The 54,711-nt window shown below is 42.8% G+C and overlaps 2 protein-coding genes across 2 annotated transcripts; one reads left to right on the forward strand and one right to left on the reverse strand.

Annotated features, from left to right (window-relative positions):
- Positions 1 to 3,520: 3,520 nt before the first annotated feature.
- Positions 3,521 to 22,666, reverse strand: SCTR (secretin receptor). The gene is given in 14 exon segments (XM_062578476.1): positions 3,521 to 3,697; positions 4,724 to 4,765; positions 4,986 to 5,124; positions 5,221 to 5,312; positions 7,688 to 7,757; positions 8,335 to 8,395; positions 8,485 to 8,638; positions 10,549 to 10,681; positions 11,659 to 11,756; positions 12,067 to 12,170; positions 16,140 to 16,250; positions 19,318 to 19,444; positions 22,437 to 22,532; positions 22,535 to 22,666. Coding segments are annotated over 14 exon segments (1,536 nt in total).
- Positions 22,667 to 27,603: 4,937 nt separating this feature from the next.
- Positions 27,604 to 54,047, forward strand: CFAP221 (cilia and flagella associated protein 221). The gene is made up of 25 exons (XM_062578841.1): positions 27,604 to 27,687; positions 30,853 to 31,037; positions 31,717 to 31,817; positions 32,856 to 32,942; positions 33,042 to 33,137; positions 33,690 to 33,790; positions 35,939 to 36,042; positions 39,453 to 39,612; positions 40,148 to 40,271; positions 40,361 to 40,472; positions 40,693 to 40,801; positions 41,394 to 41,481; positions 43,139 to 43,228; positions 44,294 to 44,389; positions 45,891 to 45,981; positions 47,150 to 47,277; positions 47,558 to 47,638; positions 48,636 to 48,743; positions 48,891 to 49,064; positions 49,385 to 49,543; positions 49,944 to 50,038; positions 50,588 to 50,677; positions 50,880 to 50,999; positions 52,546 to 52,575; positions 53,707 to 54,047. Exons 2-25 carry the CDS (start codon positions 30,899 to 30,901, stop codon positions 53,828 to 53,830), a joined length of 2,607 nt encoding a protein of 868 aa, XP_062434825.1. The 5' UTR covers positions 27,604 to 27,687; positions 30,853 to 30,898; the 3' UTR covers positions 53,831 to 54,047.
- Positions 54,048 to 54,711: the final 664 nt, after the last annotated feature.

Raw genomic sequence — 54,711 nt, forward strand, 5'->3', positions numbered from 1 at the left:
TAGGCGCTCAATGATTTCCTGCTGTTACACGGTCTGTTTACCAGCTAAATAGCTTCCCCCCCCCCCCCGCCCCAAGTCTTCTGCTTCCGTTTTCCCACACTGTGCCCTGCATCTGAAGCATCCTTGCTCTTTCCCCCAGCTTTCTTGTGGTCATTTGGTCTGCAGAAAGTAGTATTTGAGTGCAAGTACTTTAAAAAAAAAAAAAAAAAAAAAAAAAGCTCACTATACTAATAGTTTTGCTTAAATGTCAGGCATATAGATTTCCAGCTCCAACACTGAATGAGTTTATGTAACTTTGAGCAAGTTAATTAGCACCTGGTGTTCTAGGTGGGAGAGACCATTGGCCTGTCCCAGGTGGTTTAAAGCTGGGAAATGCACACCGCCCCCTGTCAGAGAGTTGTTCAGACTTGTTCAGATGCTAACTTTAATTGGGAGCCTGTGCACAAACCATTGCTTGTGGATAAGAATAAGGAAATAAGGGGCTAGGGCTGATTAACTAGGGAGATAGCCTGGAGGATGGCTACTGGTACTTTGATTTTTTTTTTTTTTTTTTAAAGTCTTACAGTACCTTGGTAGGCTGTTCTTTGAGGAACCCCCCCACCGCCCCCAGCCGGGTGCTGAGCTGTTTCTTGCTTTTGTAATTCTGGGGAAGGTGACTATGGCCTTGCCTGTCACCTTTCCTGGAAACTGTGGTAAGAAGCAGCTTCTAACCCACTGGCTTGACCTTGCAAGTGCAAGGAGGGCCTCTGTGCTGGGTGAAAGACCGGTCTGTCCTGGGCAGCAGGATGGTTGGGCTCCTTCTTGTGGCTTCCCCTGATTGCCAGCCATGGATCCACCTCCTGTGAATGGGCACAGGCCCCTTTTGAACCCATTTATTTCAATGGTGGTAAAGAGCTTCACAATATAACTTTTGACAGTGTAACATTGCTTTTGGCTTCTGGCAGTTCAACTGGGAGTTTTCTTGTTGCTGTGTTGGGAGAAAAATTCATTGATCACTTCCTCTTGAATTCAGCCTTGCGTCTTAGACTGCTGACGTTAGGGCTGCGGATGTGGCTGGCCTGGAGAGCTGCAACTGGCCCCTTCAGTGACCTGGAGCGAATATCCAGGGACTGTCACGAGTGTAGCACCAGTGTTGCTGAACTGTGACAAGCAACCTGTCTGAAACAGGGTGCAGAAGTCCTGTCTACTAGGAACAAATGCCTCCTGTTCCTGAAATAAGGAGCAAGTATGAAGAAGGGGAAAGTCAGTGAACTCCACATGTGGAGTTCATGTTGAGCTTTTTTTGTCCCATAGCACCTATAGGTATTTCCAGGCTGTGTTTTGCACTTGTTGTTGTCTTACTCTTTGCATTGCTCTAAGATTTACTTCTCTGTCGTTCTCCATCTGCTTAAAAGCATGTCAGAGAGACTGTAGAGGTCCTGGAGTTAAGCAGCTTTTAATCACAGAACTATCCTCAGCAGGGAAGACTGCTTCTGCATAATCTATATGGGGCCAGCTGACAGCCAGGGCGACCAGCGGAGACTCGGCTCGTCGGACAACCCAGGGCAGCACTCGCTGCCTGGGCAGTAAATGCCTGAACAGGTAAGGTGGGATCTGGGGACGCTTCCCTTGCTTTCAGGCGGGTCAAGCACAATCAAAATGACCCTCTAAGCCAATAGTTTATGCTTGAACATTGATTAAAAAAAAAAAAAAAGAAAGAAAATCAAGAGCTTTTTATTTCAGAGCGTATGGTCCCCCCACTTGCCCAGGATTTCTGTACAAACAGGCACCGCGCTCTGCCCGGGCTGCACCCAGCCGTGGGCTGCCAGGCGCAGCCCTTGCGCCACGCTCCCAGACTAAGCTCTTCCCCGGGCTTGTGCAACAGCAGATAATTGCATCAGGCCTACTTAATTACACCTTATTGGATCTCTTCATCTACGTTTCTTCATTAATGCAGTAAGAAGGCACCTGTGTTTAAAACAAGCAGCTGCTTTGGCTTACTGGTAAATGTTTAATTCTCAGACAGGGAGCAGATGTACTGTTTCCCTGCTCTTGTTGGTCATCTTCTAGCTTTCATAGGCCAGAGGGAAAATCAGGCTGATGACTGTATCTTTTTGGAAGTATCTGACTTGCTAAATACCTTGGGCCCGAGTGACCTCCTCAGAAGCTGGGAGGATCTGCAAGCAGCAAGAGTTTTTATCCAGACTTGAGGGAAAGCAGGTCAGGGGAAGAAAAAATTATTTTTCTTGCCCTTAAACTTGCAGTTTAAAACCCGGTTGATCACAGCAGTCAACATCTGCTCCTTGGCAGGTGATTTAACTTTGAAGGCATCCTTTAAATTTCTCTACATGCTTTACTTCTGGTAAAACAGCAGGACTACGCCGAGGAGCTCTATGAGCGTGTTGAGTGGTTTGGGCAGCGGCTGGGGAACGCCGTCTGGCCAGCGCTTCGTGGGGGAACGGGAGGGAGAAGCGTGATAAAACCCGCTTTCTTTCTGTTCGCTCCTCAAGAAAGCCAGGCAGGCATTGCCTCAACTGGGGAAATAAAGATACAGAATTAAGTACTAGATTTGATTGCTTTTGCTGGCTGAACTTGTTTATCCTGTTGCAGCTCAAACCAGGAGAATTTGCTTAACAATCCTATCCTTAAAAACCTAAAGCTGTAGTAGAAGCTGTAGCAGAAGCTCAAATACCTTGTGACAGGGTACTACCACGTACTTGAGAGAGATTTTTGCCTGCCAATATAGCAGTGTTTTTCACAAGACACTTTCAACCATCCAGTTCAATTCAGGTTTAAATGTCCCAAGGGCTTTCAGTGTTTTCCCTTCAAAGACTAGCTGGACAAATCTCAGAAATACAGACAAAATAGTGAAGCGTCATCTTACCAGGGTTTTCTTGGCCACCTTTGGAATTTGCTATAATGGCTCTTTTACTATTTCAAAAACTGATACAAATCCACATTAGACCACTGTTATTTCTGCGGTTTCTGCCGTTAGAGCAGGCGAGGGGGGAAGAAAACTTTCTGAGCTGGCCGTTGCCCCCGGAGCCCAGACTCGCAGCCGGGGAGGAGGGAGCTCGGCCGGGCCTCCGCCGCCACAGCAGCCAGGTTTTGAATCTCGGTAAATTTTAGGGCCGCGTTAAAGTTTGGCACGTAACCTTCATCTTGCAAAGCTGAATATCCTCCCAGCTTCAACAGAAGAAGAAATACAAAACATCTTAAAAAATCACACGCACGGCTTAGCCTGAAACAAGCTGGAAGGGAGCCACGCGAAAAATGAAAGGTAGAAACAGCAGCTTGAAAATATTGGTGTGGAAAAAAACACAAATGACTGCAGCCAGAAACCCAAAGACGAGCAAAATATTTTGGCCCATTTTGCTCTGCAAAATAACTCCGGAGCTGCACAGGATACGGATGAACAGATGTGCTTCAAGAGCAGCTGATCTCCGGCCAAGTTCTGCTCTCGGATACATGCCCGAGCGTCCCAGCGCAGTTCGCGGGACGCGTCGGAGGACGGCGGCGTCCTCGGAGCACGCGGCGGCCGCTACAGCGCGCTCGCCCTCCGGACGGCCGCTCTCCCGCGCTCCGGCGGGCTGGACCTCGCCGCGTGCATCACTTGAGTCAAGCTGCTTCCCCCGCTGGTGGCCGAGGTGCTCAGCGGCTGCCGCAAGTGCTTGCTCAGGTGCCACTGCCTCCATTTGCGCTGCACTTCCAGCTGAACCTGGGTAGAAAGGTCGCAAAATACTTAGCGAGCTGATCTTGGAGCCCCGCAACGCAGCGCGCAGTCCAAGGGGAAGAGGAGAGGCGGCTACCTTTGCCAAAGTTTGGGTTTATATACTTAATCCCTAGTTTGAGGGCTGAGGGTAGGGCCCGGCTCTTGTCACTTCTGGTCATACTGTTGTTACACACTTCTCAGTTGACTTGGTTTTCCAATTAGAAGTGTTAATTGATGTTGAAACTGCTCACAGAGACTAGCTGGCCTTTGGAAGTGTCTGGTTAAGATTTTTCCAGGATTTTTATTTTATTTATAAATATAGCACTTCCTGACACTACAGATTTTCTGTTCAAAGCAACTTTTTTTTTTGAAACTCTCTTTTCGTATGTTCAAGCACCATTCAGAGTATCTCAAACCCACCCCCACTTCAAAGTAACTTTTTCTTCTAGTCTTTAGGGACTAACATTTTTCTTTTCCTTCCAATTCAAAAATCTCAGGGTATCGCAGGGCTGGAAAATGTTTCCCCCCTCCTATAGCAGCAGCATTTCAGAACACCAGTTCTAGCCCAGGCCTCTGGGTGAGCGGGTTATCATGGGACAAGCATGGAAACGGTCCCTGTCCCAAGGATTTACATGATAAATCCCAATGAACTGGACTCCATGCAGCTTTTGATAAATTCCCATTCACAGGGTCAGAGAAAACAGATATGGGATGAGAGCTAATAGCATCATATGCAGAACACGTCTCTGACTTTCAGTGTGACTGTGTGTGGGAGGCTAATCCCGCTCCCCGTTCCCAGAAAGAAACAACACCATCTGATTGAGCAGAGGGCTGAAATCATGGAGAGACAAAGTTTGCATTTGGCATACAGTGATTTAGGCTTGCCAGGTCTGGGAGGAATTTCAGGAGTGACGATGAGCTGGGGAGCAAACTGGCAGATAGAGCACAGGGTAATTCACTGGAGAACATATCCTACGGACTACTGACGCATGCTTGAGCAATAAAAGAGCATGTTCTGTGCACAAAACTCACCTCACCATTAAGAAAACAATAAAGTACAGCCACGATAAAACCCTGCAAGACATAAATATATAAGTACATATATATACATATATACATATATATATATATATATATATAAAATGGTCATAGATTTAGAATTGCAGTTCTGATTTTTAAATTAAGATAAGACATTGCAAAGGAGATTGAACAGCTTGTTTTTGCTGTTGTAACTCTGTTGTGTGAGGTATGAATGAGGCTCTTATTTTCAGAAAAGAGTACTGTCAGATATTACCTGAAATGATCCAAGAGCTAATTCAAAAAACAGCTGAATTTCCATCATGCCACTACTTGCATCTTCAGGAAAAAAAGCAAAGACGATGTAGTGAACCCCAAAGAGCGGGATGAGGAGGAGCGTTGACTTTGCAAGTCTCCTGCGAATGGAAACACAGGGAAAAGCCGTTGCACAACGGGGCGAGAGGAACTGAGATGAGCCCCTGCTGTGCAAAGGCACGGTGCAAAGGACGTACTTGTACTGGTTGATATCACCGCTCCTTCCTTCAGGTGAGCTGAGCTTCCTCAGCAAAATTCTTAAAATGTTGATGAAAAGAATGAAGTTAATCTGCAAAGGAAAAGAAAGGAAGGAAGGGGGGGGGGGGAACAGCAGGAACCAAAAGGAAGAGTAAGAGCGCGTGGAGCAGCGAGGCAGCTGGTGCCAGCAACGCAGCCAGCCGCTGCGGTTCAGGCAGGGGCCGCGCTCCCGCGCCGGTGTGCCGCGGCCCTCGTCGCAGGACCCGCCGATCTGGGGGCTGCCGCTGGCTGCAGGGAACCGGCGCCACGGGCTGCCGGCAAAGGAGAAGGCACCAGCGCTGCCTCTTGCTAACAGAGATGGTTGCAAGTTTTGTGTGTTCCCTGTTGAAAGAAACACTGTGTTGCTGGATGAAGGCTAGGTAGTTAAAAATGACAAGGGACAAGGGTTTAAATAGTTCTTCCTTTTCTGTTTTCCCCCTCTCTAGGGGTGGAAAACAGATAAAAATATCGATCTGCTTCTGGGCTGGGGAGCAGGTGAGGCTAGAGCTGCTTCTGCCCATTTGACCTCCCAGGCAAAGTGCAGGAGTATCCGGAGCCAGGCTGCGGGCACCTTTCTCGCTAAAGCAGCTCAAGCACGGAGGAAGAGAGGCTGAACTGCACACCTGAGCAGCCTTTCGCAAGGGCTTGCACCACGCCGGCTTTTAACTCTTCCCTGGGCGTGCTCGGCGGTGCCACCGTGACGGCGCGGTGCTGAGCTGCAGGCCTGCGCGTATCGGAGAAGGACACCAAGGCCGTGGGTTTCCCTGAGCTAAGTGAGTCTAGGGAGGAACACGAAGGAAGGACAGTAAATATTTTGGGTTTGGGGGAAGGTTTGAGGATTCTGGGTTTTTAACCCAGCAGTCAGGCATGACCAGTGGAGGCAGCACTGGGCGTCTTGCTGCTGAAGGAAACTCTTGGGAAGGAGGGAGGGTGGGATTCCTGCTGGGACGAATTGCCCGTGGGCACAACAGCGGGGAAGGTTAGCCAGGGAAGGTTAGTCCAAGAGCACAAAAGAATTTATCAGTTTGCATTTTCTGCCCTTTGAACTGCTAAGGATTACGTGCTGTAAGGAATAAAGAGATAAGATCTCAACTCTGCAAGTTTTAACTGTTTGTTTGTCTTTGTGGCTATGGGCTTGAGAAGAGCCTTTTTCAGCAGAAGAGGCAGATTTATGCAGCCTGCTCCTGCCTTGAGTAGTTAAGCTAGATGCAATCAGTATTTTGTGGGAATTTAGAAAGGGATAGAGGGTGGCCCTTGAAAGATGCTTTAAGATTGTGGTTTTCATCTTGCAGAACTTCCAGGTCTGACTGGAATTTAAATATTGCTGACTGGCTCCTAGAGCATAAGGGTTGTTTCGTTAAGAGAAATAAACACTGTGATCCCATGACCTTGATTCTGAATCACTTGTGTGATTGTCTTCTGCTTATCTCAGGGGAGACGAAGGTCTGCATGGTGGTAAATGGGAGCAGAACTTCAGTGCAACATCTCTGCTGTTTGGGTTACCAAGAGATCCTGCAACGGTTATGGTTGTAATTTATGTTTTTCAAATACAGCAGCTCCTCCTGGCTACAAGAAAACCTCCATGAATTCTTGCATGTTCTCACTGGGGGTGTCAGCAGGTTAGTAGAGCATAACTAGCAGGTGGCATGTTTCTGCACCGGGGCTTTGGATGGATCATTGCAGGGAGGTCTACCCCAGAGCATCACACCTGGGCAAAACAACTGTCATCAGGGACAGGCTTCAGCCCCTTCCTACCTAAGGCTATAAAAATGAGCAACAACAAAAGCTCAAATCACTGGGGTTGAGTGTTATTTCTTTATAATTCTTTACTGTTCTTTACATCGCTACTGCCTCGTGTTGAGGAGCTTCACCTTGAATTTCTCTGCCTATGGCTCATTTCAGCGAGAAATGCTTTATAGCATAATTGCAATCCACTAACACACGGGGCTTGAAGCCCCTGTGCTGCTTTCAGTTCTGCAATCAAAAACTAATGGTTGTATAAGTCTGGTAGGTTTTGGCTTTGCTGAGAGAGGCAGTGACTGGGAGACACAAAGGCTTTTGTGCTGAAAAACTGAAACCTGCAGCCATTTGTTTCTCTTCCGGAGACTTCCCTGAAACAGTCCAAAACAAGCTTCTACAGGCCAGCTCCGATCCTATGAAATCAACAGGATGTAGAAACCTGATCTTCTCCAGACTCTAGCTTCTTGGGAGGATGCTCTAGCTTTCCTTGTGAACTTAGCCCCGGGGCATTACTTACTGACTAAATCCTGCTGAGCAAAAGTTGCTTAAGCAGTAATTTGTGTGTCGTACCAGCTCGGCCTAAGATCACTTCATTAACACACTTCTAAAGCATGTTGAGTAGATGATCTCTGCCTTTGCCGTATTTGAAAATACAGTTTGAATGTGCTTATCCCAGAAAAGACTTACAAAAATAGACAAAACTACAGGGCCTCTAATGATCCACCAGGTATTGGCATTAGTGTTAATGTCCCAGCACCTGTAAAAACAGAAGGGAAGGTGCATTCAGTTATCAAAACACTGGCATCTTTTCAAAGGGTTTAATCTGTTTGGCACTTCAGGCAGGACTTGATTCCTTCTTTTACAAAACTAATTGCCTGTTCCCACTCAGCTAGTACAACATTTCAATAAAACTATGAAAGAAAACTGTCAACCTGCACTGAACAAAACTGTATCCTGCCTTCAAAGTACCACCGGTTCTCAAAAGTTTGGAAGGGAGGGGTGAAGGGAGCAAAGTTGCACTGATCACAGAGTCAAATGCGGATGTTGAAACAGTCATGGGCTAAATTCATACTTGGAGACCATCTCCCATCCACGAAAATGCTACAGGGATTTGAGATTCTTCTTCAGATTGGCCAGCTGGACCTATGTTCCCCACCAGCATGGGGATCTGCCCACGCTGGGACCCAGGTTTGCAGCCCAGTTAAATGGCATTTGGTTTGCTTGGCAACCAGCAATTACAAATGAGCAGGAAACCCACAGAGCAGACTGCAAGTGCGTGGTGGGGCTACGCACTCCTGCACGGAGCACAACCCTCCCTCCTCTGACCAGCTTACCCTGTATTTTCGTGGAGCTGCCTAGCCATGGCCCATGCCGCAACAAACACGGTTGGAGTACCTGCAGTTGGAAAAGCTAGTTACTGTTCCATAAATCCATCCCAAAAGTACAATCCAATAATTATTCTTACTGAAAGGAGACCATCGTACCCCATCCAAGGGCGATGAACCACCAGAGGAACTTCCTTTCTGAGAAGAAAGAAATGACCAGGAGAGCGTGGAGGTACAGCCCCTCCACGAGAAGCCAGCTGTAGTTAGCCATGATGCAATACTGAAAGAAGACCATCGTGAGTTTACATCCGGCCTGGGGAAACAGAGTAGAATTAACTTGTGCTTCTGTTTCCATCTATTTTCTTACAGAGAGATGATGGTCAATAAGTCTTGGCAAATAGCAATTTTATGACAATTGGGGGACTAAGTTGGTGACAGGAGAGCAGAGTGATCTCATAGCTGCAGTACCACCCTGGATTTGGTCACAGATCAAGCATCTTGATCGTATTAGTTGGAACTGGGCCCTCAAGGACATAGAGGCAAAAATACAGACTGTGTAAATACCAAAGGTGGGTACCAGAGCTGGCAGGGGTGAGTACATTAATCAGCTGTTTCACTAACAAAGGCTGAATGTGTCAAGAATACATGGGTCTGGGTTACTCTCTCATTTACAAGAGTTTTACTATCACTACCTTATTAGTATCAGTAGCATTAATATAAGCTTAGTGGAGCATGTGAAATGTATTTTGCAGATTTTTTTCCTAAGAAGAATGATTGACAAAAACAAAATTATAATTCCCTCCAAACTTCTTATTTGGTAACAAAACATCAGCAAAACTGGGGTAAAAGAGCCCTTTTCTATTTTGTGCCTTCCTCCCTGCCTAATTCTTATCTTTGGTTTTAGAACACTGAACATGGCTTCCAGTCCCCTCCCTAACATTTTCAAGGTATTTTGTCACCAATAGAAAGAAAAAGGAAAAATTCCTTCAAAATCTAGGAGGTTTCTTTTCCACGCTCTGTATCTTACTATTAGCTCTCAAATTGTAGTATGTCAGCAATGTTTTACCTGTTTTACCTGACTTTCCCTGCAAGCCCTATCTACCAGGACCTATCAGCCATATAAGAATCCCCACCCCACTGGCGTATCCTGTGTACACAGAAATATCTGAGCTGCTCGGGCTGCTGGACGCGAGGAAAGCCTGGGCAAAGGTAGTAAAATCCTTCCAGATGCAACACTAGCTGGAAGAGGCAAAGGTGGGAAAAGGCCAGTGGCTGCCTGGGTTACACCATGTCCCCCCGCAGTGGTGCCTAAGCCTGGTGAGTGCACGACTGACTTCACAGCGCAATGACTATCACAACTTGCCCAGCTTGGCCACAGCACATGGGGAGGATCCGGCAGCCCTGTGGGGCTCGCAGGGGCTTTAGCTCCCCCCGCTTGTGGCAGATTTGTGGAGGGAGGCTGGATGAGCATGGGACATGCTCTTTGGGAGACATCGTTCCCTCCAGAAGTGGCTGGCAGTAATGTGGGGTTGGGATGGGAGCTGCAGCAGTGAAGACCCACGATATGGGAGATTCAACATCCAGATTGAACCACTCGCATTTAGGTGGCTCTTCATTAAGGTGCTGGCCTCCCGCTGCCTTCTGCAGAGTTCTGGTCAATGCGCTCAAGCCAGTGAACACAGATGTCCACTTCAAACTGAACTGGATGCACTCTCTGCTCCAATGACTGTAATGGGAAGGTAGATACCTGCACACAGGCATCCACACCAGGGAAGGTCTGTGCCTGGATTTTTGTGTGCCTAGGATGCTCCAGGCATGTCTTCTTTCACTTCCTCACACCTCCCCTCATCCATGCAGACCCCCAGCTCCCACACCAACAGGGAAATCTTCAACACTTCAATCTGCATGTCAGAGAGTGACATCATGGTGGAGCTCAAGCAACTCGTGACCACAGGGAGCCAGCATGTGTCACCAAGCACTTCTGGCTGCCTGGGAGAGAAGCTTCAAGGCCCAGCTCTGATCCAAGCACGTGAAAGATCCACGTGGACAAACCAACGCACAGGGCAAAGTGGCAGGGAAGGGACAGGGCATACCTTTCCTCTCCCATAACCTGTTATGTCAAACAGAGAGCTAGCATGGAAGTTTCCTTCCCCGCACTCTAACCACAGCTTGAATCCTGCCAGAAAAGTGAGGTGCAGAGGAAGTTGGAAGTGAGAGGATTACCGTGTACACCCCACAGTAATTCGTGTCTTCAGAGGAAAACAGAACGGCGTCCTTGATGAAGTTTGATGAGGCTCGCAGGATGAACGACATGAACAGATGCATGTGGATGTAGTTCCTTGTACAGCGAAGTCTTCTGTGCCAAGAAAGAGAGAGAGCCTATGAAGTTATATTCCTAGAAAAAAGCAGACAGCCTGTTGCTGTAAACATCAGGTTTCAGTGCTTACTAATGTTGAACTGACACAGTAAGACCATTCAGTTTTCCTGCCTAAAAGAGGAAGAGTAATTAATTTCTAAAGAGGAGTGCCCTAGAGAAGACCTTAAAAAGCTAAAGTTACATCTGCTCCACTTAGCTACTAAAAAAACCCCGTGATGTTGCCAGAAAATTTGAGAATTCACACTGATATGCTTGGTCTAGCTTTCCCCCTTCAATTCTGAAGCATCATGAAGCCAAACAGCTGCTAGTTATCCAGACCTGCGTGAATTTCTTTGGTTCATTTGCATGGTACACTTAGGCCTGCAACATTTTTTGTATTATTTCCCCAAAATTATCTGTGTCTGAAGGACTTCCAGGCTCAAGACTAATTTGCAAAGTAGTTAAAGTTCCTCTGACTGGAGGATCTCCCCTGGTATTTAGTGTAAGGGAAAATCATTTCACTGAATAAGCAGACAAGTGCAAATTCCAGGTAGTAAGGGCGCATGGAGCTAATCTGCTTTCAGTCACACTGCTGTAAACCTGCAACATCTTCACAAAAGTCAATGCAGTGCCACTAAGAGCAGTTTTAGCCACAGTTTACAGTGGAGAAAAGAACAGTAGGCAGACTGGGGGGAGATATTCTGCCCACAGGGACGATGAAATCAGGGAAAAATCTCAGCAGGGAGGTAGTGCAAACTCCACCCTGTGAAATAGGCTCAGCTAGATCTTGTAAAACATGGGAGATCACAATATGAGGAATAGCCTTGCCACTTGCTGGGAGACAGGCTCAGAGATGATTCCCAGCACTGATTTCTTTGAAATCTATCAGTAATACTTTCATTTTAACTTGTCCTGAGAGCCAACTGTGTCAGCCAGGAGTGATCAGAGGCCCTGACCAAGTGCTTGTTTCTCCTCACCTGAAAGAGGCCAGGATCACTAAAGCTATCGACAGTGTCACAAGGGAGGTGCAATATCCAACCGTGTACATGGTCTTCAGAGTTATGAAATAGGAATGCTGCAGAGGAACATACATTCACATTTTTATCTTCGACTATCTAGCAAAAATAATCCCATACCAAGAGAAGGGTGCTCCTTACTATTTTACAAATGAATTATCTCGTAAAAACAGCTGCTTTGCTTTTGCCCTGGAGTAACCCATTCTGACCTTTTGGAAGCATTTACGCTGAAGAACACCTATACTCACAGCCCCACCTGGTTGTCCTCCTTCAGTCACGACATTATTCAATCTCTCTTTAACAGTTTGATAACATCCCTCCCTCCAGGCCCTGGAGCAAGGATCTACAGTCGCACGCACTCAGACTCACTCTTGCCTCGTTCGCAGTGTCATCTACGTTGTAACCACAGGCGATATCAGGTCTTGGATATGGGGCTGACCAACCCTCACTAGTACAGTTCCGATAGACAAAACCTGCATGGTAACAACAAAAAAAAAGGACAGAACCAGGTGTAATCCTTTCCAATTGCATGGTTTTTCTCCTCAGTGGAGGGGTGTTGCAGGAGCAGAAGGAGTGTTTCCCCCCGAGGCAACGCACACCCCATAACTGGAAGTGAAATGCAGCTGAGTAAGTTATGTTGGTATTTGTCCAGTGTACTTGTGTGGGTCGTACTATTGTTTGCCATCTCAGGAATGACTGTGATGGATGTGTTTTTATTAATTGCAACATAAATAACACTGTTCAGTACATCTGGTGTTTTTTGGCCAGTGCTCCAAGATCAGCAAACACGTGACTTGGTGAATCACAGACTGTGACTCTAGGCAAACCTGACACTCTCTTGAACGTCCTCCTCACTCAGGTATCAGTACTGTGGTTTGTCGTAGTCTGAAGATAACACAAATCGTTAGCTGGTCAGCAGCCAGTGTGCTGGACACCAGGGTGCTGCAGGCACTCTACTATCACCGAGTGATTTCTCATTGCTTCATTGATTTTGTACTTAAAAGGTACAGCTTTTTGGTGCGATTTAAATGAAAAACTAAAATTCTGGCCTCCACAGCCAGGTCTGGACAACACTTTGATTTCCTTGCTTACTGGCAAATTAAAGGTTAGCATGGGATTCACCTCACTAAGGTGAGACTTTCGAAAAGTAAATTCTTGGGTAAAGTGGGTCAGTTTGTCCAACTCACTTCTCTCTATATGATACCAGGGAACCTTAGCTCACTCTTAGATGTCTGACTTTTAGACCCCTGAAGCTGAGTGAGATGGCTGCCCAGGCTTAAATATGACAGGTTTGAACATGTCCACATTCATGTTAGGTGTTAATAGTGGAAGAAAACTTACAGCCTGACTGGGAGAAAATGACCTTAACAGGCTTATAGGTTATGGGTGAAGGGAAGAGAAACTTTTGCCAAGAAATAAACCCACTGCCTACTGTCCTAATCACACCTGCCTGTGTAGGAGTCACCCTTTGAAAATACGGAGTGAAATCCTGGCTCTGCTGCAGTGATGGCAATAGCAGTGAGGCCTTGGAGAAGGCCAGGAATCAGCAGCCCTAAGCTGAAGTCTTCCCAGAAAGCACCACAAGGAGAGATCTGTCTTTGCATGCACGTTCAGCTGCAAACGCAGGGACTCTGTGGCATCCTGTTCCTGCAAATAATCCCCGCAGTGCTGAGGGACCAGAGAGGCGTACGCAGTGCCGCGTTCGGCGCTGGTTTATACTCTTTGGAGCCCTGCTGGTACTGTCAGGATGGAGTCAGGACTCCTGCTACCTTTGGGCTAGTTCTGGTGACCTGACAGCATGTCTGCACTTGATTTGGACTCACCTCTGAAAAAAAGGCAAGGCACAACAAACATGCTGTGATCTCCAAGGAGGATGAGCTCTGGGTGTGCCAGTGTCAGGCTATTTTTCTGATGCTTTTATGAACATCTTGTTCCAGCTTAGCATCCCTGAAAGGGCCAGGATTGTTTTTTGAACCATGTTTTCCATACCCTGCTGCAGCACGGCAATAACACAAGGAAGAGACAAAGCTGACCCATTGTCACCCCTTCTCCAGCCTGCCTGGCATCCAGCAGGGAACGGCGTGGTGGCAAATCCTCCGCTTCAGCTTCAGCCAAAGACACACTTAGAGCAGAATGCAGGACTTGTAAACATGCCTGTAACTTGAACTTGTCTAAGAGTGTCAAAGAGGACCAGAGAAGATAAGGAAGATGAGGTGAAGCTGTGCGTTGGTGCGTGCCTGCACCTGCACTACAGGCAAAGCACAGGAGACCGCACGGTGTGCGGCACTCAAGGGCACGAGCACAATTTCAACAGTGCTAGTTGCTACAGACAACGTACAGGCTGGGGCAACCCGCGACACGCTCTGCTTGGAGCAGCTGCACAGCCTACAGCCCATCTGGTGGTTGGTACCCCAGGTTTGTGGGTGCCCCAGAGGCTTTCAGAGCTGCCCAGGCAAGGGGGATGCGCAACAGCAGTGGACTGAGGCCATCTGAGGTGGCCTTCTCATCCCCACGGCTACCACACCTTTCCTCATCTCATGTCCAAGACAGGTCTGGGTCTGAACTTCAGTACCGTTCAGATCGATCCGGCTCCATTTTTTTTTTTTTTCCTTTGGGCCATTATGTGGGAAGGGGCCAGGCAGTCTGGGCAGCACATGCTAGTATAGATTTCAGCCCAAAGCACAACAGCCTTGACACCAGAGGTTGGGCTCAGCCCTATCTGCATCCCTTAACATATGGATCTTTGCCATTTGTGGCTGCACATCTTTGTAAGTGGCAAGGAAAGAAAACTTTTGCTTTTCTTTCAAGCAAACAAATCATTTTTTTCCGTCAAATTGCTTAAAAGAGGGCAGGGACTGTAACAGAAATTAAATGCATGACTCACAAGCTAGCCACAGTATAAAATCAGCAGAGAATGTGACCGTGAGAATGAGAAGAAACTATTGTTGACTTTGACCCAAAATGCCAGATGCAGAGACTGAAATACAATGTAAATGCCAGCGGACCATGTCTTGGGTTTCTGGTTTGATCGCTTGTCACGTCTTATTGGAAGCAGCTCAGCTCTCGACTGCTCGATAAGGGAGGGCAGCTGAAGTTTAAAGCTGTTAGGCTGTCTCTCTCGACGATAATGCAGAGCACGCTGGATGTCTAGTGATGACCTTTGGATGAGCAAATTGCTGTTTTCCTCCGCGGACGGTGCTTTTGCAAGGGCGCGCTGGCCGCTTTGCCGGCCGGAGGCAGCGAGCTGGTCCCTCTAGCGGCTGCACCAGCCCGGATGCGTTTAACCAACAGCGTTATTATGCGTTTAAGGCCCAACGCTCAGGACTTGCAAGGACACGCCAAAGAGATGGCTTTGAGCGTGGCTTTGTATATTTTACCCTCTATCTTTGCACCAGATTATATTTTTCAACAGGCAGCTAGTGTTTGTGTGTATCTACAGTCGCATAGTATGTCTTTTAAACTAAATGCTCCGTGTCTGATTTTGAAGAGCCCTAAATACTTCTCTTACTTATCTAATCTTTATTAGACAAGCTAATACTTTGTCTTCTGATCCTCCCTCCCTAAGAAGAAGCTGGCTGCTTTTCTGGATGCACTGGCCTCATTAATCCATGCTCTATATCCAAAGAACACAGAACCCTCTTCTGACTTGAATCATTAACTCACTAAAGAGAAAAGTAAGCACATTGCTCAGGTGTTGTTAAAAAATAGAAATTAACAGAAAGCAGGCAGAAATTCTTACTTAGTAGTTCATGATTACTGTACTACATTAGGAATAAATTTCACTTAATTTCCGGCTTAGGAAACTCACTGAACGGACAGCAAACTTTGCCCAAGCCCATCTCTTTCCAAATAAGCAGTTCAGTGAGCCACAGGGCTAATGCAAGCGGATTTCCTGCAGATTTGTGCCTCTCCTTCGTGCTGGATCTGCCACGGCTAAAGGATGAAAACCCTCCCGCAGATTTTCTCCTGATGGAGGCACAAAAGGGATCTTTGCCCCCTACCTGACCACCTGTTTTGCCAAAAACTTGTAAGACTTAACTCTGTGTAAACTTTTACCCCTTGTCAAGCTCTTCTGAAAGCAACCTCTGGCTCATTAGAAGGAGAAAGACAGACAGAAATGCAGAAACACAGAGCCTGAGTGAAAAAACTCTTTCCCCTAAGAAACCATGCTAAAAAAGCTGCTTTTTAGGATAGCAGTTACTTCCCACACCTGTCTCAGCCTGGCTAAGAAAAATGAACTTTAAAACACCTAGCTAGCTTAATTCCAGGCTCTCCTTCTTTTAGCTTAGTGTTGTGAAAGGAGCTGCAAAGGGGCCATCAGGTTTTTTAAAAGAAGCAGGGACAGAATTTCACTTGGAGTTTGGATCTGACAGCAGCATTTTTGTGACTATCACATTTAATAATAATAATAAAAAGGTAAGAAAAGCAAATTTTAATGTTACCTTTTTTCCCTGTCAGCATTTGGAAGAATTTGGGGCAGTGAGCGTTGATAGTCTGTCCCACCGTGGATGAAGGCCAGCAGCTCATGTTATCCCACATGCCAGCACATCTGCCTAGGAGGCAACAGCAAAACACCACGGAACATCAACCAAGGTCCAAGGAGCTATTGGAACAATGACACTCGCTACTCTGAGAAGCAAGCTGGATGGGAGAGAAGAGGTCCTTTTGAGACCTCCTGGGGCCTGGATGGGAGAGAATAGATCTGTTGAGACCTGGATGGGAGAGAAGTCCTGCTTGCTTCAAACCAAACCCAACAGTTTCAAGGACTGTCCCAGTCTGGTTCTTAACTTCACTGGTCTCCATTAGCTGGATAAAGAGGACCTTGGGCTGTGGTGGGCCTTTCATTAGGGCCCTGGTTACCAGTCTCTCCTCTGATAACTAATCAATGACCATGTAAAGTTGAAAGAAACTGGATGTGCCTGTTTTAGCTCAGATTTCAACCTTTCTAAAACTTCCATTTGGAGTCAGCCTGGTGTTTTCCCTACATAATCCTTGTATAAATACAAAAAGACACAACATGACCAAGGGTTTAAGTGGCTTCAGAATGATACTAGAGAAAGAGCAGAGATGTACTGTATTGATGTCACCCTTATACCATCACAAATAATCTTACACTTCATCATCTCTTTCATTATGCTAAGACTGTGCTAGAGCGAATAAGACCAATGGATCACTGTGGGCTTGGCCATAGCAGTCAATGGCTTTTCTGCCTCAGGAGAGCAAAATTTTGCTCAGCTCTTGCAGCCTTTGTGACTAGAAAGGGAACACCAGCACAGTTACAGGCCAGGAGAAAACGTGGATTCACTCCCACGTTCTGCAAAATCTGCCTGTGATGTTACTCTTTCCAAGGCTAGCCCTCCAACAGTGAGATGTTCGTGCTGGAGACCATGTCTCGGAGCTGCCATTGAATCTGGAGTACTGCCTTGATCTCTTCGGGTGCAAATATATGGTTTAGCTGTCCTCACTGCACCATCTCTTGTCCCAAGGCCTCTGGCAGCTGTGAGGCCTGCCAGACACTGCCCAGAATCAACCAGTTTCCCTCATATAAGTGCAGGGGTTGCTTTTATCAAGAATACGTTTATTCTGATGCCTTCCTGTAGTCAGGGGGAGGGCGGGTGAGTAAGGCTTTTGTGATTGAGCTCTTGGCTTGACTTTCCTGTCTTCTGCTGCTACCTGCAGCACATCAGGGTGCTGATGACCAACAGAGCACAGTACAACTGCAAGCTCAGCTTCAGCATCTTGCTCAGCTACATGAAGCTGGCATGGATGAATCTAGGCTTTGGGGGTGTTAATAGGGAAGCTGATACCCCTTCTATCAACCCAGGACCACCCTTAAGCCAGGTCTCAGCATGTGCTGAATGCCTTGGACCCTCGTTGAGAGCCAACAGAGGAAGTGCTGAGCACCCTCCTCATATGCTTTGTGCTTCGCAAGACCAGGTTCCATCAGTCTGACAAATATATTTTCATTTCCAGAAACATATCAATTTCTTCCTGCACAACAGTAATAGGACCTGGAAATATGGAGGTTTTTCACAGCCAATGTATCTCAGCTCTGGTGCCCTCCCTATGCTAGTGTTTATCTGACTTGGTAACCATTTATTTCAAAGCAATATAGTTTAACTGCAAACAAAACATCGCCTTGGGTGATATTTATGCCTAGCTCTGGTGTAGTGTTTGGCTTCTCAGACCTTCATGCCAACAGCACTGGCAGAAAGCCCCCGAATTAGACTCGACACACAGAAAACCCTGGCAAAATTATGATGTTGGGGTGGGAAGAACCCTGACTCTGCTTATTTTCCTGGGATTTCGCTGCTGCAGGAAGGTTTGTTTGCATAGCTACAGAGGTGGCTAGGGGCTCAGCCAGCTTCTTCCCCTCGCTCTGGCCACTTTCAGCTCAAAGCTGGTTGCTGCGAGTGTAGTCCTGATCTCACAGCGCTGTGTCGTGTTTGGTCCAATTTATGGAACTAATAGAGCAATGTTGATGTCGGTTGGAAATGCTTTCTCAAGGAAAGCCCGATATATTTAAAGCCTTTTCCATAGATTTGAGGAAAGAGGCACAGAGGGTAGGGTCCTCCTATGTTAAATTTTCTAGTAACAAAGTTACTTCAGCAGAATTTTTGAGATTTGCATCCAAGTTAAAACTAGATTAAGTCTCCACTGAGGGCTGCTATTTGACTGACATGAAATGAGACCATCTATAAAATGGCACTGCCTGCAAATGCTAGTGCTTGTTCCCCCCGGTGAGGTTTAGTTTACACATATCTTCAGTGCCCTGGCACAGAGGAAAGGCAGAGTTCAACATCACGCCTGTGTCAGGGCATCAGAGTGGGAAAAACTGCTGGGTTGTCAAACTGCATCACTGCCTGAAACCACCCTCCTCCTCGGTGAAGGGCAATAGAGAAAGAAACAAGCAATATTGATTTATTCCTGTAATCAAACTGCTCATATGCGAAGAGACAGATCTGAATTCTGCAATGTCTGTCAACCTGCAGTGGCAAACCATCCAGCCTGCAAGGCTTGGGGAGAAAACACAGATAGGAAACTGCTCGGCATGCTAAGAAAGCAGGCAATATATCTTCACTCTGAGTCCTGCCCTCGGGCCAGGTCCTGGTGAAATGTCTCTATCTTCCACTCTCTCTGCCGGAGAGGAAGGCTTCGCAAGCAGGCGGAAGCTGCACATCTCGCTCCCTGCGGCAACTGGTCTCTGCAGGGATGCCCTGCACTCAGCATCTCTTACGGGAGCTCCTTGCCCTTCCACGCTGGCCAGGACATGGAAGGGTCCATAAAGACCCTGCCTGCGGGGGCTAACACTCAGTTCACAGAGAAGCTACAGTCACTCGTCTGTGCTCTCCAGTGGTGACAACTGCAGTCAAGCAGCTGCATTAGAAGGTGCATGCAAGAGTTAAAAGATACATATGGCTCTATTATTTGCTGTCACAGGAAGGTCAAAATACTGCTTTTAGAGCTTTATAACAGATCTTACCTGTTTTACTGCTCCTAAGGGAGAGATTCATGCATGCTGCATGCCTCCGATGGGAAGGCATGTGGGGATATCAGATCTTGAAGCCACCCAGTTCACTTAAGACCAGTTTTTACCTTGCACATTCATTCGCCCTTTACCTGAACCCGTGAGCAGATCATTTTCAGATGTCCTATTCTTTGCTTCCAGGGAGAGAATCTCAGCACAGTTTTCTTCCTCCTTTTTCAGGACGCTCAGAAGGTCACAGACAGGCGGGACAGCTCTGATCTGCAAATTTTAAAAGTAGTGGAGTCACTCTTTCTCTTAAAACTTATGCTCCCCCCCCCACAGGATTTGCCTTTCTTACACTCACATTCTCCATGTAATCTTGTCAGCTGAGTATGGGCAAAATTTCCTTGGAATACACTTACTTTTCCAAATTGAACCCCTCTTTTTTTTTGCTGTAGTAGTAGGCAAGCACAGACTGAGTTACTGCCTTCTCCCATTTGCTGATATTCTATTGAGAGAAACAAGTCTGTTAGCTTGCTCAGTGCAGCACATGACCCAGATGCTGCTCCCAAAGACTGCAAAAGCATCCAGGGCTCTGCTGGGCTCTCCTAGGAAAATAGCAAACAAATCGTTCACCTCCAGCACTCTTAAACCATAAAACCAGCAAGTTATGCAAACCTGGCCAAAAATCTCCACTGGTTGCAGACCACCAAAATCTAGTTTGCTGCAACGGATCAGGAAGCCACAGGAGCCAGCGTGAAAGCAGAAGCTCGCTGAGATTTTTGCAAGAAAACTAATGGTAAGATTGGTCCTAAGTACATTTACTCACCTTTGTGTCTTTCTCCATCCTCCTTCCTCACAAGGCACAGGAAAAATGTTAGTCTTAACTCAGCCCTGATGTAGCAATTAAATATGCAGTTTATATTATGTGTAACTAGACCAAAATTAATGTACAAAACAGTTAACGACCATTAAAATGGCATACATTAAAAATCACTGCAAAATGATTTGTAGGACAAGGTCCTAGTGGTTAAGTCTTGCAGTGTTTATACTGATGACACGTTCCTCCAGCACCTGGGGTATTTCAACTTGCAAGCAATATACAGGGAAAAATACCTTCATTATTTTTCCAGTTTCCATAACTTGTGACAACACAAGTACTAGATGCCACCAGGTTTCCATTATAATAAATTAGTTAATTTCTCCCTCATTAGCAACAAAAAAAATCTTTATAAACTCCCACTAAGGAGTATATATGTACATATATATACACATACACACACATGTAAAAGATTAAAGGCAAGTAGAGTGAATTATTTGAAAAGTATCAGATGGAAATTTTTCATATATATATGTTATAAGAAGTTACCATGACAGAGTCATATTAATACTCAACCTAATAAATCTTGTGAAAATTGTGACCACTTTCAGATTGGATTTGGGAGAGAATAGTCACTGAGAACTTTGCAGTGAGGACTAGTAACTTCTCTACGATTGAGCCCGTAAAGATGTATTAACTTTTAGTCTAGCAGACGTGAATGATTAAAATCCCACTCATTTCAGCTGGAAGTATGCTGCAGTTTATATTTCTGAGCAAAGTCTGATCTTTCCCTGAGTATTGTTTATCACTCTCAGTTGTTATATATTTCATTACCAACAGTAAATGGGATTTAATACATTTTTCAGAACTCATAAACAAATGCAACAGTTAGATCTCAAATTTCTAAAAGTTACACTGAAAATATTTTTTAAAAAATAGTCTTGAGCATTCAAAGTGGCTGACAAAACTGCTTTGGCGTGCGTGTGGGTTGTTCAGGATGGTGCTGAACATCTGTAAATACAAATGTTAGCAATCACATCACTAATGATCTCAGAAGCAGGAGAATTTGTCACCTTAAAGAAGCATATATATCTTGTGGACACCATTTCCTTTGAAGAACTGAAGGTCCCGAGAAAGATTCGGTTTTGAAAAGATTTAGGAAGTCTACTTTGTTCCTTCACTTGGCGAACGGCGAGATCGCCGCCGCTCTCTGGCAACAGACACGCGAGCGAGAGGATTTTGTGCTCGGGGCAAGCAGGAGCCACCGGCTGCCGGTGGGAAATGGGCACTCATGTCAAAACCATTCCAAGCAGGAATAGTTGCATGGATATGTCCCGAGTGCGTAGAAATCTGCCATTCAAGGTATTGGTAACAAGAGCCACCTACATGTTTTAACCCGTGCAATGAACGGGTCTCTATAATATTTGATATAACTGGAACTGGCAGCCACGGAATTCATGGCCATTTTAACTTGGAGGTTGGTGTTTTGATTTTAAGGTGGGGGTTTAACGGAGAACAAAGGCTACCAGAGCACGTGCCATAATCCGAATATGTATTTGAAGGTCTAGGAAAAAACAAGGAGAAGGAGGCATTCTCAGAGCAGCCCCGAGCAAAGAGATCTGCTCGGACGGTCCGTTGGGCAGCGCCGCGGAACGAGGAAGCAAAATGACAGGAAAAATAGCGCACTGCTTTATTGTGAAAGATGATGAAAAGGAAAAAAAAAAGTTTTCAAAATGCATTCACTGGGCAATCAAAGCACCCAAGCAAAGTTCTTTTTTTTCCCAGAGATTGAATCAAATCCCTACCAGGACAAATAAATTGATTTTCCTATTAGTTGCAATGGAACAGTGACTCCTTTCACCGGCGGAGAGTTTGACCCTCTCCCACGTTCTCACACCCAAGGTGGACGTATTTCTTGATAATTTTACTTAATGTACATTTTTCAAAATCTAAATAAGCTGACTAGTGCTTAGTGATCACAGCCCAGGTTGCACTATCCTTCCCAACCAGTCTGAGTGCCTGCAACACAGGAGTAGCAGAGTGAGAACCATCTGCTGCATAAATTCCCAGGGGAGTGATGAAGGTAAAGGAAAGGAACCCAAAATCTGTGGCTCAAGCGCCTTTCCACTGCTTCGGTCTGAGTCAAGTGAGGCATTAGTGGTGGCGGGTATCTCCAAACTGCATCAGGTCCTACAACCTGCTGTGTAAGAAAAGCAGGTTCATGACACTGCTCTCTTTGAATAGATGCGGAAACTGAGGCACCAAGCACCTACCACTTGCCAATCAGTGCAGGAAGCAGCAGAAGCACAAATAAAAATAAAAATAAAAGATTCTCACCTCATATATAGACCTTTGGAAACAAAGATGCCACCACTTCAGGTAAAGGAGGTGCATTTACTCATGCAGCATGTGATTGCATGCAGTTGGGAATAAACAGCTCTCGGCACCTACCAGGAGGGTTGAAATCCAGAAGATGATCACCCAGATGGTCCACATCGTCAGCCACAGTCTGTCTCCTTCAGCCCTCGTGCCCCAGAGGCCACCGGGCAGTGTGGCATACGCTCCCCAGAGGACCTCTCCGATTGCTCACTCCATCCCTTTCCCTCCTAGCGTTCTTTCCTTGAAAGCTTTGACCATCCTGAGTCAATGTTTCTCTGCAGCTGCAGAGCCCTAAGGAGCATCAGAGGCGGCAGGACCCCCGCGCTTGGCGTCCGCCCCCCCCCCCGCGCTCTCCTCCCCCTCCACGGGAGCCTCCTGTCCCAGACTAATGGCCCCTCTGCCGAGTATGTTCCTGCTGTGGGCTGCGAGCAGCTGTTAATCACTGTTATCACCACGTGTCGCTGGGGAACGACCATTCCTCCCGCTCCCACGATAAGGGGCCGCGCCGGGCTCCTGCGTGAGATGTCAGCCCCACCGCGGCCGGGGTGATTTATCACGGGGCGACGGGCACGACCGCGGCACGCAGACCGGGGTCCCAGCCGGGGAGAAGCGCCCTGCGGGGCAGCGGGGTTTGAGGAGCGCGATGCAGGCTCTGCACACGCCTCCCGCAGCGAGCACGCGTCCCCGCGCGCCGGCAATCGGGAGGCTGGAGGAGGCGGCGGAGCAGAGCCTGTCACCAGCACTGCCACCCAGCCGGGGCCGAGCAAAGCAGCCGGCACCCACGTCACACCAGAATCGGGGGAAGACCTCAGAGAAAAGGCAAAAGAGGATCTGCTCTTCTCACCCCTGCCAGAAAAGACTCCAAGTGCTCCCTGGACTCCATTTTCTCACCCACCATCCAGGGACATGGCCAAGCTGCGTGTGGTTCGGATGCTACAGGTTGCAAGCTGCCATCGCGTTCAGGTCCCTGCGGTAGCTCGTGGTGGGGTGTAGATTGGAGCCCTCTAGGGTTGCCCATATTTTTCAGCAGATCCCTTCCCTGGCAGCACAACGCTCTGCATTTCAGTGAGTTTTATATCTATGGAAAGCTCTTGTACAGCGGCCGTGTGCTTACACTGGCTGTGGGCCCTCAGCTGCCATCGTGGGCGCTCCAAAACCTGTGTTTGCCAAGTTCGCTTGTAGCACAGGGATCACACACCAGTAATGAACATGGTTTCCAAAAAGAGCCGAGGTTTGCCTGTGTGCTAGTGCCCATCCTCAGAGTACTCCCATCTCCAGGTAAAGTAAAATGTCTTCAAACATCTTTTACCGTCTTTTCCAATTTACCATCACCCTGGACTTGGGTCAACTGTGGTGAGATGAGCTCCCTCAAGACTCAGGTCTGCACTCCCTGTCTGTTCAGGGCTCACTCTTCAGATCTATCTGTAAAGCCAATGGCCACAGGGGTAAAACATCTGGCTTGTTATTTGTGCATGGAAAATCACTCGCTGGATTGAGCAAATCATCCAGTGTGCAGAAATATGAAGCAATCCTGGTTTTCTAGGGAGTGTTGTCCTCTCTTCCATGCCTGCTCCCACCCCAGAACTCCAGCTCTGTGTGTCCCCTTAGGATCTCTGAATTGCAATACCATTTCCCATACACGGCAACTTCATTTCTCCCTGCATCCCCCGAGGAAAAGTTGGGCAAGAGGCAGCACGTGCGCTGTTCCCCAGCTGCGGGTGCCCTGCCCGGCTGCCGGGCTGGCAGTCACTCCCTGCCCGCTTGGCAGGACAAGCCGTGCACAAAACTATCAACCTCACGCAGCAAATTTCCCTCAGAAAGGCAAAGGTTTCCGTCCTCCTCGCCCCTGTCCATGCTAAACTTGTAGGATTTCGATTTATTTAAAATTTCTGCTTTCCCAGAGTTTGGCTGAAATTGGTCAAAGGGTTACAGCAACTGTTAAACGGGGGTCTGAGAGGCAGCCAAACAACGTGATCACAGTAGTCTAAAGAAACATTTCATCACTGCACTGGGGTGCTAAGTCTTTCTCTCTTTTCCTTTGGCTCCAAGAATATTTTATTATTCTCTTCATACTGTAACAACTTCCCCTGAAAGTAACCGTTCTTGCTCACACTTAGGGACTCTAGGGAACTTTGCTCCGTAATGTACTTCCTGCTGTGGGGCATTTTCTGCAATAGGCAACGGCTGCCCGGGAGTTTCGGAGAGCGGATCCTGGATTCAAACACCGACAGTGGGAATGGAGAGCCTAACATTTTGTGACTCTTGCGTTATGTTCTTGTGCAGTCTGAGGCTGTGAAAGAAGCTGGATGCAAAACAAGACATGGAGAAGTCTCGTCTGTTAAAACCACTGCTTGATTCACGATGTGACAGATGTTAGCTGACTGGGACAGACACAGCGGATTAGGAAATGTATTAGCAGTCACAAACTAAAGAGAATTATTAACAAGAATTCACAGATGCTGAAACAAGGAGTTTGCTTAATTAAGCAATGTGACATTGTACTTTGCTATATACATCTACCCTAATTCCTATCCAGTATATCCATTTTATTTGTCATATCTGGAATTTCTATCAATTTTGTAATCTAAAACAGAAAGGAAACATTGGAATTTGTTCATGGAAACATAGAAAACTCAATTATAACTTTAGGAGCAAATAAATTACTTTTAAGTTATATTGCTCCGATTGTAGGGTTCTTTACTTATCAAGCACCAACTAAATTTGATGTTAAATATTTATTTGTAAATACTTAAAATTTCCATTAGTGCTACAGTCTAATCATTCATTTTTTTCCATTCTTCACTGAATAAGTAAATTGCTTGTAATCCCTCTACTGCTTTTTGAGTCCGGCCTTGCATTTTTCATCTGATATTTGGAGTATAGATATAAAACTGAAGCAAGAATAACCTATTTAAATCCTAATTCACAATTGTTACTTATACTAACAATCTGAAGGAAATCTGCAGATTTGCTGGCTGATAATCTCCTCTTTTCACCAACCTTTTTCACTGCTTTGCTACCTTTCAGGAAATGTTATAGAGTGCTTTCCAAAGATGCATCATACTCAGCTCGTCTGGTGTGAAACAGAGATAGATTCTGGTTTGCACTCAATTATGACTGTGCAAATAGACGAATATACATATAAATTGTGTTTCCGTGGAAGGAGAAATATGTTAACATACTGTTTGCTTTATTATGTTCCCATTCGCTAATATGTTCCTGTAGCCTTTTTCTTGGAGACATGAACACAGAACCAGCTTATCTATGGAACTTTTCACAGTTTTTCTTCTTTTGATAGTTGCAGTGAGCAAAGCTTTCCCAAAGATAGATAGCTGTGCGTGTGAAACTATGAGAAAGAGGTGCGCACCCAGAAGAGACAAGAGATTTGGCAGGCAGGAGATATTTTAGGTATCTGCCTGCAGGGTTATGCACCTTGCAGTGATTTAGCGCACTGCTGCCTGTTGTGATTTTCCACCTCACACAGGGAGAAGCAGGAGCATCTCCAGCAGAAAAAGTGTGAAATGCTGGGTTAGTGCACCAGCCTCGTAAAATACATAGGTATAACTCTTTCCTAATCAACTGCAATAACATTTTACAAAGTAGGAGAACTAGGTTCTGAGAGTTGAATTTCATGATCTGAAGTTTTTGCTCTTTCCTTTTTTATCTGAATTGAGCACCACTGCTTTCAGTCATTTTTTACCTCTGTGTAAGTGTATTGAAAAACACCAGTTTTATTCTTAGAATATGTTAAAAAGAAAAAAAGTTCTGGAAATATTTCTGCCTTTCTATATTGTGCACTTAAAATCTTATGCAAAAAATAGCAGGGCTATTAATATGGTTTGTTCCAAACATACATTCATACCCAAGACAAAACGCATTTGTGGCAGAAGCTGGGGCACCACAGTATTCTCAACTTTATTTTCTATACTGCAGAAAATAAATGCAAATTTCTTCAGTGTTAGATCTTTCCTCTTTGGATTTTCCATTGACTTTGTCGGGAGTTCTTAGGGCTTATAGATTTGGGTCCCAAATAAAAACACAAAGGATGCTAAGATATCTGCAGCAAAATGGAATGTGTCTACCCAAGTCAGTAACAGTACTGTGTCTAGTGCAGCATTTCTCAGTTTCTTCAGTGTGTTATCTCCTGTTTGATGAAAAATAAAAATTGTGTTTTCTCTTGTTCCCCACACATATGCAGGTAAATGTTAAAAAAAAAAAAAAAAAAAAAAAAAGTGGTAAGAACAATAAACTGGAAAATATATCTAGGTTTATGTTTCAAGGGACTGCTCTTTAATGCTGAAAAGAGAACGTACAGGGAGTAGAGAAAAGACATTGTAATACATTTTTTTTTACATTGTAATAAAACTTTCAAAGTCTGTTTCAAGCCAAAAAAGGTCTTAAAAGAAAACTGCATAATCCCACGTGGCCTCACTTGCTCCTGCGTCAGAGAAGAACCTTTGCTAAAGCCTTATCAGGGGCAACATAGGACAACTCGTGTGTTAATACAGAAGCATTTCTGAAGAAAAAATAGCTTCTGCAACGTCTGCAACCACAGTAGTTGAAGAGATCTTGAAAATGATGCTGACAGGAAACTAAGCAGCAACAAAAGGGATTTTTGTTGTTGTTGTTGTTTTGCTATCTGGGCCAAACTACAGTTATTTCAAGGGAAGTTTTAAGCTGCCTCTGGAGCACCAGAGCTACCCCCGTGCTGCAGTCCTGCTACGCGCTAGGAAGCGCACAGTAAGGAATCACCTGGGCACAAGCAAGTTACAGGTGTGACCCTGGAAAAGCCCGGCTAACACCGACCGCCCCCTTCGCGGGCTGATCCCAGAGGCCGCCGGGGGCGGGGAGTGTGTTCAGGGATCAGCGTAACCCGCTACAAACGACCTCGCTGGAAGCAGTGACGCGACTGGCCACGTCTGCAGCATCGGGCCCTTTCCCGCCTCCTCCCCCCCCCCCGCCATAACAGGGCGACGTCCTGCGCCAAGGCAGCCCCGGCCCGGCAGCACTGCCCGCACCGGGCTTCCCTCCCGGGAGCCGCCGGCCACGGCGAGGGCCGCAGCGGTCGCGTCGAGCCGCCCGCGCCGCCGCCATCTCGCGGCGCTGCCCCTGGCGCAGCCCCAGGGGGGCGCCCCCACCTGCCCGCCCCTGCTAGGGGGGGAAGGGGGACTCGGCCTGGCAGTGCCACGGCCCGAGCACGGCTCGTCTCCACCTCCTCCCGCCCCCCTCAGATGGGAATGGTACAGCCCAGAGCCGTTGCTCGTTGCCGGGCAACGGGCGGTAACGGCCGCGGGCCGCGTGCGCCGCGCGGCTCGGCGCTGAGGTGAGTGCGCGGCCGCGGCGGGGGCAGAGCTCGTCGCGGCGGCCCCCGCCTCCTGCCGGGACCTCGCGCCGGCGGACGGGGACAGAAGGGTTTGTGGCACTGGGGGCTGGCGGCCGGGGAGGTTGGTTGTACCGGCAAGAATGCTGGCTTAGAAGGGGCGAACTGTTAACGTCCGCTGAGCAGTTCTACTACGCTACTTCTACAGAGAGGACCTTAAAAGCGTGCTTTGTGCAGCTCGTAAAACACTTCAGTGCGGTTGTAGATCTCACGCCTTCGGTCCTTCCCTTGCTTCTTCCCGGTGGTGGGGTGTGCCAGAGGCTGTGAAACGCATAGGGATTAGAAAGTTCGCATCTTGGCAGAGGAAGGGTGATACCTCACCTCAGGGCACTGGGGGAATTTCTACCATTGCCTTCGATGGAACAGGGGTTTCACAGCTGCAGAGTTCTACTAGAGACGGTTTTGCACAAAAATGCAGTCCTGAACACAGCCCAGCTATCCTGGGAAGCTTAGGGACTTGTGCCTGTCAGTCAGCAATTCCAGGGCTTTGCTATGGTAAACAGTCCTGCAGCGTTAGCCCTTTCACGGCGAGGAATACCACAGTGTGTTGTTAAAGCTGGTGAGTGATGATGATAGCATCATTTTAAATGACTGATGCAATTACACTGGAAACAGTATTTTGCTGATACAAGGCTGTCTCCAGCTTTTCAGTACTTGCATTCCTAATGGGGACTGCTGACCAAGTGAAGGAGGCTGGCAGTTCTATAAATTAAAGAACAGTTGAACAACATGAGTGGAAAGAATGTAGGCCTTATGTTTATAATTATTTTGACATGTTTGGTTGGGCTCACTTATTACCTCAGGACAAAGTTACCGTTGTGCACAATAATGAAGTTCCTCTTACAGATTTTTCTATTGCATGCAGAAAAATTGTACATAAAGCCATGAAATGGAAAAGATTATTAGGGCCACAGGATTGGTAGCACATGATTTTAAGATTCTTATTTATTATTTAATATTAAACAAGGCCATAAATCAAAACAGCACTTTACAAGCTTGAAAAACCTGACAACTCCTGCCTGAGAGATCTAACACAGACTAGAGAAACAGATAAATACCAGACGTGAGACCACAAAATGTGATGGGGTGGTGGGTCACTTCAGTCCTCAACAGAACAGTTCCAGGTAACTATATTGAGTGTCTCTGTGATGCTTCCACATGCCCTTCTTCCCTCAAATCTTTATTGACCAATGTCAGTTCAGATTGAGGTCCTTTAAAGTCATACAAGCCTCTGTGGGAGTGGAAAACCACAGCACAAGCATTTTTGAGTTTTGATACCAAAGATTCAACTTTGGAACTACTGGATCTTAGAGTACTGCCAACTGTAGTGTGACTCATCAGCTCATGAAGCAGCTCATCAGCTTTTGTGCCAGTGCTCCAAGAGCAAGAAGGTGCCTTATGGCAAGAATCTGGCAGAGTCTATAATGTGTCTAGCTTTGCGTGGGTTTGTGTGCTTTGTTATTAATGCGGCACCATCCTGAGCTGTGCACCCACCTTTCCGTTCATGAAAACTACATTCAAAATGAGGCTTTCTAAGGGATGAATAATCTGGCATGGCTGCTTTTGAACTCAGTACTTTTGCCAAAAGTAATCTTGCCCTTTCTGCCCTGCAGCAGATCATAGGAAGGCTAAAGCCTGTGTGCTGTATTTAGGAAGGTAATTCTTTGTGGATGGATTGTGTCTGGTTTCCTTATTGCATAATATTTGCACTTGTCATTAGATAAGTTTATGTTCTGATAACTGTGCTTACTTAACACAGGATCTATAATACCCTTGGCCTTCTGGGTTTACAATTATCTTCACCAAACAAATAACCCAGCTGATGCTATCTAAACAAAAAATTCTAATGCCAATTGTCTTATCCCTCATATTAATATTTAAAAATTAAAGAAGAATCTGCAAGATAACAACCCAAACACTCAGGAGAGATTGGAAAAACATCTCCTCAGAAGTCAGTTTGGATAGTGCAATTGTCTGAAGAACTTCTCCCTTCTCTGTGCTGGGGGACATGAAGGAGGAGAGAAGATGTACAGAGTCCTCAATGCCAAACATCCCTAATAAGCACAAGCACAGATGAAAATGCCCAAAATTCTAAGGAGTGCTGTGGGAGCAATGTTTGCTGAAGTTACTTTGCCATGTACACATGTGCTTAGCACACATACTCTCTCTGCAGGCAGACCCTCTCCTGTGAATTTTGGAAAGTGAGGGTGAATAAAGTTGCCCTAGGCACAGCGTGCCAGCTTAGATGTATCCTGTCCTGTCCAAGTGCCAAGCTTATACCACTACCCCTGAAGATTTACTTTCTGTAAAGGCAGGATGTGGCATGTAAAAGAACTGTGGGAGGGTCTCATGGAAGTGTGCGTTTAATGAGGATAATAATTGGAGCATCTTGTCCAGTCTTTGGAGCTCCACCCACTTGTGCAAGACAGATTGTGTTATATGAAGAGTCATTTCTGATTGCAAGCTGGACTTGGAATTTGGGTGGCAGAGTTTTGGAGTGCATCGTTGCTTGCCTTTTTATTGGCTCAGCCATGTCCTTTCCATGGATGATAAAATCATTAGCTTTCTTTGGAAAGAACTGCTGATCAAAACAGTAACCCCATATAATGGCTTGACTTTTCCTGGAGTTTTGTAGACACAGGAAAGCTTTGCATACCTGAAAATGAAACTTCTGCAACATGTCTGACCATCAATTCCACAGTGTTCAGTGACAATGTGAAATCATCAACAGCACAGGGCTTGGCTACTTGAGGAACCAACTGTTGCCTCTGTGCCACAGTGGATCTTGAGTATGTAATGCCAAAATGAATAACAACAGTAGTGTTTGTCTCATGATTTGACTCTTCGCTCTCTAAAGTTGACAGAAGTTTACCTTCTATTAATGCTCACCTTGATGGATGTTTGGCACTTAGCCATTTTGTACTTCTGCCTACAAGCTGTAGTCTGGAATGTGAGACACTGTAAATCTGTTATTCAGGTAGGAGAGAAGAATTTTAACTGATCTCAGGATATGATCCCTCTCCTAAGGAGTAACCAGTTTTAGGCAACAGGAGTTGCTGGTGCAAAGGAAGGCACTTTGATCATTATGTTATTTTGATTTGATCCCAGGTGATGAGATATTTTAGTACCCCTTGGACTCCATTTTTGTCCTAACATGGAGGTGGTTCAATCACCCTCTACGGAATTCACTAGTACTGAGAAATCCATCAAGAAAATACCCAGCGTCCTTCTGGACAGCCTAGTGGAGGAACCTAAAAAAAGACATGCTGTCCCCAATCACCTGCTGGAATCAAGTAAGTTTCTGCTCTTCCTAGTACTTAAAGCAATCCTAGGAGGCATCTCTCTTTTTTTTTCTCATCTCATAAGCAAAACTCCCGTTCTGTTGCTTAATCTGTGACTTCATGTGAGATCAAATCATAGGAGAGGTAGCCAGGAAAATATTAATGTCTGTACTGTTTGTGGCTGACCTCTGAATTTTGTGGTGGCTGGTTGAAGCCATAAAGAGCAGATGTCATGAAATTACTGTGGCAAGCATTACAAAATCACATAATAGCTGATGTTGGAAGGGACCTCTGGCGATCTCCTTGTTCAACTTCTGTGCTCAAAGCAGGGTCGACTAGAGCAGGCTGCTCAGGGCCATGCCCAATCTGTTTTGAGTATCTCCAAAGATGGAGACTCCACAGCCTCTGGGGGCAATCTGTTCCAGTACTTGACCATTCTCACCATAAAAAAGTTTTTTCGTATGTTTAAATGGAGTTTACTGTATCTCGGTTTGTGCCCGTTGCCCTCTTAACACTTCATTTAACTAGTTAGGCATTTCAAGATCCTGGCTTAGCAGGAGAAATGAGCTCTGTCTCTATTTTCTCTCTGTAACGTATTGGGTACTACATAAACACACTAGATAAATGTAACAGTCATGATGTCTATTTCACCTGGTCTCCTTTTCTCCCTGTTCATTATTTTTCTTTCCAGAGATTTATTCAAAACTTCAGAGGAATGAAGTCATACAGGCTGAGCCTGCTGTGTTACACTATGGAGGCTATGAAATTGGAAAACATCACCAGCAGATGCTAGTAAGTCTCAGAGCAGAGATCCTCTCAGGGCTTTAAAAGACTGAGTAGACTGCTTGTGATCATGAGTTCTCTTGCTGTATAGAGTACTCTGTAAAGCAGCATTTGCTAAGTGGCCCTGAAGTAACAAAAAAGACCAGTACCATGCTATGGACATTGCTATCCTTTGCAGTCTCTGTTTTACCTTTTCTATATCTGAATCTATGAGCAGGGTTAGAGTGATATGTTATTTGCAAGACATTCATGAAGGATCCCTGCTTTAAATCCGTAAAGGACTGGTATCAGAATAAATTGGACTTTGTGGCTCCAACCATATTCACTGGTGGGAAGATTTTAAAAGTACCTCTGGTCTTCTGGCAAGTGCAGTCTGATCTAAGGAAAGAAAGTTAGGACATAAATGTTTGTTTCTCTTTCCTGATGAATAATTTGAGCATCTCCTTTTCCTTTCTCTGCTTTTTCTTTTGTCTGTCTTTGTTCATATAGAAAGTGCTTTGAGGCAGAGGTTGGATGGCTATGATGGGCTAGGTTGACCAGGTATAAAGAAAGTAAACAAGATACAGGAGGCTTTGCAGGCTGAACTGGCACAGTCCAAAGGTTTGTTACATTGGGATCCAGAACAAAACAGTGGAATATTAAGTCATTTATGTTCTTTCATACTTCTGTAAAAGTGAAGTCAATGAAGTTGAATTAAGTTTTTTGTTCCTTTTGCACATAAACAAAACAGTACCAGAATGTGATTCAATGGTAGCTTCTTCTTTAGAGATCAGTCTTGTTGATTTCAGACAGAATAAGCTGTAATTCTGCCTAAGTAAATAACTGTGACTTGATTCCAAAGATTAAAAATGTAGGTTGCAAGATTTAAATAGTTTTCTTTTCAAATTCAGGGCATACTCAACATTATTTCGAGCAAAGCAGAAGTGAATAATTCCTTGCTTAATATAACTTCTTTGCTATGAATAGTCTCAAAAACACAATAGGCATTCTCAAATGACCTTTCATATTGTAAAGCATTTGGGTTTTCGGTTTTCTTTTGTTCTGCAGAAGCTGATAAATATTTCTGGTGATGTAATAAACCTTCACATTATACCACCCCAGACAAAGTATTTTCAGATCAAATACAACAAAACAGTAAGTGTCAGAAAACCTTCACACTGCTCTTTGTACACAGCAGTGTATTTCTTTCATATGAGTCATTTTCATACACCTTCTTTCCATGTCATTTTCTAGCACCGGCTTGTCCCTGGCTTGTCATTTTTGGTTACTGTTGATTTTTGTCCTGATGAGTGGCGATATTACTATGACTGCATCCGAATTCATTGTCAAGTAAGGATTTATTGTAAGAAAATATACTTCTAATGGAATAAAACAACAGTTAAGACATGATATTGATGATAAAATAAAGGTACAATTAATCTCCAAAATTCGAAGATCTACCACAAATGTAGATCTACCACAAATGTATGATAGAACACTGCTTATTGGAGCCACATGAGTTCATATGAAAAAGTCTGGACTGGAGTATTTTGGTTTTAAGCACCCCAAAGCTTTTAGCATATACTTTTCAGACTGTAAATATCCCAGAGTTGTGGGTAGCATATCTTCCTCCTTTTGTAATTCTTTGCCCATAGATCAGTCTTTGTGCTTTACTGATGTGGTGTTTCAGCTGAGCAGACTTGCAGGTGGTTTAGAGAACCACAGAAAGTAAAGAAAGACGGATAGTTACTGAAAGCAAGCAGAATATTGATAGCCATAGCTAACACAGTGATGATCTTCAAGGTGTTTCATACACAGTTACTGACCAAATGCGATATAAACTTTTAATTTCCGTAACATTTACTCAATGTAAGAAGCTAATATTTATTACTCTTTCTGCAGGGAGAAGATACATTACTCATTCCTGTGCATGCCTACCCTGTTGTGAATGTTGTAGAATTTCCATCATTTATAAATCTGTCTGATGTACCAGTTGGTCAGAGGTGAGTGAAGAAGGCAAATTTGTCCACATTTTGAGGGACAAGCAAAAAATTGGAAAAATCTGAAAAATGTATATACAGATGGAACTGGGGTTTCAGCTAGTCTAAATTCGTGCTGACCCACTTTCATCATCAGGTGAAGCTGTATGGCCGTATACTAGCTGCTGTTCTCAAGCTGTACGCTCCTAAGTATTGTATCTTCTTAGTATTAAGAAGTCTTAAGTGCATGGATCTTTCTTTTAAGAAGAAGGGTTCTGGAACTGAAGCTATGAACTAGTAAGGTTAGACTTAAGTCAGTGATAGCAAATAGCTAACCTCAGTCCAGAAATCAATCAATCATTAGATTTGTTTTTTTCTATTTGTAAATATTTAAAGTAACCTTGATGTGGAGCACTGAATGACATAGACTTTGTCTTATATCTTGCTCTTGCGTAGATCTAACACTGACAGTTTTCATGAAAAAATCAGTAATAATTTTAATAGGAATTGGAAAGGGGGAAAGAAGGGAGTTAGTTCATATTAATCAGGGCTTAGTTCTATAGTATATTGACTATATTAGTAAATGGTGAGTCTTGGTGGTAGTGTAAAGATCTGAGTGAATTCTAAGAACTGAAGGTCTTAGTAGCTGGGTTATAGCTTAGTTTGCAAGTTAAAAGTAACTTATGATTTTATTGAAGGATGAAAATATGAATAGGAAGGCATTTAAGGGGAAAAATGCAAAATTATGCAGATGATAAAAATGAGCCTGCCATTGTAGAAAGAAAATTTGTATCTTTTCATTTATTTGTTCTTCTAAACCCCTACAGTTTGTTAAATGCTAGTGAAACCCACAGAAATGACATCCCAGCTTTTTCAGAGGACTGAGCAGGATCTATGACTTTCTGGGTGCTCCTAGGCATGATGTGATTCTGCTTATTTACTCCATTTTTGTAACAAATGCTGAAGTATAAAGAATTTTCATGTTCTCAGAATACAGAAAAGAGATCAGGCAGGTACAAAATGAATACACTTTTAAACATTGTGAAAAGTTTCCAACATAACAGTGATCTACAAAGATGCATTAGGAATCTGGAAGAGTTCCTGAAGAAAAAGCTGATAATTTCAAACCTTTATTTTTACCAATATTTTTCATTATTAAGCTACTGCAACCTTTTTAAAATGTGAAAGTTGTCTGAGAAACTCTGTACAGAATCCAAGGAGCTATAGTCTTGATCCTTAACACACTGAGATCGATAGAGAAACTTCCTTTTGCTTCCACAAGTTTAGGACCTTCAAGAGCAGGTCATATTAAGGCAGAGAAAAAAGGCACTTGCTATTATCGCTTATTTTCCTAAGCTTTTCAAAATGTGCTTTTCAAAGGGACATTGTATATAATGTGCATTCTTTGCTAATCAGCAGGATAGGATTTCAGTCAAACAGTTTATAGGAAACAGAAGTAAGCTTTGGTAAACTAGTCTTGATTTCTAGAATGATGGATGGAGTAATACCAACTCTTGCGTTTCAGCTTGGTACATGAAAACAGATTCAGACAAAAGCCAGGGAGCGTGAATACATGTGTTCCAATATCTCTTCACACAACCAAAGTGAGACTTAAAGGGTTTTTATGAAAATGAGCCCCGTGCAGCATTATTTTTGCACTGGGAGAAGTCTGATCATGCTGATGTATCAGAGTATCCAGCACTTTTGAAGATTGTGCACTAGAGTCTTCTCCCATCCTCTTCTACAAGAAAGGCCATGGGAGGAGCCTGATTTCAAATTTTGTACTTACTGTTGCTCCAGTTTGGATTATTTCTTTTTGCTAGACGGTACAAATCTTAAGGATATGAGGATACACAGAAATAACTTCTAAAAAGCAAATTTTATAGAAACATCTGTAACAAATTCTGTTTGGGTAAGAGAAGGTAAGTCAAGATGTATACTACCCAGCTATCAAATCAAGACTTAGTTCTAGTTTTCTGACAGACTGAATGGTCTGAAATATTTTACTATTTTGGAACAATGAGAAATGACTATTTTCATATTTTCAAGTAACCCATCTCTCTGACATGGATAGATTCGGTGCGTGTTGTGTACAATGTAATTTTCCAGCTAGCTATTGATGATCAGCTGCAGTTTCATTAATTCTTTCTTCTTCCTTTCTCTCTTTTTCAGTAAGGAATATGTTATACCTTTGCAGTGCAGCTGTCCAATAGATTTTGAATTCCACATTGATTTCATTCAGCGTCACAAAGCCTTCACTGTCCAGCCAACATTTGGTAGACTGCATTTATTTAAAATTCTTAAAGTTAAATGTATATTTATTGAGTATATTTACTTGTGACCATTTATTTGGTGTTGGGTGGAAATGCATGTAAAAAAATACAGCCTTTGCCCCAGAGTGTTGGTGGTTAAATGCAGGCTGTAAATCTTAGTCATATGCATGACTTAGTCTTAGCCATGTGGCAAATAGCCTTCTGCAGATAGTAGGTATCTTTTCTCACTGCCCAACTGTGGACCTCCCACGGAATATGGGACTTTCCAGATAGGTCATCCAGCCTTTGCCTGCTCTCTTCACACACCAGGGAGGCCTTTGAAAATTAGACAAGCAGGATATAGCCCAAAAATCACCTCTTTATCACTCCTTTCTCCAAAGACAATGTGGCTCCTGCTTCATTAAGGGACCAGATAGCTATCTCTTTGTGATTAGTATATGTCAGATCCCTTAACTGGAGGCTTTTTGTGTGTTTCCTCATACTATAAAATGATAAACAATGTTTACATTTGTATAAAGTACAGTAAGAGAGGCAAAGCCTGGCCCTCAAATAGCTCAGCGACCTTGTGTGACACTCCTCAGTGTTGGAAAATTATTTGCTTCTCTTTTGGAGCTGCTTGGGTATTATTAAAGCCAGATTTTAGAGGGGAAATAATCACTGCTTCAGGATAGCCAGTTTATCTGCAGTGTGTTGCAAACCTCTGCTGCTGAAGAAATCTAGCAGCTATCAAAGACTGTGGTAGCAACTGTGTGCTTTGCTGTTGATCCTGTTGTTGATACACAGGGAAAATAAAAGGTGACCTCTGCTTCATCAAACATATCCCCATCCTTGCATTTCCCTAGTGGTCTGGAAGTATTCAGTACAATTGTGACTGTTGCCTCAGGAGCTATAACAGTCACGGGCACAAAATGCATTACTGCAGGTGTATCATGGGATGGCAATGGATGTTAGAGTCAGTCTAAACCTCCTTGTAGGGCTTGACAAGAGTAGAAACTTCTGGCTACAGTAAGATCAGCATTTTTCATGCCTAATGATGGCCAGGACTCTCTCTTGAGGGAGGCATGAGTATCCGTAGGTCAGATGCTTTCATAGCTATATTTGCCTGGTGCCAAGGGAAGCATGTAAGAGCCCAGTGTATCTTACAGAGGTGTGTAAGTGAATGAGACCTGGCTGCCTAATTCACTAAGGCACTTTGATCAATTCCACTCAGATACATAAGGATCTAAATAAATAAAGACTGTCATAAATCTTGCCCTTAGTGCAAGTGGAATTCAGACTCCGATTGCTTGTGCACATCAATAAAACTTGTTGTTGCTCCTCTATGCAGAATAATATGAGTGTGCACTGTCTTGTCAGAGTTCCATAAAGCATTGCATTGCCTGCATCTGTACTAAAAATCAAAATGTGACCCCTGGGAGAAGACAAATCTCCTCCATGTTAATCCAGGGTCTCTGCATGTTTTGAATTGGACTTATAGAAAAGGTAGAGTCCCACTTCCCAAATGAGCTGTTCTGGAAATAAGGATGCCCTCATTTTTCCTCAGTTTGTTATTGTTTCCAGTGCAGAAAAGTGTTATGCAGGTAATTTGATGCTGGAGATTTAACAGACAATCTGAGTGATTCCCAACAGTGATATGTATGTAAAATAAATTTACAAAACAGAGCAACAGTGTCTTGTTTTCCATTCTCCTCAGTTCCACTGGGAAATGGGTTAGCCTTCTCAGCTGGTTTGTCTTTAACATGGAAGAAATAATTATAGTAATTACAGCTGAATGAGTAAAAGCATACAGCAATTGAAAGTTCCTACCTTTTACAAGTTAGAGGTTATCAAGCTTTTGTCAAGCTAGGAATTATCCTACTTCATTTAATCTAGTTAATCACACTGCAACGTAAGCTGTACTTACTAGAAAATTACTGCTGCAGATATGTTAATTAATACTACTCAGAAGCATGGTGTTACCCATGGTATAAACAGGCATCAGTATGTTTATAGGAAGTTTTTTGGATGTGGTCAGTTCTGTGTTTCCAATAGTATTTACCTATGATAAGGTGATGAAATATTACACGTGAAGGTTCCTGTCCATAGTGACAGCTATGTTATTCAGTATTTCAATCAACATAGTTCCTCAGATCATATTCTGATGTGATCTAGGTGTTTTGGTTTGGTTTTTTTTCCAGTTTAGAAAGAACCTTACGGGAACAGGATCTTGCCCTTAGCTCTGGCAGCTTTGGTGTTAATTCTGTTCTTTTTTTTTCAAGATTTCTGAGTTTAGGTGGATTTTCATTCTCCAGTTCAGAGGTGGTATTTGGATTCCATCAGGTGTGTTGTTCGTGAAGGAGGTGAACTATGTTGCTGTCTTGTTTTTGGTTGTTCTTTCAGAGTTCTTGCTGTGTGCTTTAAGAAGTTGTAATCGTAAGGGAGGAAAAGGAAAACATTGCAGTTGAGCAAAACTAGGGATGAGGTATAAAATTTACTAATAAATTTTTGGTTTTTGCACAGTCACAAGCAAAGTTGCCAGAACTAATTTGTGTTTTCTAAGTTGGCTCAGTTCTGGTAAGAGGAAAAATACAAAAATCACAGAAAAACATCAGTCTAGGAGAAGTTGGTAACCAAAAACTTTAAGCAATCGTCCACTGAAGTGTTGAAAACCCTCTAAGGAACACATAGAAATTTCAGCTCCTACTCAAACCATTAGGCTTTACAATCAGCAATAATCAAATAATCTTACAAATTCCACAGAAACAAATAGACAATGAAACTATCTGTTCTTTAAAACTATAGGTTGCAGAAAACCAAGCAATGGTCACTTTACAAAGATGACAAATTTTGTGATATTAAGGATGAACTGAATAAACTTCTTGTTTTGGAAATTCTGAGAAGCATCGGAGGCTATATCCTCAGATTGCACTGACAGTTCAGGGATACAAAGGCAAGAGTTAAAGTGGTTTGAGAAAATCATGGAATGAGTAAGAAGGAAGTAAAACACAGTAGAGGCAGCTAATGCTTTAAATATGGACCATTCACCAAACCTGAACGAGCACAGAGAAATGTATAATGCTTTGCTTGAGAAACCAAAAAGTAACAGCAAATTGAGAGTAGCAGATGTAAGTGTAGATTTTTTGCATGTAAACAGTTTCTGTCATTTTCAAAACAGTAGGGAATAGTCTTGCAGTCTTACTGTCAAATCTCACTGCTATTGCAATAGCAATCTCACTACTATTTTGCAATATCTCCCATTACTAGGTAACCAGTAGTTCTGGAAACATACTTTGAGACCTGAAGTACTTTCCAGGCCTACTGTCATCCACTCAAACACTAATACTGTTTAAAAAGTATAGTCCATAATCCGTTTCAGTGTACTCGAGTGGGCTCACATGGGAGGTATTCTCATTATTTTTCTCCTCTAATCACAGGAATCATTCCAGGCAATGGGAAAGTAGAAGTAACTGTGAAATATTCTCCACTTCAGTATGGAACAGCACACATGAAAATGCAGTTGTGGATTTCACAGTTTCGCTCAAAACCCTATGTATGTGTATTCACAGGAACGTCAACACCCTATCTGGGTCTAATGTATGTGTGGCTGACTGATCTTTGAATATTTTTGTTCAATTCTAAAAAAACCCACATGAAATAGGATTTCATACCATTTTACTATAATCATTTTAAGCATTTGTATCTATGGAAACTTAAAATGCTCTAACGTCATTCAAGTGTTAATACTTATACCTGCTCTTTTGGTAGCATATCATTTGCTCAGAATGCTCTAACTCTATATAAAGTGAAACTGTACTGAAATAAAAATAACAAGATGTTAAATATTCCTAAAGAAGTGTTGAGTATCCTTAGCTTCTGTTATATCTGCTGTGTTTTAGTCTTGTTGCTGAGAGCTTGCAAATCAGGTTTTCTGGAACAGTAAGATCTTTTAGCCTGTACTTTTTTTTTGCAAACTGCAGGGTTAGTGAAATTAGAAAGTTTCGTTCCAGTCGTAATTTTGGGGAGAAAATTCCAGTTCCCTTTGTGTATCTAGAAAGGATGTAAATGCATGTTATTTATATCCCAATTGCAAAGAACTTATAAGAGCAATGTTTGTCCTTCTGCCACCTAGAAAAGAAGAATTTGAAAAACAAAGAAGTCCTCCAAAGAAAAAAGCTGTTTCTGCAGGAAAATCACTGGTGTGGAGAAGAGACCAGTCTAGCCAACCACAATTCAGGCCTATTCAAAAAGTAAAGGTGTGAAGTGATAATAATCAGGAGTACTTTTCAGGCAGGACCAGCACTTTCCCTGTTTCTATTCCTTCCTATTAATTTTTATCTCTTAGGAAATTGAATACCAAAACCTCAGATTCCCCACAGACTTGTCAAATCCATATGCTGTGGCAACTGTTTTGAATCAGGAACCAGGCAAATTGAAGATTAAGGACTTGAGAGAAGGTAACATAATTAAGCAGCATAAATTTGGTCTTATCATTTTGGATAGGTTTCTAATAGGGAACTCAGCGTTAAATTGTCGAGGTCATGTGGTTATAGTTTCCATAGAAAATGTCACCTTAGCTTTGTGTGTTAATGAGTTCACTTATCACAACAGATGTGTTTCCCAGTTAAAAACTCAATCTAATTTGACATGAGGTATGGCTTTTTGACATTCCTGCAGTCCTTCGCCAAGGCAATGAAGGGACAAAAACAAGACAGATGAAGGAAGCTGTATTTGAACAAAAAGTTAAACAAGCTGTGCAGGAAGAAGAAGAGAATCATCTGAAGTGGTGAGTGTTAATTAGCCACTGTTATTAGCAACACTAGGATTTGCTTAACTAAGGCTTCTATAAATGATGTATGTGCTATCCACTAATGTGTAATGCTGCCATTTCAAGTCTTGATGGGTTTGTCTTACATTTAAGTTACTGTTGTTTCATTTGTTTCACTTCCGCCTAAGAGGAATATGATTAGTAGTAGCAGTAGTACTGAATGAGGTCTTTGATTTTACTGTGGTTGCTTTCAGAGGAAAAGCTGTTGAAAACGTTGTTCTGCAAACTTTATTCTCATACATTCCCACCTTGTTCCCCTAAAGACAAAAGGAGCTTTTGCTGTAGTTGTCAGTAAATGTTGAATCTGGACTAAAATGTATATAATACAGAGTGAATAGAATTACATATGTACATCAAATAGTGTAAAGAAAAATGCATAATCATGTGTTAAAGCCCACCACGGTTTCATTTGCAATCCACAGAACTATTCTTACACCAAATGTTAGAATCCTCTCGACACCTTAGGAAGAGGAGAATTAGTCCGTTTTTCTCTAAACAAGCAAACTGCGCGTTAAGTAAAGAATTTTTCTTTCCTCTACTGTAAATGCAGGCAGGTTCATAAAGGCAAAGATCCAATGTCTATGAAATTTAAAAAAGAGATTATTGAAAACCGACAGAGGGAAGAAGAACAGTACAAGGTTAGTCTTTGCTGCTAGTTCTATAAATTTAAAATCAAAACTTATACTTTTAGTCTGCCTCCTGTGCACTAGTGAACAGTATTAAGTTCTTCGCCTTTTCAGTTTTTCTTAATATATCATGAGCTGTACTTCCTGCAGTTTTGTTGTTGTTATTTTTTCATATTGCTGTTTCTGAGGTGGTTTTACCCTGGGAGAAGAGGAGGAGAGGAAGTGCGACCCAGTATTTTCCCAATGTGGTGGCTTTGCACCCAGCTGCATCACAGTGCAACACTGCAGCTGAATCTTCTCAGCACTGTGGCTGAATCCAACCTTCTGTGTATGTTGTACTGCTCTGAAGAGCTAATGGCCTGAATGGCTCAGAGCTAAATATAGTCAGTACTCTCACATAGAGCTATAGACAGATATTTTATCAGGTGCCTCTTCTATACCTTTACCCTCCCTATCTTTGGTTTCTTCCAGTCACCTCTGACTGCAGTGCATCTTCCATGGAGGTGACAGCAGCAGCAGGTGGTGGCAAGAAACATTTGCTCACAAATGGCGCAGCCCTCAGGGATTTGCCTCTATTTCCCCTATTTGCTATGACTTGCATGCCTGTCACATGCAAGCAGCTTCTGACATTCCACTGACTTCCAAAGAGCTGTTTATGGGAATGTATTTATGTATGTATGGGGTCAAGCTGTAATTTACACACTGAGTTAGGTACTGTGAATTAATTCAAACATTATAATTAATACTAACAAATAAGCAAATTAGTAAAAAAAAAAAAAAAAAAAAAAAGATCCCAAATGTGAGGTCATTGTATCACTTAATTAAATATGTTTGGAAACATATTTACTTACCTGTTTAGCTGTTCAGCTGTTAGGGCAGTGGAGATCTCTGGTTTGTTTCACAATTGCATTCATCACATTCAATCAGAAGCATATCTTTGCTGTTGCTCTTGTTGTCAGTTTGTTCACCTTGAGTGTCTTTAGGGTCATGGAGTATTTATTACCCCTCCATCGTTTATTCAAGTGGCTCATGTCAAACACTGTGTGAGTGGCTTGTCTGTCTTCTGTTGTCCTAACCAAAACCTGAGCCCATCAAAACCTTGCGCATTTCACTCCACATGATAAACCCAAAGATTTTGTTTAAGACATAGTAGTATCCAGGAAATGAAACACTAGGTAAGAAGAATTGGGATGGAAGGTGATGTAATGAGAAGAAGCTCTGTTATTCATCCAGCATACCTGAACAGACAAAAGTAAGAGAGTTTCAAAGACATAAAACGATATGAACAGTAAACTGTTTCACATATTAGCAGATTAAAGAGCAGGCACTTTGGAAACCATGGTAGAACAAGAGTGCTCAGAAATGGGAAAGTTGCAGGCAATTTATGTAGGGCTGTTTGGCTGTTCTCTGTGCTGATTTTGGCTATGCAAAGTGATCTGTGTTTCATTAGGGTGGGGATCTGATTGAAACTCAGCCCCAGAAAGACATTATTTACTTTGTTTGATTTACTAAAGCATTGCAATAATCACTCCCTGGAAGGGGAATTAAGTCTGTGTTTTGTCAACCAACTCCAGAACATTACATTGTGAGTTTCCGCTAATTGTAAATGAGGAAAGAATTCACTAAATACTTTGCACTAATGTGACTATTCTTCTTGATGGCAAATTAGATCCAAAGAGGAGATCCTATCATAGAAAAGGAGTTTCAGAGGAACAAAGTAGAAGTTTCTTTCAGACGTGTTATCCGACCTGTTGAGCAGGTTTGTTTATATGTTACTATCACCTATTAAGCTAACAAACAGCTTTAGCAATTTAGCACTGAATACTTTTCTTCCTAATGTCCCCATTTCTGTGTCAATGTCTTATTTATCACTTTTCTCCTAGTACATTATGGTCAGCACCATACTGTGTGCACAATTTGTCTTTTGATGTTCTGATCTTCTAATATGAGAAGCAAGTGGGAATTTGCAGGCCTAACCTGAGATTCATATTGCTTGTTCCTGGGAGCTTTGTTAGGAGCAGCTTTCTCATGTCTGGACATAGGGTTAAGCCAATCACAAGATTTGGAAACTTGATCTACAGGTCAGATTGACAGGGACTTTAGTGGTAATTACATTTTTTTTGGTCTTTCTCTATAGTGTGAGGTACTTCCTAGGATCCATTTCCTAGGATTGTCTGAGAGTTTTGTTTAATAAATACTCTACTACTGAAGAAACCTGGGATCTTAGCAACACAAGGAATCCTTGCTACCTTCTTGCTCAGGAACATACAGCTGCAGTAGCTGGTCTTTTACTGTACTCTCATGCCTATTATGAAGTGCTGAGAATTGCTTGGTGGGGCACAGCAGGTGGTTGTGTGAAGCTGGTGTTCTGAGTACCTTCCAGGTGTATATTGGACATCATTTATGTATGGATGCAGACCATTCTACATTGTCTCTGCATTCCCCATATTGCATCTGCAGATATTTCATGATTACCTCCCCCTGAGTGCAGTGGTGAAAATGTCTGTTTAAAAGACAATAGGGTGATGTAGCCTTGAAATGAAATTATTCAACTGAATGTTTTTATCTGACTTAATTTCAGTGTTAGGAAGTAATGTATGGATTTGGGCCAGGAATGGCTTGGGCTGGAGAACATTCATCCATTGTGTAATTTTAAAAAGCATGTCCCCTTTTCTTCCCTTCCCCTTCCTTTTCCTCATTGCTTTCCCATCCCAATCCATTTCCCCATCCTCATCCCCTTCCCTTCCTTTTTTCCTTCTCTTTCCCCATTCATTTCCCTGTCTCCATCCCCATCCCTACCATCTTCCCCTTTCCTACTCTGCAGTGTCCAAGTGTCCATCCCACATTTGACTTGCTCCGTAATGACCTTTGGGACAAGAGAAACAGGATGTTGAGGAAATTCCAACAAGCAGCATACAAGGTAATGTGAACAACCAGAAAGCAGTGTGATGGCATAACACCTTGGAAAGAGCACAAAAGCATGCAAACTAGGACATAAAGAATCTTCACAGTTAGCCAGGGATTTGATAGCTTGATAAATGTGTCCCTGCTTCACCAGAAAATAAGGATCTGGGATAAGTTTTGTCTTCAGCTGTTGCTTAAGGATTTTTTTTCAAAATCAATTGTTAAGAAGACAATTCACAAGAATTGAATTTAGATTTTTTTTTTAAGTAAAAAAACCCTTTTGCACAAAAAGAGAAAAGATTCTAAAATGCATCTAGAATACTGTCTCCAGTTTGGTGCCTCAGTACAAGAAAAACATCAATAAAGTGGAGTGAGTTCTGCACAGGGTGACCAAGATGGTCAGGGGCCTGGAGCACTTGGACTGCGAGGTGTCACGGGAGAAATGAGCTTGTTCATCTCAGAGAAGAGAAAGCTTCAGAGGGGGGTTGCCAACACCTCTGAGGAAGTTATCAAAAACAGAGCCAGGCTCTTTGTAACAGTGCATAGTGGGCCCATGAGAGACAATGAGTGTAAATTCAAGTGAAAGAGGTGTAGACTGTGTGTAAGGAAGACCTTTTTCACCATGAGGACAGTGAAGCATTGGAAGAGGTTGCTCAGAGAGGTCATGCAGTCTCCATCCTTGGCGGTTTTCAGGACTAGACTAAGTAAAGCCCTGAGCAACATGGTCTAATGTCATAACTTACCCTATTTGGAATAGGAGGTTGGACTAGAGACCTCCTGAGGTCACTTCCTACCTGAGTTGTTCTATGGTTTTATGAATTCTTTTAAGAAGCTAAAGATGAAATCAGTAAAATCACTTATCTCATTGAGTTTAAATATCTTTCATTTCCACTACTCTTTTCCTAGTAAATCCTAATACAGCAGCAATATGGAAATTTCCTGCACTTCCAATATCCAGTTTAGATATTTTTCTCAGATCTATTCTTTACCACAGTCTGCAATATTAGGCTCAGTACAGAGGTCCTATATGGTACAAATAATGAGGTGGCTAAATGGTCCCTTTTGGTATTAAAACCTAGGGATCTTTATTGCCACTTTGTGATACACAGCACTGGGCGAATTGCACAGTGCACATTGCTACTTATCCTCTGGTTTCACAGAACCACAGATATTCATGTGACCCTGACTAATTGACTGCTCACTCATTGTTTAAATATGTTTATACTGATAGACACACCTGAAGCATTTTGGACTATCAAAAGAAGTCTATTAAACTGTAAGACTAAATGAATGGTTGCAGTGTTTTTGATGTGTAACGTCACTGTGGAGTAAATATGTATTCTGTATCTCTCCTTCGCCATTTTGTCTACCCGATCAGAAAACTATAACAAAAAGTCTTAAAAAGAGATGTCCGAGTGACCTTTGTAAAATAAACAGTTGTAGGTATTATGTATTGCTGTGACTCTTAGACTTCTCAGCTTAATATTAAACTTTAAAATTCATAATTATTCTCTTAGGTTCTGATTCAGATTCGATTAAATCGTTTGCTGCTTCTGTTCCGTGGACTAAACAGAGAAGCCAGAAGGTTGGGAGAAGGCTTTGTGTCTGGTAAGGAGTGGAAGAACAAGCTGATATTTTGGCAACGAATTTTGATCACTCAGGTGATACTGGAGTGTGTCAAATGCATTACGTTTATACTCACATGCATACATGAATACACAGTCCCTGCATAGGAGCCTTCAAGCAAAAAAGAGAAGTGTGGCAAAGTAGAAATGGCTGCAGTCAAAATATATCTGTATTAAAAGTGATTTTAAAAGGTGATTACTCTTCTTAGGAGCCTTGCAGCTTATCTCCTTAATAATAGGGCAGTTACTTTTAGCCTTGAGGGCCAACAGGGAAGGGACAGGCTGTGTGAGAAGCAGGTAGGTAAGCAGGATGGGTGAAGCCCAAGAGGTTGGAGACATGGGGTAAGAGGAGTTGGGAAAGATACCTGAATGTACAAGATGGTTAACCTCAGCGCAGTGAGACTGTAGGAACCGGGAGCTACACAGCCAGCCAGGTGGCCAGTATTGGGTTACGTTTTTCTCCATATCATTTTTCATACAAATGCTTGCAAGCACTCATGTGACTTTGATTTTGAGCCTGTTTCTGCTGAGAAAAGTTCATTTCTTTATAGTGAAATGAAAATACTGGCCTGGAAAAATCACTTCTTTAACAGTCACAGAATGAAATTGTCCCTGGATGGAGGCAAAGTTCCATGGGGACAGAGGAGGATTTGTGTCTCTTGCTTCCCTCATACACACCCAATTTGACAACTGCTGAAACACCTTTCTATATCAGACCTTTCCTCCTTCTGCAAGTGAGATTTCTTTAATTCTCAGTATGCAAGAAAACTCATTGCAGGAACTGCAGAGGGCTTCAAGTAGCATTCAGCTTCAAGCAACTAGTAATGGCAGTCAGTGTAAAAGAGGTATTCTGACTTAAGTCTGCCTTGCTGAGTGAAAACAGATAGAGACAACCATGCTGGAATGTGTGGGTTGTGATGACTTTCTTGAAGAGGTAATCAGATCTAATAGTCATGGTATTGTGCCTGCTGTCTTGTAGATATGGCATTTAAAGCCTTTAGGAAAGATTATCTTACATTTCATTTTAAAATGACTACACACATCTTGTCTTAGGAAATGTTAAGTATCTGTTTTGTGGCTTAGTTCTATTTTTGAAACAGTATATTAAGACATATTGCACACACATAACATTTACTCTCTGTTAATGACAGAAAATGGGAGTTTCAGCAAACCAGAGAAGGGTGAGGAATGTAAGGTCATTTCTTCCAACATATCCGAAGATCGTATATTGCCTTTTGAATTCCCCACTTACAGTTCCCACCAGTTGCAGTGTGATTTAGTAAGTATTCTACCTAAAATGGCAGCAAATGCTCAAGTCAGAATTTTGTTGAAGACATTAGTCCCAGGCCCAGCACTGCTTTTATCAAAACTTTACAATGTGACTGCTGTACTGGAGTTGCAACAAAAAAAAAAAAAAATCCAAGAAGGGACTGGAGAAATATCAAAGTGTTCACAAAATTATTTCCATATATTTTCAAGTAAATGTGCTGATGAATTCTTGCCAATGAAAAACAAAATTCCCACTATATTGCTAGGTTTTTAATACTGTGTTCTTTCAGGCACCTGATGCTCTTGGCCTAGTTCCTGTCAAATCTGCAGACATAAAAGTGAGACACATTCTTCCCTATTATGACTTGAAGGTGAGTCAGTAGAGCTCTCAACTGTGTCCTGTGTTCTGTTTTACTAATCCAGTTAGACGTATTTGCTGCCTGCTTCAGTAGCCCCAGCGTGCAGCCCAGTAGAAATGTTGCTTTAATAAGTCTATGTGATTATCATGCTATTATTAAAAACAAATCTGATCTACTTCCACAAATAGCCAGCAGTAGCCTGCAATAGGAGACAGATAGAGAAATGAAATTATTATATCTCAAACTGTGAGATGCATCTTCTACTGTGAATGAGGATACTGTGCAACACCCCCGCAAGCCACTCACAGCTTTTCCTTTGATTTCAGAGAGCAAAAATGCCATCCTATTATAAATGTGTACTTTCTCTTTAGCAAGTAATGGAAATCTGCTTATTTGGGATCCACCTATACTTGTTTAGTTCCTGCATTCCTGCACAGGAAATACTAACAACTCCTTCTTGAAATGCATAGTATTCTTTTTTCAACTTTATGAATGCAGAAACAATTTTTACTTCCGAGTTCTAATCCTTTTTCTCTCCAGTTTTTGAATAGCAGAAGATCAAATTCTGCATCTCATCAAAGTAAAAATATTTCCTGAGGTTCAAACTGACATAGGTTTTAGTTCAGTTTCCCCTTCCTTTTTTCAGGTCAAAAGCTTTCTGTTAATATTTTTTCCCCTTGTTAAACAACTACTTCATGTATCAGTGTTAAGTGTAAACACAGTTTTTCTCTGCTTTTGATCAAGCAACTGACAAATTTATGGTCTTTCATAGAAAAGCAAAAATAGAAATATTCCTTTACATGCTCATTCAACTTGTACTGGTGAAGTATTGCTCCTCAAAGTTTTGGTCACATACCATGTTCCTGAGTAGTGGTCAATGGATGCAGTAATAGATACCACAAAGATGTGACATGTCCATGCTTAAGCTGGAATGTTCCCCTCCATCCGTGAGTTAAGCAAAAGTGATTGTTGTCATGTCCTGAAATGCATTGTTTTCCTTTGCACCTAGGTTCCTCAGCATTTCCACATTATGGGATACCAACCGTTTTGTACACACCATGCAGCCACAAGTTACAAACCTCAAAAACTTTCCCGACCACTGAGGCAGGGAGCCCAGGTAACAAGTCATCCCAAATACAAATTTCCTTTGCGGAAGTCATTCCCAGCCCTATAATTCTACAATTATTTGATTCATTTTGTTTCAAAACATTATACCAAAAGGCTAACTGCACTCTGAAATCTGTTGATGTCTATGTTTTTCAAGGATGAGTTGATTCAAGTAGTTGCATCTCCTGAGAGACAGCTTAGCTTGACCTCCCAGAAGAATTTTCACAGACAATCTCCAGAAGAAGCAGCAGAAAGGGACATCAGCCTCTTAAGACTGGTTCCTCCTCAAGCTTTAGTCCACCCCTCTGAGAGCAGCCCACTTCGTATTTTTGTAAGTAAAAGTTTGCTTCCACAAAGAGCCTAAGAAAGGAGGGTAAAGGATGTTTGTTTCATCAGGGGCACAATATGGAATTGATGTGCAATTTTCTTCAGTGTTTTAGACAGCAGAGAGCATGGGTGAACCAGGTAGACTATGGGTATGTTATGTGGGGAAAAAAAGGGAGATCATGTGTCACACTGAATAGAAGAGTCACAATGAGATAAAGATGTGAGTTTAGAGTGAATGAGTTAATTGTAAGAACTGAATTTTCACTGATTTAATTCTTTGTGGTGCTCAGAATTTTTTTCTTAAATAATCTCTTTTGTTTTCAGAACCCCACTCCAGGATTATTTCCAATTTTACCTCCTTTGCCCTATTCTGAAACAAATATTGAATATCATCTTTGTCCTCATCCAAAATATACCTTTACCAAGGAATGCCCCAAAGGATCCAGCATTCCAGTCACACAAAAGAAATTTCTGCATCACAAGGTATGGCCTGTTGCATTTATTGTATGAGTACTTGCCTTGGAAGTATTTCTGCTGACAATTGTTCCAAAAATCCAAAAGAAAGATGAGTAATCATCCTAAATAGAAAACATTCTCAAGTATAAATTATGCATTTACCTAAATAGTCAATAAGCAGGTCAGAATAACTTTTTATACTTTCTCCATGTCTCTTATTTATCCCTGTGTACTTTTCTGTTCTTTCTTTTCATTCTCTAATGTATTTTCATGGCCTTGCAGTGGAGGAAGCATCTTTTAGGTAGAGAGAACTACAACTCCCCAAACTCACTTCTCAACCAAGAAGTCAGGTGCTCTGTCCTTCAAGCTTCTCTCCCCACTGCATTGTATGTTAGAGGTCTGATTGCTGTAGCACTTGTCATTTCAGGAAGTGATTCGTGGAGTAATGAGCTGGAGAAGATTCTTACCAGTGGTATATTCTACCTTTTCTAACACTCCCACATTGACAAGTACAACATCTGGGTAAGAAACAATTTGAATATACAGTGCTGCTACCTTGTGCCAGCTTCTGTTGTCTGTAACTACATTGACTAGTAACAAATCCCACAGATACAGATGTGGCTATCGGTATAATAAATTGCTGCTCAGAAATCCCAAATGAGTGGAGAAAACACCTACTGACCTCCTTGGCGGAAAGATTTAGATCAATATAATTAGAAGAAGTATCTAGCCCTGAAATTGGAGCTTCACTGAGGACTTTCAAAAACATCTGCTCTGAATGCTTTTTTGATTTACTCACAGAAGTCTCTGAGAGGTAAAAGCCCAGTCTGTCCTGCAGAAGTATGAACACTAAAACCTGTAGCATATGAAGCACTTGTGCACAATGGTAGCCAGCATCTCTCATGCTCACCTCCCCTCATATCTCAGTAGTTTCTGGTATACTCAGATTTTCCTGGAATGTTCAAAAATATATCTTCTTCTTTGTAAATAAAACTACTAGGAAGTTTCAGATATAGATGTTGTGTGCAGTTACTCTCTGCCCAGCCTAAAGAAACACCATTTCCATCACAGCGATCCTTACAGTTTGGATATGCTTCCAAGAGATGTACCACCAATGCTGGATGACTTACCTGAGAGAGACAGGGAAAATATAAGTGACTAGTAAGTTTTTCCTCTATTATGTATTTAATACGATTGATTAACTGTTAACCACTTGTATGGATGTGTCTAGACCTGTCCTAAGAGATCCTCAAAGACAAAAGCACCAAGTCCCTCTTGTGTAAGACATAGTTTTGCGGGTTTTTGCTAAAAATTACTTTTAAAGGGAGAAAATCTGATTATTCTTCAATTTACCAATTTCCAGTGAGACAGATGAAACTGAGTTCAAAGTGATACTTACTCCAGACATGATAAGAGCTGAATTTCCACAAATTGGACAGATGCTCTTGGAAGAAGGCAAAGAGAAATCAGCAAAAGAAGAAAGGTAATTATAACTATTGAAATTAGAAGGAAAGAATGGGAAGGAATGTGGAAACAAGTTTCTCCTTTTGAATTATGTCAGAAGTCCTCCTGAGATGCCCTGCAGGCTTTATTGCTGAATGGCAAATTATTGCTGAATCTGGCACTCTGAGCAAATAAGAAGTCTACAGTGTTATATTTTGCACTGCAAATATAGTCTGTGAACTGTACTTCAGAAAGCAGCCGTGAACGTGGCACACCGGTCCAGATGTCTCTGACTTTGGTTTTAATAATGCAATCTAGTATTTGAGGCAGTTTTCTTACCCTCTCAGAGATGTCTGCTGTTCTTAGACCAGTGGATTTTCTGTCCTTTCTGGTTAGGTATTTATTAATGCTGGCAGAGTGATGAGCCCTTGGAAATTTCCCCCTGAGATGGTGCTTTTTTTTCCCTGGCTCTTCATAGGAGCTGGTCACACTTACTGTACTATCCCAGGTGCACGTCTCCATGGATTCCCATTATGTTTTAGACACACAGCACAGCCTATAAAAGAATTTGCATTCGTAAACACAAAATGGCCTACTCCCTAAAGTGTTATGAATTGACCACTGTAAGGGCCAAGTTCTGCCAGTTGCTTTTGGTGTTGTCAGGCCAATGTCCCAATTTTGGAGCACAGCAGAGAAATCTTGCGGTGCATCTGAAGATGGGGAAAGCCCTGAGAGACAGATGGGCCTTTCGTTGAGTTTAATGATTACCACCCTGATTACAGAATAGTGTTCAGGACTGCCCAGCAATTCTGTGGGGCTGGAAGCAAAAGTGAGTTCATTGTGTGAAACCTGGGGGTTTGTGATGTTGCAGAAAGGATGCAGAAAACACAAGAAGTAGCACTAAGTCAGACACACATGCTTTTTTACAGCAAATTATTCTTAATCGATGTTGTAGTAATCACAATACAGCAATCAGTGTCTTGTCAGAGAGCTCGTAGTATTTAGCATTGTTTAAAAGTTTAATGGCTGATAGACTTGCCATTGAGTTGGTAAGAGGGACACTGAGGACAGTGGCTTGAGCAGCAGGCAGTATGGTCAAGATAAACGATTGCAGGGGAATGTAGGAGAAGGTGCTGAGTTCTAAGCCTGTGTTTTCACAGATACCTTGTGTGGGTCTGAGCCAGTGAATTAATCTTTCCATCCAACAGTTGCCCTCTCTTTGAAGTAGGCACGATGATGCTTAGCTGCCTAGCTAATTGGGATTTGTATAATAGCTTGAGACTTTCAGAGTCACCGAGAGATTTGAATGTCTCATTTTCTTTAATTTTAGAGGGAGTGATTGACATTCAACTCTTGTGCAAGTCTATCAGCCATTAAACTTTTAAACAGTGCTAAATACTACGAGCTCTCTGACAAGACACTGATTGCTGTATTGTGATTACTACAACATCAATTAAGAATAATTTGCTGTAAAAAAGCATGTGTGTCTGACTTAGTGCTACTTCTTGTGTTTTCTGACACTGGTTTTTAGAACATGTGGATTTGAGGCAGCTTATGTAACTAAACAGTGACCTTTTTCTCCACAGTGAAACAGTGCTGGATGGCGCTTTTTCTGGGTAAGCAGTTTTATGACCATAAGATTCATTCTTTTTAAAGTTTAGATGTTTTTCTTCAAAGCTGAAAATACTTTCCTAAATTAAATAATTTAGGAAATTTAATTTACAAGTGTTCTTTTCAGTTCGGTTTGGCTATCTCTAAACCATCCGAGGAGTCTACTTCAACTGATGATCTTAAACTCCAGTTGTGGAGCATTTGTTATATACAATAGGACATGAGTATGCCATTTAATACGCTTTCTTGTGCCATTCTTACTCTGTTTTCTGCAAGTATGACTCCATCTCCATAACAGTCTCTACTTTCCGCTTATGGAAAGAAATTTAGGGTTTAATAGCAAAAATAACAGATGCATGTGAAAAGTGCAATTCTGCTTAGGAATAGGACCCTGGAAGCTGCTCTGAGGCAACACAGACTCCATCCTAATGAAAGCTGGCTTAAGTTTCTGTCTCAGAATGGGCACTAGAAAACAGGTGTCCCTGGAAAGTGGTGGACGCTGGATATTTGTATTGAATTGGCCCATAGGCCTTGATTCCTAGAAGGACTGAGGACACAGGAAAGAAGAAAATCTGCTGGCAGATTTTAGTTGGTCTGCTTTCACTGCCAGTTAGAGTTGGTGAACGCTTTCCTCTTTGTTTGGCTTTGTGAAGAGAGAAAAAAAAATTATCATCAAACAATGAAGTCCTAATCTTTTCACTTGTCATTGTTACTGGTGAGGTTATGTGTTTCACTAGATGACACCCCATTGCTCCTCCACAGCACTTTCAGCATTTTAATCCTTAAAGAAATCAAGCTTTTCGTGTGGATTCTCTTCTTCTGACCATTAGAGCATATGATTCTTCATAGATGAGATGCAGAAACTCAATCTAGTATGTGTTTACCTATCAGGAGATTATGTTTCTTTCCTGGCCAAGATGAGAGTGAATGTTCTTTTCACAATTTCACTCCCCTTCCAGTTTGATGTAAGTAATAGAATATCCTCTGTATTCACATGGAATAGTACATGTGCAGGTTATTTATTAAAACTATGAAAAAGAGAGTAATTATGTATATCTCTTCCTTTTTTTTATCAGCATTGTCAAGTAATTCCCATGGCTATTTTAAATATAAATGATTTTCTGAACCTCTTGCAGAGACCCACACAACTATCCAGATGGACATTTTCAACCCCAGAATGAGAGGCTAAGGGAGAAGGTTCAAAAACATGTCGAGAAAATGAAGCTGAATGCAATTAATAAAACCCTTATTCTGGAATAAGAGTAATTTTATGAATTCCATGCTTTTTTACTGCCTATCCTGTTAATGTTTGGGGCCTCCTGCTCAGCTACATGAACAAAGAGAAGTGAAGCACCAGTAGTGCCATCTCTGTCAAAGACTTTCATTGTGTATGTTGCCCCAAATAGAGTAATTGTTGCAGTGAAATTCCTCAGCAGTGTGCCTGCTCATTTTTTACTGGTGTGAAGAACTGGAAGACTACCGTGCTACCATGTAAATAGATTTATCATTTGTATACAGTCTACTCTTTTCAAATAAAGAATGAAAAGTCCTCATGACAAAATTGTTCAGATTTGGGGTTTTAATTATGGCCTGTCTTTGAATTTTTGCAGGTAAGTCACTAAGTCTCTATTTTGACTGTACATCATACACTTCAGTTTGTTAATGGAAGAAAAAAAAACTGAACATTGTGATGTTAACTGTCCACAAAAATAATGTCCAAGCAAATTTCATTACCTGTTCAAGAGTTAATTCAATGAACAACTCTCTTGCCGGAAGGGGACATGGATTAGGGTGATAAAGCAGGACTGCAGAACCTGATGAGAGGCCTTGTAATGCACAAGAGGTATTCCTTAGGAAAGGAGACTACTAAGCATATCACCTTTTAGCTAAGATGTCACCTACTTTCTTGTGGGCAAGCTGCAGGTCAGACAAACTTGGTTTTATCCATGGAGAGCTGGTGGCTCATTTTGAAGAATGGTCCAGGCTATTTGTGCTGAAAATTGTGAATCTTCTGTACCAAAAGGCATGGAAAATGCAGCAATATATTTTGCATCTCTAGGAGACATACTCCTTTTGAGATATTCTTAGAGCCCCCATGAAAAAGAAAAAAGTTTCTTTCAGAGAGAAGAAATCAGTGTAGA

Source organism: Rhea pennata, chromosome 6, assembly GCF_028389875.1.
Source record: "Rhea pennata isolate bPtePen1 chromosome 6, bPtePen1.pri, whole genome shotgun sequence".
NCBI lineage: Eukaryota > Metazoa > Chordata > Aves > Rheiformes > Rheidae > Rhea > Rhea pennata.

Bases quoted from the DNA above. Each gene is read 5' to 3' on its own strand.
- CFAP221 (XM_062578841.1), top strand. From the start codon at position 30,899: ATGGAGGTGGTTCAATCACCCTCTACGGAATTCACTAGTACTGAGAAA. The intron at 43,229-44,293 runs GTTTGTTTATAT...CCTACTCTGCAG, and splicing joins TTATCCGACCTGTTGAGCAG to TGTCCAAGTGTCCATCCCAC. The intron at 52,576-53,706 runs GTAAGCAGTTTT...AACCTCTTGCAG, and splicing joins CTGGATGGCGCTTTTTCTGG to AGACCCACACAACTATCCAG.